The sequence below is a fragment of the Garra rufa genome, chromosome 17, assembly GCF_049309525.1.
Source record: "Garra rufa chromosome 17, GarRuf1.0, whole genome shotgun sequence".
Lineage (NCBI taxonomy): Eukaryota > Metazoa > Chordata > Actinopteri > Cypriniformes > Cyprinidae > Garra > Garra rufa.
Window position 1 is genome coordinate 41,448,533 of NC_133377.1, and position 68,440 is coordinate 41,516,972.

General features: G+C 30.8%; 2 protein-coding genes across 2 annotated transcripts in view; both read left to right on the plus strand.

Moving 5' to 3' along the window:
* Window positions 1-20,454: 20,454 nt before the first annotated feature.
* Window positions 20,455-59,741, plus strand: LOC141289415 (integrin beta-8-like). The gene is made up of 11 exons (XM_073821513.1): window positions 20,455-20,982; window positions 23,028-23,113; window positions 24,622-24,793; window positions 28,622-28,868; window positions 33,118-33,283; window positions 44,723-44,881; window positions 46,442-46,537; window positions 49,024-49,113; window positions 49,521-49,664; window positions 57,485-57,839; window positions 59,515-59,741. Exons 1-11 carry the CDS (start codon window positions 20,886-20,888, stop codon window positions 59,739-59,741), a joined length of 1,839 nt encoding a protein of 612 aa, XP_073677614.1. The 5' UTR covers window positions 20,455-20,885.
* Window positions 59,742-63,906: 4,165 nt separating this feature from the next.
* Window positions 63,907-68,440, plus strand: part of LOC141289416 (integrin beta-8-like) — a 21,382-nt gene continuing 16,848 nt past the window's right edge. Inside the window, exons 1-3 of the mRNA XM_073821514.1 lie at window positions 63,907-64,027; window positions 64,118-64,228; window positions 66,135-66,259. Coding sequence (XP_073677615.1) covers window positions 63,907-64,027; window positions 64,118-64,228; window positions 66,135-66,259 — 357 coding nt within the window. The remainder of the gene's footprint in view (window positions 64,028-64,117; window positions 64,229-66,134; window positions 66,260-68,440) is intronic.

Genomic DNA, 68,440 nt, shown 5'->3' on the forward strand with positions numbered 1-68,440 from the left:
TCTCTGCCACTAAACACAGATAGAGTGGGACTTTTCTGTATTAGATTGTAACATGACATAGAAACTGAAAAAATGAAAAACAACCTAAAGATGGGTTTTTATCCGTCTGGTTGTGTTCGGATTCCTGTCACACCTTTGATGTTCCCGGGTCAAAAATGACCAGACTCCAAACAACTGCTTATAAATCTGTCATTATGCTATATTATCACCTAATATTGGATTCAATCGTTTTGTGTTTCTATTTGCATCTGATTAATGAATTATTATTACAATATTAAACAAAAAGATTCTAAAATGTGCACTGTTTCTCACACTAGTGTGCTTTAATGTTTAATCAAGAAGTTTGCTTTAAAAATGCTTTTATTTTGTACAAATATTGCTATATTATCACCAAATATTCTGGTTTTCTTTCATTTAGGACTGGTCTTCTGTTTTATTTGCATCTGATTAATCGTAGGCCTCATATATCCGAAAGTAGGTACCTTGTTTTTTTTAAATATTTTTTTATGAATGATTTATGAATAATTTTCACAGTATGAGATGAAAACATTCTAGAAATTTCCACTGTTTCTCACACTATTGTGCTTTAATGTTTAATTAGGAAATTTGCTTTTAAATGCTTTTATTTTGTACAAAATTGCAAAAAATCACACTTGTCCTGTTCCCGGTCAAAAATGACCCGACTCCAAACAATTGCCTATAAATCTGTCATTATGCTATATTATCACCAAATATTGGATTCAATCTTTTTGTCAACTTGTTTTCTTTCATTTAGGACTGGTTTTGTCTTTCTATTTGCATCTGATTAATGAATTATTATTACAATATTAAACAAAAAGATTCTAAAATGTGCACTGTTTCTCACACTAGTGTGCTTTAATGTTTAATCAAGAAGTTTGCTTATAAATGCTTTTATTTTGTACAAATTTTGCTATATTATCACCAAATATTCTGGTTTTCTTTCATTTAGGGCTGGTCTTCTGTTTCTATTTGCATCTGATTAATCGTAGGCCTCATATATCCCTTTTTTTAAATATTTTTATGAATGATTTATGAATAATTTTCACAGTATGAGATGAAAACATTCTAGAAATTTCCACTGTTTCTCACACTTTTGTGCTTTAATGTTTAATTAGGAAATTTGCTTTTAAATGCTTTTATTTTGTACAAAATTGCAAAAAGTCACACTTGTGGTCTTCCTGGGTCAAAAATGACCCGACTCCAAACAATTGCTTATAAATCTCTCGTTTTGCTATATTATCACCAAATACTGGATTCAGTCTTTTTGTCAACTTGTTTTCTTTTATTTAGGACTGGTTTTGTGTTTCTATTTGCATCTGAATATAATCGAAGGCCTCATTTATCCGAAAGTAGGTACCTTATTTTTAGAGTCGGAAAAAATAAAATTATGAATAATTTTCACAATATGAAGTGAAAACATTCTAGAAATTTCCACTGTTTCTCACACTATTGTGCTTTAATGTTTAATTAGGAAATTTGCTTTTAAATGCTTTTATTTTGTACAAAATTGCAAAAAATCACACTTGTGGTGTTCCCGGGTCAAAATTGACCCGACTCCAAACAATTGCTCATTAATCTCTCGTTTTGCTATATTATCACCAAATACTGGATTCAATCTTTTTGTCAACTTGTTTTCTTTCATTTAGGACTGGTTTTGTGTTTCTATTTGCATCTGATTAATGAATTATTATTACAATATTAAACAAAAAGATTCTAAAATGTGCAATGTTTCTCACACTAGTGTGCTTTAATGTTTAATCAAGAAGTTTGCTTATAAATGCTTTTATTTTGTACAAATTTTGCTCTATTATCACCAAATATTGGATTCAATCTTTTTTGTCAAATTGTCTTTCATTTAGGACTGGTCTTCTGTTTCTATTTGCATCTGATTAATCGTAGGCCTCATATATCCGAAAGTAGGGACCTTGTTTTTTTTTTAATATTTTTTTAAGAATGATTCATGAATAATTTTCACAATATGAGATGAAAACATTCTAGAAATTTCCACTGTTTCTCACACTATTGTGCTTTAATGTTTAATTAGGAAATTTGCTTTTGAATGCTTTTATTTTGTACAAAATTGCAAAAAGTCACACTTGTGGTGTTCCCGGGTCAAAAATGACCCGACTCCAAACAATGGCTAATATATCTGTCATTATGCTATATTATCACGTAATATTGGATTCAATCGTTTTGTGTTTCGATTTGCATCTGATTAATGAATTATTATTACAATATTAAACAAAAAGATTCTAAAATTTGCACTGTTTCTCACACTAGTGTGCTTTAATGTTTAATCAAGAAGTTTGCTTATAAATGCTTTTATTTTGTACAAATTTTGCTATATTTTCACCAAATATTCTGGTTTTCTTTCATTTAGGGCTGGTCTTCTGTTTCTATTTGCATCTGATTAATCGTAGGCCTCATATATCCCTTTTTTTAAATATTTTTTTATGAATGATTTATGAATAATTTTCACAGTATGAGATGAAAACATTCTAGAAATTTCCACTGATTCTCACACTATTGTGCTTTAATGTTTAATTAGGAAATTTGCTTTTAAATGCTTTTATTTTGTACAAAATTGCAAAAAATCACACTTGTCCTGTTCCCGGTCAAAAATGACCCGACTCCAAACAATTGCTTATAAATCTCTCATTATGCTATATTATCCCCAAATATTGGATTCAATCTTTTTGTCAACTTGTTTTCTTTCATTTAGGACTGGTTTTGTGTTTCTATTTGCATCTGATTAATGAATTATTATTACAATATTAAACAAAAAGATTCTAAAATGTGCACTGTTTCTCACACTAGTGTGCTTTAATGTTTAATCAAGAAGTTTGCTTATAAATGCTTTTATTTTGTACAAATTTTGCTATATTATCACCAAATATTCTGGTTTTCTTTCATTTAGGACTGGTCTTCTGTTTCTATTTGCATCTGATTAATCGTAGGCCTCATATATCCGAAAGTAGGTACCTTGTTTTTTTTAAATATTTTTTTATGAATGATTTATGAATAATTTTCACAATATGAGATGAAAACATTCTAGAAATTTCCACTGATTCTCACACTATTGTGCTTTAATGTTTAATCAGGAAATTTGCTTTTAAATGCTTTTATTTTGTACAAAATTTCAAAAAATCACACTTGTCCTGTTCCCGGTCAAAAATGACCCGACTCCAAACAACTGCCTATAAATCTCTCATTATTCTATATTATCACCAAATATTGGATTCAATCTTTTTGTCAACTTGTTTTCTTTTATTTAGGACTGGTTTTGTGTTTCTATTTGCATCTGATTAATCAAAGGCCTCATTTATCCGAAAGTAGGAACCTCGTTTTTAGAGTGGGAAAAAAAAATTATGAATAATTTTCACAATATGAAGTGAAAACATTCTAGAAATTTGCTCTGTTTCTCACACTATTGTGCTTTAATGGTTAATTAGGAAATTTGCTTTTAAATGCTTTTATTTTGTACAAAATTGCAAAAAGTCACACTTGTGGTGTTCCCGGGTCAAAAATGACCAGACTCCAAACAATGGCTTATATATCTGTCATTATGCTATATTATCACCTAATATTGGATTAAATCGTTTTGTGTTTCTATTTGCATCTGATTAATGAATTATTATTACAATATTAAACAAAAAGATTCTAAAATGTGCAATGTTTCTCACACTAGTGTGCTTTAATGTTTAATTAAGAAGTTTGCTTATAAATTTGTACAAATTTTGCTATATTATCACCAAATATTGGATTCAATCTTTTTTGTCAACTTGTTTTATTTCATTTAGGACTGGTTTTGTGTTTCTATTTGCATCTGATTAATCGTAGGCCTCATATATCCGAAAGTAGGTACCTTGATTTTTAAAAATCATTTTTTATGAATGATTTATGAATAATTTTCACAATATGAGATGAAAACATTCTAGAAATTTTCACTGTTTCTCGCACTATTGTGCTTTAATGTTTAATTAGGAAATTTGCTTTTAAATGCTTTTATTTTGTACAAAATTGCAAAAAGTCACACTTGTGGTTTTCCCGGGTCAAAAATGACCCGACTCCAAACAACCGCTTATAAATCTCTCATTATTCTATATTATCACCAAATATTAGATTCAATCTTTTTGTCAGCTTATTTTCTTTTATTTAGGACTGGTTTTGTGTTTCTATTCGCATCTGATTAATTGTAGGCCTCGTTTATCCGTAAGTAGGAACCATGTTTTTTGAGTAAAAAAATATTTTTTATGAATAATTTTCACAATATGAGATAAAAATATTTGAATATTGCACTTTTTATCACACTAGTGTGCTTTAATGTTTAATGTTGTCAGGAAGTTTGCTTTTAAATACTTTTATTTTGTATAAAATTGCACAAAGTATGTTTAATATTGTGAAAATTATTAATAAAATAATTTTTTTCACCCAAAAAATGAGGTACCTACTCTCAGATAAATGAGGCCTACGATTAATCAGATGCAAATAGAAACACAAAATAGTCATGAATAAAAGAAAACAAGCTGACAAAAAGATTGAATTCAATATTTGGGATAATATAGCATAATGAGAGATTTATAAGCCATTGTTTGGAGTCGGGTCATTTTTGACCGGGAACACAATTGGACTTTTTGTAATTTTGTACAAAATAAAAGCATTTGTTTGGAGTCTGGTCATTTTTGACCTAGAACACCACAAGTGTGACTAGGTAAAATAAAACCCACAAAAAAATGCGAAAATAAAAAGAAATTATGAGAAGTGCTTATACCCTGTGTGAACAAATCAGTAAGTTTAAGTGATAATGTTAACTAGTATTTTCAGGCAAAAGAAAATCTTTTCTGGGTCAATTTGTCCTGAACACAACCAGAATGTTAAAGTATTTGATGGTTGTGGTTTTAAACAAAACAAAAAAGAAAAGAAAATATTCTAATATTTTATCACTTCCAGGTCCTACTTCAACCCAAAATCAAATCAATTTTTAATAGTTTAATTTATTTGTTTTTAAGAATGTTTCTTAATGTTTACATTTAAAGGCTTTTATTTATTTTATTATTTGACATTATTTTAGCACTAATTATTCTTGCCATAATTTAAAACATATTCGTATGGTTGAGATTTTAAAAGCAAAAATAAAAATATTCTTATATTTTCTATTCATCATGTCCAGGTTTTATTTAACCCCAAATTTGAAAAGAAAAATTTATATTATTGTTTTATTTATATTTAAGAAATCTTCCTACTTTTAAGCCCTATTTAAAAGCCTACTTTATATATATATATATATATATATATATATATATATATATATTGTGGCGGGAGGGGCAAACGACAGACACAGTGGGTGTGGCGTCAGGCCTCGGAGAGGCTTTTATTAAACAGAAAATAAGGGAAAGTGAGTCCATAAAGTAAAACAGTGTCCAAAATAAAAGGGGAATCTGGTGTCCTCGGGTGCTGGGGCAGCGTGACGGAACGGTAGTGTTCAGAGGGGAAGGGTCCAGGAGAGGGGCGGAGTCCGGCGGCCGCACGCGCTCCCTTCGCTGTACCGGGGTGCTAGGGGCGGCGGCATCTCTAGCGGCTTCGTCCCTCTTGAGCTGTCCGGAGCTTCCAGCGGGGAATACGGCCCGGCATCCTGGCCCGCGGCCGTCTCGGGTGCGAACCTCAACCGGACGGCGGGTCCGGCGACTCATCCTCCTGGCGGTGCGGGATTCCCTCTTCACCCCTTCCTGGACCCGCGAGGACACCAGCGTGCATGCACGGGGGAAAGAGACCGGTCTCCCGAGGAGAGGCGCGCTCGGGATTTAAACAGCGGCGGTGATGAGGCTTCATTTACATCAGGTGTCCCCATCACACGCCGCCAGCCCGAGCCGATTACACGCCCCTCCTCTCCCCTACACACCCACTCCCGTCGGGAGCCTGGAGAAGGGCGGCGAATACGGGACGGGGTGGTGATGAAAATTAGGGGGGCGGGCAGACGCCTCGCCACATTCCCCCCCCCAAGCGACATCCCCGTCCTAAGGTCGCCGCCCACGCAGGAGTGCTACCTTCCTCATCCAGGCTCCAGCGGTCGGAGTGGGCGGGGATTCCTCTCCAAGGCAACGCTCCCTCTCGCCGCGTACCGGAACAGGGACAGAAAAACCGGTATTAGTCGACAGCCTCAACCAACCGCAGGATAAGTGACTAACTGAAACATCACTTACCCTTCTTGCGGCTGGGAGGCCGTCTCCGTAGTTCTCCGTCCCCGTCCGGGTCTTCACGAGCTTTGGCGAGCGAGAGGGGATGACGTCATCAGGTGTTGCCCACTGCGCTGTCTAAGCCCCGCCTTGCCCGCATTCTCCACCACTGTGGCGGGAGGGGCAAACGACAGACACAGTGGGTGTGGCGTCAGGCCTCGGAGAGGCTTTTATTAAACAGAAAATAAGGGAAAGTGAGTCCATAAAGTAAAACAGTGTCCAAAATAAAAGGGGAATCTGGTGTCCTCGGGTGCTGGGGCAGCGTGACGGAACGGTAGTGTTCAGAGGGGAAGGGTCCAGGAGAGGGGCGGAGTCCGGCGGCCGCACGCGCTCCCTTCGCTGTACCGGGGTGCTAGGGGCGGCGGCATCTCTAGCGGCTTCGTCCCTCTTGAGCTGTCCGGAGCTTCCAGCGGGGAATACGGCCCGGCATCCTGGCCCGCGGCCGTCTCGGGTGCGAACCTCAACCGGACGGCGGGTCCGGCGACTCATCCTCCTGGCGGTGCGGGATTCCCTCTTCACCCCTTCCTGGACCCGCGAGGACACCAGCGTGCATGCACGGGGGAAAGAGACCGGTCTCCCGAGGAGAGGCGCGCTCGGGATTTAAACAGCGGCGGTGATGAGGCTTCATTTACATCAGGTGTCCCCATCACACGCCGCCAGCCCGAGCCGATTACACGCCCCTCCTCTCCCCTACACACCCACTCCCGTCGGGAGCCTGGAGAAGGGCGGCGAATACGGGACGGGGTGGTGATGAAAATTAGGGGGGCGGGCAGACGCCTCGCCACATTATATATATATTTTATATTTAATGTTGTTATTATTATTATTATTATTTTTTTATTGTTTTTTTTTTTTTACAAAAAGTAAAAAAAGAAAATATTAAAATATTGTATTCTATTTGTTATGTCCTGGTCTTATTTTACCACAAAATCATGTAAGAATTTATATTTATATGAATAATATATTTCATTTATATTTACTATAATTGTCCTTAAATTGTGACTTTTTTTGCATTGTGACATGATTTGCTAATTCTTCTTGACATCATTTGAAAAATATCATTCTCATTATTATATTCTCATTGCAAAAAAATAGTGATATATTATTTGTATAGTTTTTAAATAAACAAATCATTGTACTAAAGTATTTTACTGCAATACAGTATAATAAAGTCAACAATGACAACAAATAAAAACTAAACATCTGAGGCACACACAAAAAAATCCATAGACAAATTTGTAATTTTTGTCAGAACAATATCCATGGAGTTTATTACTTCTAACCCTAAAACACAATGCAATGCAAAAATTCAAAATACAGGTCAAATACCTGTGCAAAAACCAATATAGCACATTCTTGCATATTAATCATACATTATATGCAACATTACATGTTTATATATTTATATATATATGTATATATGTATATGTGTGTATGTGTGTGTGTGTGTGTGTGTGTGTATATATATATATATAAACATGTAATGTTGCATATAATGTATGATTAATATGAAAGAATTTTCTATATTGATTTTTGCATATATTTAAATATGTATGTGTGTGTTTCTCAATGCAAATGATAATTTCATTTGATTTTGGGGTAAAATGTGACATTTGTTGCTCTGACTCAATATGCATAGTTTAGACCATGTGATGACAAATTAATCAATCAAAAATGAAGAATCGTTGTGTGGGTGTTTCCTTTCTCAGATCTATAAATATGCTGGGGTTTAGCTGGTTTCACAGCGTGATAAACACAGAAGCATAAGGGGAATTCACTACATCTTCCCCTTTCTAAAGGTAAAGTGCAAAGGTTTGTGGATAACATAAATGTTAATGTCACACAAAACACAAAATGTCACAAAGATTCCTCTAGATTTACCCATAAACGGCTAATGTGACGTTCTAGTTAGCTTAAAAAACTCCTAAACGATGTGCAAGATTACGAGAAGTCTGTAGTGACGGCTGGTGCTTTTTAGCAAGTGTTTATGCCGTTAACCTGCAGCAGTTTCCCTTTGACCCGTGAACCATGATTGATGAGTCCAGGAGCCGGTTAGCAGATTAGAGCCGCCGCTGTTGTGACCTCTAATGCATCCGCCATGTGGGGTTTGAGTGACCTTTGACCTTTATGTAGAACATTCTTCGGTTTGTCCGTTCTAAAACTTTGAGAGTTGTTTCTGTCTGAGTTTAAAAGTGAGTTCCAAATTCAAAATTTAAATTTGAAAATTTGAAAACATTCTGAAATGCTTTGGAATTCTAAAGTCTCCATGGTTGCTATGCTACCCTAAAAATGCAGCACACTAGGTTTTGGAACGGAGCGTGTGCGAGTTGATTTAGTGAAATCATCTTGTCAAAGAATGTTTTACAGCATGCGAAGCAAGTGAAATATTGAAGTTGTCACTGGCCTTTTAAGGCCTTAACCAAAACATGTCACGGCAGAGAAAATAACCATGATGCTATCCAGAGAGGCCCGTTTGTTTGGGAGTTTGACGAAAAGCCCCGTTGGGTCAGCGGGCAGCCCGAGCGGAGAGACCCATAGTCCAAGCAGGGGAATGTGATATATTGTGGCAGGAAGATTAAACCAGACCAGAGTGGCCTCAAGCCCAACCGACCAGCAAGAAAAACATCAGCCGGAGGAGAACATACCATGGGGGAGGATGAGAAACACACAGAAATCCTACAAACACACTGAATGCGCGGCCTGCCAGTCTTCATTATTAGTACCGACCACATTTTAGAGTAATAAAAGTCATCCAAACTAAAAGAGAACAAGTTTTGGAAGTAGCTTTTATATCAAAAAAAGAGTCATTCGCCCAATAATGAATATTCAAACATTATTTATTTGCCCTCATGTTGATTTTAACTCATATGCTGTTTTTATTTAACAGAAAAACAATGTCAAACCCGGCATGTTGCAGCTTGTATAGCAGTATAGATTTACTGTCCTCTGAAAATAACTCAAGATACAGCCATTATTGTCAAAATAGCTGGCAACAAAAGTGAGTACACCCTAAGGGAACTTGTCCAAAGTGTCAGTGTATTGTGTTAGCACCATTGTTATCTGGCACTGCCTTAATCATCCTGGGCATGGAATTGACCAGAGCTGCACAGGTTGTTGCTGGGATCCTCTTCCACTCCTCACAGAGCTGCTGGATGTTAGAAACATGGTGCTTCTCCATCTTACACTTGAGGACGCCCCACTGGTGCTTAATAGTGTTCAGGTCTGGAGACATACTTGGCCACTCAATCACCTTCACCTTCAGCTTCCTCAGCAAGGCAGTTGTCATCTTGGTGGTGGTGTCATTATCATGTTTTGAAAACTGCCGTTCTGCCTAGTTTCTGGAGGGAAGGCATCATGTTCTGCTTCAGAATGTACAGGGCATAATGGAATATATGCTTCCCTCAATGACCTGCAGCTCCCCAGAACCAGCAGCACTCATGCAGCCCCAGACCATGATGCTACCACCACCATGCTTGACTGTAGGCAAGACAAAGTTTTCATGGTACTACTCACCAGGGCATCGCAAACAAGTTTATCTTTTAGTCTCATCAGACCACAGGACTTGGTTCCAGTAATTTATGCTTTTGGATTGGTTGTCTTCAGCAAACTGTTTGCAGGCTTTCTTGTGAGCCAGCTTCAGATGAGGCTTCCTTCTGGGATGACGCTTATGCGAACTGCACTGACAAGCTGACCTTCTACTTCTGCAACATTTAAAGCAATGCTGGCAGCACTCACGCATCTGTTTTTTGAAGACACGTTCTGCACCTGACACACAGGACAAGTACACAACTTTGTTGATCGACTGATGCAAGGACTGTTCTGAATGGACTGAATCTTGGAAAACCTCTGTAGTGTAACCACAGTAGTGTAACTCGGTTTCAGGGTGTTACTGCACCTCTAATAGCCTTGACCATCTTTGTGAAGAGCAACAATTCTAATTCTCAAATCCTCAGAAAGGTCTTTGCCATGAGATGCCATGTTGAACATCCAGTGGTCAGAATGAAAGAATTGTACTTAAAGCACCTAATTTTAACTGATCTAATACAAGATACACACGTTTGTTTGGTCCTTTTAAGCAAAAACATAAACATGACGAATAGGACATGTGGCTTTGCATGGTTAAACAACATACTGCTGTTATCACTTAAGGTTGTACTCACTTTTGTTGTCTGTCTATTTTGACAATAATGGCTGTAGGTTGAGTTATTTTCAGAGGACAGTAAATCTATACTGCTATACAAGCTGCACATTGACTACTCTAAAATATATCCAAGTTTCATTTCAATAGCATTGTCCCTTGAGAAGATATACTAAAATGGTTGCTGAAATGTGAGGGGTGTACGTACTTTTGTGAGATACTGTGTATGTGTGTGTATATATACAGTTGCTGGTCATATAATTAGAATATCTTCAAAAAGTTGATTTTAGGGATGCAACAACTAATCGATAAATCGATAATGAAATTCGTAGACAACGATTCTCATTATCGATTAATTCGGGTCCGCCCACAGTGCACGTACAACTTCAGAGGATCACGTCTAATTACAGCACTGAATGACGCATTTCTATAGAGAAAATGCATCTAAAAATAGTGGAGGAAACAGACTGAGATGCTGCAGGAGAGTTACCTGATCCAGGCTGCCCAAAACATGAGAATTCATTATTTTAAACTTGAAGCTTATAGCGTAATGGCTTGCCCTGTGAGACGCTTTGAGATCCGTTTGTAACCCTTAGCATAAAAACTTTCAGTTTACGGTCATAACCTTATCTGTAAATGTCACACATTCACACGAGCATTTCCATTTATGCATAAAAGTCCATTCTGGCAGTCTGTGTTAAGTTTAAATCTTTAGCTACTGAATGAGCGAGTCAGACTGGAACACAGAACACAGACAGGGAGACAATTAATACTCAGCGCAAAAACATTCATTGTGCTGAAACATCTGTCGTTGAATGTTAAATTTAGATTTAAATTCAACATGTAGTGCACATATTTATGGAGGGTATGAACGGCTGTGACGGTGGCAGATTTTTACCATCGCCGGTGGTGCGGTGTTTTATATATAGCTAAATATATAAATGAATGAGGCTCAAACATTATTTACAAACATGCGTGTTTATTTTAGCAATTCTGTCGGTGATCAAGCAGCCTACAAAACGCTAAAATAAATCAAAGAAATAATACATTTAAATAAGAAAGTAGCCTAAAGTGTTAAATAAGCACGTTAAATATAAACAAATATTTGTTGCAAAAATTCCTAACCTCGACAGCTCATCAGAATTACTGGCCGAGTTCTCTTTCTCTTCCCCATTGCACAGCTGCTGTTTTTAATAGCAAAGTAATTACATTTATTTTCGTTTCTTTAGTTTATAAACTTAATTTAGAAATATATTTGGAACAAGTTTTGTTTGTGAAATTCAAGTTGTTGTTATTTTAAATAACGACCCAGCGGCCAGCGGCAGACAGATCAATTTAGCCTTCTCAGGTCATCACGATTTAAATTAAAATCCTTAGATATAAAAAAACTTAAAGCATATCACAATATTAGTTTATTCGTTTAACCTAGATAAATGTATGCTAGGCACATATCCAATCATTTGTGCGGAGAGTGAAAGCTTTGCAGGACATGGTGCCGCCAGTGCTATGTGAAACTTCATTTTTGCTCATAAATGTAAGAGTAATAATTTTACTTTATTACTTGACTACTATAAAACGAAATAATTCAAATCGAAAACAAAACTCTTTCATTAGCTATAGGCCTAATCCATAAAGATCTTTGCGACACTGACTGAGAAATAGTTTATTAATAAATAATTTGAATATCTCCTTACTTTTTCCCCCAGCACATTCATGGTAATTACTTTAGCTGGGGCTTTGCGGCCAGTTTAAAGGAACACTCCACTTTTTTTGGAAATAGGCTCATTCTCCAACTCCCCCGAGTTAATAAGTTGAGTTTTACCGTTTTGAAATCCATTCAGCCATTCTCCTGTTCTGGCGATATCACTTTTAGCATAGCTTAGCATAGATCATTAAATCCTATTAGACCAATAGCATCGCGTTCAAAAATGACCAACGAGTTTCGATATTTGTCCTATTTAAAACTTGACTCTTCTGTAGTTATATCGTGTACTAAGACCGGTGGAAATGCAAAGCTTCAATTTTCTAGGCCGATAAGATTAGGAACTACACTCCCATTCCGGCGTAATAGTCAAGGAAGTTTGCTGCCGTAATATGACCGAAGCAGGAGCAGTAATATCACACAGCACATGTGCAAATGCTAAACTAGCTGGGAACTCATTTCTGATATTACTCCGCCTGCTTCGGCCATGTTACGGCAGCAAACTTCCTTGACTATTACGCCGGAATGGGAGTGTAGTTCCTAATCTTATCAGCCTAGAAACTCGCAGCTTTGCATTTCCACCGGTCTTAGTACACGATAGAACTACAGAAGAGTCAAGTTTTAAATACAACAAATATGGAAACTCGTTGGTCATTTTTGAACGCGATGCTATTGGTCTAATAAGATTCAATGATCTATGCTAAGCTATGCTAAAAGTGATATCGCCAGAACAGGAGAACGGCTGAATGGATTTCAAAACGGTAAAAATCAACTTATTAACTCGGGCGGAGTTGGAGAATGAGCCTATTTCCAAAAAAGTGGAGTGTTCCTTTAAGTTGACTGCGTGCATTTGAATGCGAAACTCTGCTGAAGGCACTTGCGCTCGCTGCTGCTGCTGTTGTTGGCGGGACACTAAACACCGCCACGGCAGAATAAATAGCACAAACACTGTATTTTATGCTTGTTAGTGTGTTTTTCTTCAGATATTTGTCTTTTCTCTTTATTACGACAGGTGAATTGTTGTAAATTGTTAAGCACTGTGTTTTCATAGCATTCAGAATGTGGAATAGTGTGATTTTGAAAAGAAAAAAAAAGGGAATTTTTTAAGCCGATTAATCGGAAAAATAATCGGCCAACTAATCATTATCAAAATAATCGTTAGTTGCAGCCCTAGTTGATTTATTTCACTAATTCCATTCAAGAAGTGAAACTTGTATAATGTATACATTCATTCCACACAGACTGATATATTTCAAGTGTTTATTTCTTTTAATTTTGATGATTATAACTGACAACTAATGAAAACTCTATTATTAAAATTAGAATATCTATTATGTTCAGTATTAAAGACATCTGGTGCCACACTCTAATCAGCTAATTAACCCAAAACACCTGCAAAGGCCTTTAAATGGTCTCTCAGTCTGGTTCTGTAGGATACACAATAGGGCTGGGCGATATGGGCAAAAATTCATATCTCAGTATTTTAGGAGGAATGACGGTATATGATATATATCCGGTATTTTTCCATAAATGGTTACTTGAGAGTCAAAGCCTTTATTACACCTTTATTAAACAGTTTTTGAGCAAAATATCATTCAAACACAGGGGTTTCCCTCCCTGTTTACAAATAAACAGCTGCACAAAATCTTTGATCAATAAAATACAGTAAAGGTGTTTCTCCTGCTTAACACTATAAGCTGCACAACATTTCAAATTATAAAAAAATATTTTATAAACAAATACAGTACAGGGTTTTTTCCTGCTTAACACTATACACAGCTCTACTGTGCTGCTGTGCAAATAGTAAAGTAAACAGAACCATAGAAAACAGCTACATTGTCAGAGCAAAAATAGAAGGAACAAACTTAAATAGTAACAACAAAAAGTATTGTAGGATTTACCTCCTACAGGTTTTGTGCAAGAAAAACTAGCATATGGGTAGCTTGTATCTTGGGTCAATGGTTTTTAGCAGCGTTTTAAAACCCTCTTTTTCCATCGTTGCTATAGGAACCATGTCTTTAGCAATGTGACACGTTACCGCATTAGTTTTATTGCGCCACTTGCAACTTTTCTTTTCGTAAGGCACACTTCGAGTAAAAGATGCTTCCAGAGAGCTTTGTTTCGGGGCAGATGTTTTGGGATGAGGCTGCGTAGTCTTTGTGGCCGAAGTTGTAAATACTCATCGTACTTCACTTTATGGTAAAGCTGTAAGTGGTGGAAGAGATTTGACGTGCTTCCACATTTTGATACAACTGATCTATAACATTCCCTGCAGATGAGATAAGTGAACCATTGTTTTTCTTTTTACTGACCAGTACGTTTTGTTGACCGGCGCTGCTTGTTCCACCTTGGAGTGGTCTGTTTTGCGCAGAACGTGCATGTGTGGCCTCAAACCATATCGATATGAAAGATATTGGATAATCCCGCATTGCGTTGGGGAATCATATCGATATATCCCCAGAATTCGATATTCCGCCCCGCCCTACTACACAATCATGGGGAAGACTGCTGATTTGACAGTTGTCCAAAAGACGACCATTGACGCCTTGCACAAGGAGGGCAAGACACAAGGGGTCATTGCAAAAGAGGCTGGCTGTTCACAGAGCTCTGTGTCCAAGCACATTAATAGAGAGGCGAAGGGAAAGAAAAGATGTGGTAGAAAATAAGTGTCCAAGCAATAGGGATAACAGCACCCTGGAGAGAGTTGTGAAACAAAACCCATTCAAAAATGTGGGGGAGATTCACAAAGAGTGGACTGCAGCTGGAGTCAGTGCTACAAGAACCACTACACACAGACGAATGCAAGACATGGGTTTCAGCTGTCGCATTCCTTGTGTCAAGCCACTCTTGAACAACAGACAGAGTCAGAAGCGTCTCGCCTGGGCTAAAGACAAAAAGGCCTGGACTGCTGCTGAGTGGTCCAAAGTTATGTTCTCTGATGAAAGTAAATTTTGCATTTCCTTTGGAAATCAGGGTCCCAGAGTCTGGAGGAAGAGAGGAGAGGCACAGAATCCACGTTGCTTGAAGTCCAGTGTAAAGTTTCCACAGTCAGTGATGGTTTGGGGTGCCATGTCATCTGCTGCTGTTGGTCCACTGTGTTTTCTGAGGTCTAAGGTCAACACAGCTGTATACCAGGACGCTTTAGACCACTTTATGCTTCCTGCTGTTGACCAACTTTATGGAGATGCAGATTTCATTTTCCAACAGGACTTGGCACCTGCACACAGTGTCAAAGCTGGTATCCCTGTTCTTAATTGGCCAGCAAACTCACCTGACCTTAACCCCATAGAAAATCTATGGGGTATTGTGAAGAGGAACATGTGATATGCCAGAGCCAACAATGCAGAAGAGCTGAAGGCCACTATCAGAGCAACCTGGGCTTTCATAACACCTGAGCAGTGCCACAGACTGATCGACTCCATGCCACGCCGCATTGCTGCAGTAATTCAGGCAAAAGGAGCCCCAACCAAGTATTGAGTGCTGTACATGATCATACTTTTCATGTTCGTACTTTTCAGTTGGCCAAGATTTCTAAAAATCCTTTCTTTGTATTGGTCTTAAGTAATATTCTAATTTTCTGAGATACTGAATTGGGGTTTTCATTAGTTGTCATTTATAATCATCAAAATTAAAAGAAATAAACACTTGAAATATATCAGTCTGTGTGGAATGAATGTATACATTATACAAGTTTCACTTCTTGAATGCAATTAGTGAAATAAATAAACTTTTTGAAGAATTCTAATTTGACCAGCACATAAATACACACACACACACACACACACACACACACACACACACACACACACACACACACACATATATATATATATACATATATATATATATATATATATATATGTGGGCAAGAAGATAATGGCTAAAATATTGTTTTTCAGTGATGTAACAATTATGAAAAATGTGCATGACTGTTACCGTATATCTCCCATGCATTTGGGAAAAGTTTAGCACAACACCTAATTAAACTTGAACAAGTGTCGCTTACTCAGGCAAGTCAGAGAAACAAGGACAACTCTTGTCTTATTTTTAGCCTCATGACCTACATTACAGCATGATGACGGTGGAGTCAGATCACAGTAATTTACCGTCCTTTCGCTTTCTCTGTACCTCACAGTCTGTCTCTGTGACAGTCACAACGTCTCTCTGCTGGGACACGTCCTACATGCTGGACCCGATCCCGTAATCTGCTTCCACTGAGCTGTTATCTGGAGAATAGGAGCCACCATTGTCCTCCTCCTCCACCCATAGTGAAACACTCATTTTGGCCTGGAGAGATGGGCTGTTATTTGTTGCCCCGGTTTTTCACAGTCTGTTGTTTATAAGTGAAATAAACAGCCATGGCTGGGCTCAATCAATGTCTCATACTGCAGTCTGATCTATTTGTTAAACGAATACGTGAATACCTTTCAACTGCAATCTTACTGACACATCTAATTTGAAACTTATTGCATCTAATGTACAGTAATGCTGTGTGCATTATTTGCAATTTGTCGTTTTTCTTAATGCACTAATGAAAAATTCTGCCATCATTTACCCTTATGTCATTCCCAAACCATTGTCTCTGTCTTTCTTCCATGGAAATGAAAGTGAAAGAGGACAAGTGACATGGGGACAAAATGCACAGAGAAAAAGTGATTCATGCAACTTGTGCCCTTGAACTTGGATGATTTCCACTAAAATACTGGGCAACACATCTGTTTTTAACATTGATAATAATAATAAATGTTTCTTGCACAGCAAATCAGCATATTAGTATAATTTCTGAAAGATCATGTGACATGGAAGACTGGAGTAATGATGCTGAAAATTTAGCTTTGAGCACAGGAATAAATTATATTTTAACAGATATTTACGTAGAAAACGGCTATTCAAAATTGTAACAATTTTACAGTTTTTACTGCATTTTTGAATAAAGAAATTCAGCCCTGATTAGCAAAGAGTCTCTTTTTTGTCATTGCTCAACAGCTCCAGTCCCTATTCACTTTCATTGCATGATAAGAGCAGCATGAAGCTTTGGCTAAACATCTCCTATTTGGAAGAAAAAATGTATCAAACAGTTTAGTAATATTGTAAGGGTGAGTAAATAACAATGTTAATTTTTTGAGTAAACAATTCCTCTTCTTATGGTGTGTGTCATACCAAAAGTGAATTTAATTATTCAAGTTTTAAGTCAATGTAAAGAAGCAAATAGAATTGGTGCCAGATGATCATTTGCTCATTGATGTGCAATATTGCGTCTTCCGCACTAGTTAAACATTTTCAGCTTAAGTGGAAAATTTGCATGACGTGTTAGACAATCAGCAAATGACTTATTGACACGTCCAGGTGTCAGTGGAGGAAAGTATTACATGCAAAAGTATTTGAGGCGCTTGGTGATCATTTATGTAAACCCTTGTCCGTTATGTCTTAAATGATCATAAAACGTTGAGAATGAAAATACATGTGTAACAGTATATTGGATCCATGTGGCGCTTAAAGTGGCAACAAATAATAATACTTCTGCCTCTTGAATGAAGGACTTTTGTAGTTTTAATAAGCAACAAAGCATTTTTAATTCTTACAGTGTAGACACAGTTTTATTTTACATTCAATTACATTCAATTTCTGTAGTATTGTTAGACTACTTTAGACTTTCATAAAGGTATTCAGGATTTTTTCCCCAAAAAAAGCACAGTTTTTACCCGGCATGTAAAAATCTTAAACTCCAGTGGAAAATTCATGATGTGTTGTCACGCAAGCCAATCAGCTAAGAGCTTATTGACACGTCTGGTTAAATCAGATTTTGTTTTTTTATAAAGTTTTTATTTGCGTGTGTAAACTAGAGCGAGTTATGGTGTGTCCACACTGTAAAAAGTTGTCACCAGTTTCAACTTAAGTTTTTAAGTTCAGCAGCTGCCTTAACATTTTAAGTTAAATCAACTTAAAAGTACAAGTCATTTTAACTAATTTATTGTCGTGAGTTGAAATGACTTGTAGTTTTAAGTTGATTTAACTTAAAATTTTAAAGCAGCTGCTGAACTTAAGTTTTTTAAGTTGAAACTGGTAAAATCATTTTACAGTGCACACCAAAAGCTCAATTAAATATTTGAGCAAGTAGATTACAAACAAAGTCAATGCGAAGACACCAATAGTTGCAAATTCATGCAGGGTGATGCGAATGACACAAATTGGGCACCGTGATTGCCACGAATGTGCGATATACACTTTAATAACGTTTTCCGCACAAGTAAAAAATTCCAACTCCAGCTGCACATTTGCATGATGTGTTGTCGCGCAAGGCAGTCAGCTAAGAGCTTGACACGTCTGGTTGAGTCAGAAATGTTTTATTTTTAGATTTTTTTTTTAATTATTATTATTTTTTATTTGCACATGTAAATTAGAGCGAGTACACCAAAAGCGTAATGTGCAATATACACTTTAATTGCATCTTCTGCTCAAGTTCAAAAATGTCAACTCCAATGGAAAATTCACATTGAGTTGTCACGCAAGCCAATCAGCAAAGAGCTTATTGACACATCCGATTAATCAGAAATGTTTTATTTTTAAAGTTTTTATTTACGTGTGTAAACTAGAGCGAGTAACGGTGTGTTCACACCAAAAGCTTATTTAATTACTTGAGCGAGTAGATTGCATTCAAAATCAATGCCAAGACACGAACAGATGCAGATTAGTACCGGATGATGCAAATCGGGTGACACGATATACACTTTACGCAAATTCAAAAATTTCAACTCCATTGGGAAATTCACGTCATGTGTTGTCACGCAAGCCATTCAAAAAAGAGTTATTGATTTTTAGAAATGTTTTTATTCGCAGAGTAAACTAGAGCAAGTTATGGTGTCTTGACACCAAAAAGATCATTTAATTATTCACGCGAGTAGATTACATAAAAAGTCAAAGCAAAGATGCAAATCGACACAAATGCGCAATATACGGTTCAATCGCATCTTCCACACAAGTTTAAAAAAATTTAACTCCAGCGGAAAATTAGCCAATCAGCGAAGAGATTGTGACACGTCCAGTTGTTCATAGCAATTTGCGTAATCTGTGTCTTTGCATTAACTTTTTATGTAACCTACTCACTTTTGGTGTGCACACACCATTAGACGCCATATTGAATTTAACACTAATAACAACGAGGCTGTTAGGGATAAACGGGCAGTCTTTATGTACGTCAGTCGCTAGTGCGTCTCTTGAGATTGGGGAGTGAGGTTTACCTGCACAGCACCTACCCCTAAACCTCACTCCAATCCGGGTCACGGCACCAATGCAACTGGTCTTTTATCTTCCTTGCATTGTGTTATGCATCAATAAAGCTTCTGATTCAAGAATTCTTCTCCCAGCCGTTTATTTACTGAGAAAACAGCGTAACAGAAAGTGAGTTGACAACTTCCAGCATATTCGACATTCCTCTTGCTGGCACACGCTGGCCTTACACACATGAACTGACTGATGTCAAATCGAACAAATTCAAAAACATAAAACATAGTTGACTTAATGCATTATTACCAAAATCACAATGAAACATGTACCTGAGAAAACAGCGTGACAGAAAGTGAGCTGACAACTTCAAGCTGGCACACTGAAATAAAACACACGTCTTTTACACTCTAATTTTCTTAATATTGCATATATGCTCGTGATACATCACACATTTTATAGACAATGAAAGACAGTATTACGGAGCTTCCAAGCACACAACTTACCGCTGGCCTTACACACATGAACAGACTGATGCAACATGGAATGCACACAGCCTAAACAACCAGCCAGCCAATATCTGTTAGACCTTTTTTTATCCAGTCATATTTCTGTGTGATTATTTTGCATTTTATTATTATTATTATTATTAGCAAGTGGAGAAACACTATTAATATAACTCTGTTACATTTACAACGGCAAAAGTCCTAGATTATCTAATTTTCACAGCTTTTGAAACAGTTTTATGGAGTTTTTGTCTACTTTCTAAAGATAAACAATCAGTATGCTGTTAAACAATAAGAAGCCTGCAATATCTTAAACGCGATGCGTCTCAGCCTCGTTTTCATTCATGTCAGGCGCTACCTCAATTAACAAATAAAAAAGTGACACTTTTGTCTCACAATTGTGACTTTTTTCTCGTAATTGCCTGTTTATATATCGTAATAGCGAGGAAAAAAAGTCAGAAAGTCGTGTATTTGTCATTGTTTAAATTCCTCGCCGACGCAGAGACGTTCTAACTTCTATACAAACCCTGCCAGGATTTTACTCAACAACCTCTAATTCTTACACAGAAGAAAAGCAGGGGGAACATTAAATTCCTGCTCCTCCTCTGGTACAGTAGTAGGCTGGTCTCAGATCAGCGCGGGTCGTTACCATAGCGCTGCCTGACTCAGTTCGGGCTCACATAGGTGGGCGTTCAATAGCTCCACTTTCGGAATCACGGCAATGAACAACAATGAATGCGGTTTCTTACGTCGCCGAGCACCTTTAAGGGATGACGCGCTTACGGTGACCTTTGCGCGACGGTACAAGAAGACCGCGGACGCCAAACACGGAGCTTCACCTGCGCGTCCGATGCGTAAAAGCGCGCAATGACAACAAACCTCGCACACTGCGGTCCCGCCGCGCTTAATCTGAATCTGGGAATTGGGATTAGGAGGTCGTTGGGTGAAGCGAATCGCCCTCCTTTGTTCGTGAGGATGAGGGTCTGACGTGTTCCCGGGGGATTTTCAGTCGCGTTTCAATCGCTGGAAACACACACACACACACACAGACTCTCAATGCTGCTATGACTTCCTGCATCCGTCCATACTGTGATCTGATTGCTCTTCGCATGCTGCTGCTGCTCATCTCGATGCTGCTCGTACTCGTGAGGTCCGATTCGGGTGAGTTCGGCTGTCGATCGTAACCCTTTCACAGTGCGCTTCATTGTTTTGACCATGTCATGCTGTAGCCCGATGCGTCCTAACATCGCGAACTCATGGGAATGAATGGAAATGACTGTTTACACACGGGGCAAGTTGTCACGTGATTTATACCTCAATAAAAAAAAATAAAAAAAACTCTCCACAGAGGTTTTGTATGTTGGTTTCAAAGAGTACATATCCCATTATAATTTTGGGCATTTTGGTGACAAGTGAACACTTGAAACCGCACTAGAAGGGTTTACATTAAAGTATGTACTGAAGTTAGGTTTTAACTGGAAGTTTGTCTCAAACAGTCATTTTTCAGAAATGTGAATTTTTAAAAAATGCATTTGATGATGAAAGTTTTTCCATTTATACTTGTTTTGAAAAGCATTTAATAGCCTGTATTATGCCATATTTAGTTTTTATTTAGATTTCAAACAAGGTATTTTACTTAAATCACTGTCAGAAACCGTCAGTTTCTAATTGTGACAACTTGCCCCATACTGTATGGAGGCACAACTGGCGCTCACTGCTAAAGAAAAAGCAAACGATTAAAACAAGCCTGTTAGTTTAAATGGGTCTCACAATCTGGCCAAGTTGGATTTAACTGGTTAATCAGCTGGTTTCCCAGCCTGACCAGCTAAAGAAGTGGTCAAAACCCCTCTGAAACCAGCTGGCATCAGACCAGGCTGAAAGACCAGCTTAAACCAGCCCAAAAACAGTCATTTTTCATAAATGTCTCTTATCGAAATAATGGCTTTGATATCGTTGTCTCAATTTGACTTATTCTGTTTCCCATACTGAAAAGCATTTAGTAGCTTATAATAGATTTTAAATACATATATGTGACCCTGGACCACAAAACCAGTCATAAGGGTCAGTATTTCAAAACTGAGGTTTATACATCATATGAAAGCTGAATAAATCCACTGATGTATGGTTTGTTAGGATATGCCAACACCTGGCCAAGACACAACTATTTGAAAATCTGGAATCTCAAGTATTGAGAAAATCGCCTTTAAAGTTGTCCAAATGAAGTTCTTAGAAATGCATGTTACTAATAAAAAATTAAGTTTTGCTATATTTCGAAATTTACAAAGTATCTTCACGGAACATGACCTTTACTTAATATCAAATTAACATCAAATTGGTCCAGGGTCACATTTATGCTGTATTATAGGTATTTAATAGCCTATAATACAATTTAAATACAGATATTTTGTGAATGATGCCATTTTTTATTTAGACAGTATTTAGTAGTTTTATTGTGACAACTTGCCCCACACTGTATAGTAGCATAACAGTCTCTCCCTGCTGGTTTAAATGGGTCTTCCAGTCTTGCCAAGCTGGATTTAGTTTGTCAATCAGGTTGTTCCCCACCCTGACCAGCTAAGCAAGTGGTCAAACCCCCTATAAAACCAGCCTGCTAAACCAACTGGAACCAGACCAGCTAAAACCAGCCATAAAATAATTTTTCTTAAACATCCAAGTTATTTACGAATTTCTCTTAAACAATGGCTTTGATATTGTTGTCAGTTTTCCCATTCAGGGTGTTGTGACAACTTGCCCCAAACTGTTTTCATGCTTAAAAAAAAAAAAAAAAAATCTTAAAAGAGCTTATAATGTTTTAAAATGGACAGCTGATTGATCAGCTGGTTTCCCAATCTGGCCAACTAAAACATTGGTCAAAACCCCTCTAAAACCAGCCTGCTAAACCAGCTGGAACTGAGCCAGACTGGAAAGCCAGCTAACCATCTTTTTCTGGTTTTAGCATTTTTTTCCGCAGGGCATAAAGTAAAGTCATGTCTTTCCATTTTATCCAGATATTTATTTTCACTTCTCACAGTTAATATTCTGATTGACGTGGACAATCAGTGTCATGATTTGTTCATCTTCCTAGGCAGTTTCTTTCCAAACAGTGCGCTGTTCTGTCCTGACGGGGTCTGTGTTGAACACAAAGGCCCGCTGAAGATTCGACCGCTCGCTCATTCATGTGTAAATGTCTCTGTCTCTGTGTTCAGGGGATAACCGATGCTTGTCGTCCCTCATCTCCACATGTGAAGACTGTCTCAGAAGTGGCCCTGAATGTGCGTGGTGCTCTCAGGAGGTAATGTGTGTGTGTGTGTGAGAGAGAGAGAGAGAGAGAGAGAGAGAGAGAGAGAGAGAGAGTTGCTATTGTTGTGTCTCGGCACACTGTTTGGGGTTTAAGTGTGTGAAGTGCTCGTGTTTAGTGATAAAGCACCAGTTCCTAATCCCCAAAATGCGCTGGAGATCGTGGGAACCCATAAAATAAAAATGCAGAAACATCTTTGTACCTCATTTACCACTTAAAGGTAAAATGTTCTTAATGATAAAGTGTTTACATACAATGTTATTGCATTTTGAAATGGACAGTTTTGTAAGTTTTTTTCAGAGTGTAGTAAAGACAAATTTCACATGAAATCTATGTAGTATCTAAGTTGTTTCTCATAGAAACCAATGAGGGTTAACTATTAATGACTAATTTTGGACTATTTTTATTTCTCAAACATCTGAGACCAAGGTAAAGTTTAAACTGCATTTAGTCTTTTGAAGTATGAATAAACAAATTAAAATTGTTAGCAATTGCAACTGTTAGTTTAACCCAGTGTTGTTAAAAAAATTAAATTAAATTAAATATAAATATCAGATAAAAAAACAAAAAAATAAAAAAATAGAAAACTAACTGAAATAAATTAGGTACTAAAGTTACTAAAAGTGATATTAAAGCTATATAAAAACATTTATTTAAAAAAGAAGCCCTTTAGAATATTACTGAAGCTTAAACTAAAATTAAAATAAAAACAGAAAATATAGAAATAAGCTAGTTCAAAATATTAATTAATACTGTGATAGTATATAAATGATACAACCAAAATTCAAATGAACTAAAGCAAAATAGAAATATTAAAAAGACAAAAATAACTAAAACTGAAAAGATCAAATTAAAAACTAATTGAAAATATTAATAAATACTACACTAGTATGTATAAAAATACTAAAATAAGACTGGTTTGACTGGGGCAAGTAAACTAAATTTAAGCTAAATAGAAATAAAAATTATAAGGTCGCATAAAATTAATAAAACTAAATTAAAATTAAAACTGAAAAGATCAATCAATTATATAATAATATATTAATAATAATAATAATAATATTTAATTTTTCACATAATAAATCAAAAGTCAGTCCTTTCAATAACGAGTAAATCAAAAACTTAAACACTTGTCCATTAAAGTACGGTTGTGGTTTGGTCAGGCCTTAGTCAGTCAGTTTATAGAGTTTTAACTTTTTCCATCAGTGACGTGTTTGTTTTTTTGGGACGAACAATTCATTTAAATGCTTTCTTTGTAAAGAAAGTCATGCGTATTGTTGGGATTGTGGTTAAGAAAATAAGTTCATTAACTGGCCGCGGTGCTCGGCACCAGTCAGACTAATCCCTGACCGACATCTCAGCAACAATCTTTCAGCTAAAGAGCTTTTGCATGCTCTGTGTACTTTAAATAATGCCACCCTACACAACAGCCGCCTTGTTTCTTGACAAAACAGGATTTGTGGTGACCCTTGACCCGTTTGATGGTTTGTTTACCCTGACAGAGGTTTCTGGATGGGGCTCATGTAAGTCAGCGATGCGGATCTGTGACTGACCTACGAGTGCGGGGCTGTGAAGAGGCTTTCATCGAGAACCCCAATGTGAAGGTGGAAGTAAATGCCACTGTCGGCAGCTCACAGGTGTCACCGAGAGAGATTAACATTCACCTACGACCAGGTAACATCTGACCACAAGAAATCATTAAACTCATGTGGAAATGCTCTAGCACCTCCCTAGAACATCATAGCAACACCTTAGCAACCCATTACACCTTAGAAACAACAGCACAAAACACTTTAGAAGCCAAAAAACAATGTTCCAAAACCTTAGCAACCTCATAGAAACACCATGGCAACCGCCAAGAACACCCTAGCAAAACCTTAGAATAATATGTCAACATAAATGCAAAAATACCTTGACTACCTCATAAAAATGCAATGGCAACCACCACGAACACCCTAGCAACTCCTTAGGAGCATAACAACCTTAGAATAATGTGTCAACATAAATCCAAAACACCTTGACAACCTCATAGCAATGTCATGGCAACCACCAAGAACATCCTAGCAACACCTTAGCAACCTATAACATCTTAGAAACAACAACAACCCAAAACACTGTAGAAGACAAATAACGATGCTATAACATAAATGCAGAACACCTTAGCAACACCATGGTAACCGCCAAGAACACCTTAAAAACACAACCTAAAACACCTTTGAGACCTCATTACAATGTTCCAACATAAATGACCTTGACCACCTCATAAAAATGCCATGGCAGCTGCCAGGAATATCCTAGCAACATTGTAGCAACCTCATAGAAATTCCAGGGCAACAAGTAACACCCTATCAATGCTTTAGCAACCCAATTCACCTTAGAAACCACATAACAACTGAGCAAAGTCATAGAAGTGCCATTGCACCACGAAGAACACCCTTAAAAAAAGCAGCCCAATACAACTTAGAAACCACATGACATGTCAACATAACCTCATAGCAATGCCATGGCAACAAGCAAGAACACCCTAGCAATGCCTTAGCAACCTAAAACGCCTTAAAACAGCCCAGCCTCAGAAACATCAACAATAACTCACATAAACACTTTAGAAATCACTTAATGAAGAACAACTTCATAGAACCACCAAGAACACCCTAGCATCACCTTAGCAACCCATTTCATCTTAGAAACCACATAACAACTTGGCAATGTCATAGAAACACCATGGCACCACCAAGAACACCCTTGAAAAGCAACCCAGTACACCTTAGAAACCACATGACATGTCAACAAAACCTGATAGTAATGCCATTGCAAGAACCAACCTAGCAATGATTTAGCAACCCATTTCACCTTAAAAACCACTTGCTGTAACAACGTAGCAATGCCATAGAAATGCCATGGCACCACCAAGAACACCCTTGAAAAGCAACCCAATACACTTAAGAAACCACATGATGTCAACATATCCTCATGGTAGTCACCTTTATTTATATAGTGCTTTTAACAATACAGATAGTAATGCCATGGCAATCACCAAGAATACCTTAGTGACACCTTGGCAACCCATAACACTGTAGAAACATCAATAACAGCAATAACGCACTTTAGAAACCACATAACAAAACATGTAAGCAACCTAAAACACCTTAAAAACAAACCAGCCTCAGAAACATCAACAATAACTCGAAACACTTTAGAAACTACATAACGTGTCAACATAAATGCAGAACACTTTAGCAACACCTTGGTAACCACCAAAAATACCTTAGAAACCACATAACAACTTAGAAATCTCATGAAAATGCCATGGCAACCACCAAGAAAACCCTTGAAAAGCAACCCAATACACCCTAGAATCCATGTAACTGCATGTCAACATAAATACAGAACACCTTAGCGAAACTTTGGAAACCACCAAGAACACCTTAGAAACCACATAACAACTTAGAAATCTCATGAAAATGCCAATGTAACCACCAAGAACACCCTTGAAAAGCAACCCAATACACCCTAGAATCCATGTAACTGCATGTCAACATAAATACAGAACACCTTAGCGAAACTTTGGAAACCACCAAGAACACCTTAGAAACCACATAACAACTTAGAAATCTCATGATAATGCCAAGGCAACCACCAAGAACACCCTTGAAAAGCAACCCAGTACACCTTAGAATCCATGTAACTGCATGTCAACATAAATACAGAACACCTTAGCGACACCTTGGTAACCACCAAGAACACCTTAGAAACCACATAACAACTTAGAAATCTCATGAAAATGCCAAGGGAACCACCAAAAACAACCTTGAAACGTAACCCAATACACCCTAGAATCCTTGTAACTGCATGTCAACATAAATGCAGAACACCTTAGCGAAACTTTGGAAACCACCAAGAACACCTTAGAAACCACATAACAACTTAGAAATCTCATGAAAATGCCAATTTAACCACCAAGAACACCCTTGAAAAGCAACCCAATACACCCTAGAATCCATGTAACTGCATGTCAACATAAATACAGAACACCTTAGCGAAACTTTGGAAACCACCAAGAACACCTTAGAAACCACATAACAACTTAGAAATCTCATGAAAATGCCAAGGCAACCACCAAGAACACCCTTGAAAAGCAACCCAGTACACCTTAGAATCCATGTAACTGCATGTCAACATAAAAACAGAACACCTTAGCGACACCTTGGTAACCACCAAAAATACCTTAGAAACAACATAACAACTTAGAAATCTCATGAAAATGCCAAGGCAACCACCAAGAACACCCTTGAAAAGCAACCCAGTACACCTTAGAATCCATGTAACTGCATGTCAACATAAATACAGAACACCTTAGCGACACCTTGGTAACCACCAAAAACACCTTAGAAACCACATAACAACTTAGAAATCTCATGAAAATGCCAAGGCAACCACCAAGAACACCCTTGAAAAGCAACCCAGTACACCTTAGAATCCATGTAACTGCATGTCAACATAAATACAGAACACCTTAGCGACACCTTGGTAACCACCAAAAACACCTTAGAAACCACATAACAACTTAGAAATCCCATGAAAATGCCAATTTAACCACCAAAAACACCCTTGAAAAGCAACCCAATACACCCTAGAATCCATGTAACTGCATGTCAACATAAATACAGAACACCTTAGTGAAACTTTGGAAACCACCAAGAACACCTTAGAAACCACATAACAACTTAGAAATCCAATGAAAATGCCAAGGCAACCACCAAGAACACCCTTGAAAAGCAACCCAGTACACCTTAGAATCCATGTAACTGCTTGTCAACATAAAAACAGAACACCTTAGCGACACCTTGGTAACCACCAAAAATACCTTAGAAACAACATAACAACTTAGAAATCTCATGAAAATGCCATGGCAACCACCAAGAAAACCCTTGAAAAGCAACCCAGTACACCTTAGAATCCATGTAACTGCTTGTCAACATAAAAACAGAACACCTTAGCGACACCTTGGTAACCACCAAAAATACCTTAGAAACAACATAACAACTTAGAAATCTCATGAAAATGCCATGGCAACCACCAAGAAAACCCTTGAAAAGCAACCCAATACACCCTAGAATCCATGTAACTGCATGTCAACATAAATACAGAACACCTTAGCGACACCTTGGTAACCACCAAGAACACCTTAGAAACCACATAACAACTTAGAAATCTCATGAAAATGCCAATGTAACCACCAAGAACACCCTTGAAAAGCAACCCAATACACCCTAGATTCCATGTAGCTGCATGTCAACATAAATGCAGAAAACCTTAACGACACCTTGGTAACCGCTAAGAACACCCTAGCAACACAACCTAAAACACCTTAGTAAGTACAAAACATGTCATGTTAACATAAATGCAGAACACCATAGTTCCGCCATAGCAACCAGCAAGAACTTTGTCAATAAATGTCAGATTCTAAATCTAGTGTTGTGATGATGTCACTTCCTGTGTTAGGCGGCGAGGCGACGTTCGTGGTTGAGGTGCAGCAGCTGGAGCGCTATCCTGTGGATCTGTACTATCTAGTGGACGTGTCGGCCTCCATGCAGGATAATCTGGACCGGCTAAAGACGGCGGGTCTGGCTCTGTCTCATCAGATGAAGGAACACTCCAGTGACTTCAGAGTGGGCTTCGGCTCGTTTGTGGATAAACCGCTGTCTCCCTACATCGATGTGCATCCCTCTAAACTCCAGAACCCCTGCAGGTGAATAATAATTCAGAGAAACCAGCATCAAAACATCAACAAAAACAAAACAAAAACAAAGAACACAAATAGGTCAGACTTTAAATAACACAGGATTACATCATATAAAACAGATAAGGGGAAAAGAAAAAAAAATGTCTAGAGAGTTATACAACTACAACATTCCTTGTAATACAATAGGACGAAGATGAGGTTCCAAATAGTCAAAAATTATAATAATTTAAACTTAATTATATTATTTAATTATTTAAATGCAATTAAATTAATCATTAATCAGTTTGTTATTATTTAATAATTGAATCCTTCAAATATTTAATTTTTAAATAATTATTACTAAATAGTGCAATTAAATTAATCATTTATCACTTTATTATTATTTAATCCTTTAAGTATTATAACAATATTTAAATACTTATTAATAAATGCGCAATTAAATTAATAGTTAGTTTATTATTATTAAATAATTTAATCTTTTAAGTATTTTAAAATATATTTGTAAGAATTATTAATAAATAGTGCAATTAAATTAATAATTTATCACTTTATTATTTAATAATTTAATCCTTTAAGTATTATAACAATATTTAAATAATTATTAATAAATGTGCAATTAAATTAATAGTTAGTTTATTATTATTAAATAATTTAATCTTTTAAGTATTTTAAAATATATTTGTAAGAATTATTACTAAATAGTGCAATTAAATTAATAATTTATCACTTTATTATTTAATAATTTAATCCTTTAAGTATTATAACAATATTTAAATAATTATTAATAAATGTGCAATTAAATTAATAATTTATCACTTTATTATTTTATAATCTAATCCTTTAAGTATTATAACAATATTTAAATACTTATTAATAAATGTGCAATTAAATTAATAGTTAGTTTATTATTATTAAATAATTTAATCTTTTAAGTATTTTAAAATATATTTGTAAGAATTATTAATAAATAGTGCAATTAAATTAATCATTAATCACTTTATTATTTAATAATTTAATCCTTTAAGTATTATAACAATATTTAAATAATTATTAATAAATGCACAATTACATTAATAATTAGTTTATTATTATTGTTATTTAATAATTAAATCTGTTAAGTATTTAAAAACAGTTGTTAATAATTATTAATAAATAGTGCAATTAAATTAATAATTAGTCAGTTTATTATTATTTAATCATTTAATATTTTAAGTATTTAACAATATTTTTTAATAATTATTATTAATAAATAGTGTAATTAAATTAATAATTTATCATTTTATTATTAAATAGCTTAATATTTAAAGTATTTAAACAATTATTTATTTTAATAATCATTATTAGATTTATAATTAAAAATAATAATTCAAGTCAAATATTTAACAAACTATTACAATAATTTCACAGCTCTATACTCTTAATGTGTGACTCGTATGCTTGTACTTTTTATTTGGAAAGGGATTTTAGGAGAAACATGTGAGCTGATACTCGAGTTCTTCTGTAAATGTTTTTATTACTGTGTATCGCTGTGCACTTAATGCCTCAGAACTGAGATTGGCAGAGAATCACACAGCTCACTTTTTCTTTTTTTGTTGATAAAAAAAGATTATTTTGTCTACATTGTCCAGATTCTATCTCTTGTGAAACCTTTTGTTGCCTTTTTATAAAGGACATCGTTTTTTTATTATCTTTTTCCACCCCCCTGGAAGCTCTTGACCCTAAAAACAATGCACCAAAGTGACTATGCAAATGGAAAAACCCCAAATGTTTAAATGATATATTTAATATTTATTTTTTATATAAACTGAGCAAAATGTGCATGCTTGTGACAGTTGAGTATTTGTTTGTCTCAAATGTCTTGCTTAAAATTCTTTAGAAAATACATGAACAGACAAATTTGTTAAGAAATTGATTAGATGTTTGCGCTCAGTTGATCACAGTGTTATTTCAGTGTTATTTATATACTATTATAGTATTAATTATTTATTAAAAAATTGGCTTTTTTTCTTATATTTTCATTTTTCATACAATTTTTCTTAGTTTTTATTTTTATTTTTTAATATTTCCATAATGTCTATATACTTCTATATTTTTGTAGTTAATAATAATTGCTAAAAAAACTAAAATAATTACTAAAACAAAATAAGTAAATAATATTAATAAATACTAAAAATAGAAATACTAATATTATTGTCTAATATTAGCTTTTTGCTTTTGTGATATTTTTTTCTTAGTTTTTATTATTTAATAATTACTATTATACTAATTAAATAATTTTATTATTACTGTAATTTATTTATTATTATTTAATAATTAACTATACGTTATATTATCATGTATTATAATTTTTATTATTTATTTAATAATATTTTATACAATAATAATAATACAATTACTTAAACAAAATAATAAATAAATTAAAAAATAAATACTGAAAGTAATTAAATAATGTAAATACAAATAAAAAATATTACTCATATTTACTACTACTAATTGCTAAAAGCATAAAACAAAATTACAGTAAAAAGTAAATAATACAAGTAATAAAAACTATTATTATTATTTTTAGCATTTATTGTTTATTAGTCATTTGTTTTAGTAACTTAGATATTATTTTGTTTTGTAATTTTATTTCTTAGATTTATTATTATTTAATCATTTAATAATTTATTTATACATTTAAAAAAAAAATATATATATATATATAATAAATGTTATATTATATATTATAATTATTATTAATATTTAATAATAATAAAACAAATAATGATTAAATAAAGATAAATACTAACAATAATATAATAATAAAATAATAATATAGATAAATACGAAAAATGGTTTTACTAATATTATTTACTACTAATAATAATTGCTAAAAATACAAAAAAACTAAATTACTAAAATAAAAATAAGTAAATAATACAAATACTAATATTATAATAATATAATATAATAATTTTTGGTATATATTTTTTCATTTCAGTAATTTGTTTTAGTAACTTTATTATTATTATTATTATTATTATTATTATTATTATTAAGTTTTTTTGTTTTGTTTTTGTAATTTTATTGTAATAATTTATTCCTTTATTATTTTACATTTTATTATAAATGTTTTATCATGTATTATAATTATTAGTTATTCATTCAATAATATTTTTAACTCTTTAAAATAAATATTACTAATATTATTTACTACTAATAATAATTGCTTAAAATACTAAAAATTACCAAAAATAAAAAAGTAAATAATCACAAAATACTAAAAATAAAAAATACTAATATTATTTACTAATTTTAAGCATTTATATTGTATTTTAGTAATATTTTTAGTAACTTTAGTACTTATTATTATTATTATTATTATTATTATTATTATTAAAGTTATTGTTTTCTGTTATTTTTTACTTATTTTTATTATTTAATAATTCTTATTATTTATTAATTTTGTAGTATTTTTTAATAATAATAATAATAATAATAATAATAATACAATTACTGAAAAAAATAAAGACAAATAAAAATAAATACTTAAAGTAATTCAAAGATAATTTATATAAATAAGTATAATAATAAATATTATTATTATTATTAAAGTTTTTGCTTTCTGTCATTTTGCATTTGTTTTTATTTAATTATTATTTTATTAATATTTAATAATAATAAAAACACAATTACTAAAACTAAATAATGACATAAAATAATTACAAAAATAATTCAATGATAATATATATAAATACAAAAATAAATATTACTGATATTATTATTTACCACTTTTTTTGTATTTTAATACTTTTTATTTTAGCTTTTTATTTTTCATTTCATTTTTAGTTTTTATATACTTCAGCTTCTTTGATTTCAGAGAGTTCTCAAGTTTTTTTAAGTTGAATTTTTTTTATCTAATATTTATGTTTTATTACATTTCAACTACCAAAAATTATTTTAGCAAACAATAACAAAACTGGCGACCTCTTCTGAAACTCTAGAGCAGATTCACGTGAGAACACATCACAGAGTAAAAGCAGTAGACAAAAAACATCTTTCTCTCCGTTCAGCAGAAACAGTCGAGATATTAAAGCGATCCGAAGTGTGATTTGTCTTCCCTCTGGGAAGCTCTGAGTTTTCTGTGAGTCCCAGGAGGGTAAAGAGCTCACGGGTATCCCGGCTGTGTTCGGCGCTGATCTCATTGTGACTGGTGTGGGAATCTGCAGAGGATGACGTGCTGTAAATCTCTCTCTGTTTCTCTGTCTGTCAGTGATTATGAGGTGCAGTGCAGACCCGCTCACGGCTTCATCCACGTCCTCCCCGTCACACAGAACATGACTGAGTTCACACGAGTCATTCAGGAGCAGAGGATCTCTGGGAACATGGACACGCCGGAGGGAGGCTTTGACGCCATGCTGCAGGTCGCCGTCTGCCAGGTAAACACCTGAGTTTATGAACATATGAGCAAAAAATCACCTTTGTAGTTCAGCTCTACAACCCCTGGCAAAAATGATGGAATCACCACACTTAGATTAGATTAGATTCAACTTTATTGTCATTACACATGTACAAGTACAAGGCAACGAAATGCAGTTTAGGTCTAACCAGTGCCATAGAGAAACAGAGTTGCGACACTCCTATAGGCTTCCATAGGAACTGAGGAATGCGGAAGTAAAGCGTGTGATGGAGCGGCCAATAGTTCCAAACAACCAATAGCTCCTCCATTGAAGTCCATTCATTTCAGCGTTTCTCAAGCACAGTCGCCGGTAAATTGAAGAAATTACTGCATTTTTTTACATTTTCACGCATCAGTTGACCTCTCGGAAAACTGACCAGTAGTGGTATCTTATGAAGCGTGTTATAGTTAATGTTTATAGTTAAAAATAAACAGTTATACTGTAAATGCAGTTAGATAACGTGAGAAACACCGTGATAACGACCATAACCAGATACTAGTTGTCATATTTTTACGTTTTTAGTCTTTCTGCAATCTTCCTCTCTCTGTAGGAGGTTGAATGAGTTTCAGTAAAGACTGCGTTCAAGAAATACGATAAAAATGTATGCTGAATGCAATTCGTTGCCTTGTGCTTTTTTAAACACTATTTTCATCTTTTCTATTATTTTAAATGCCATTTTTGCTTGCCTTTTATAATATTCAGTTATGTTGTATATTTGAAAATCATAAAATAGCACGAGTAAATTACTTTTTTTATTAAACATTAAATCGTTTAATCGAAACATATAAAAAAACGAGTGTTTGATCGTGTCCAAATACACATTCAAATGTATTTAACCTTAAATATTACACTAAAGGTAATATAAATACTATATGTGACCCTGGACCACAAAACCAGTCTTAAGTCGCTGGGGTATATTTGTAGCAATAGCCAAAAATACATTGCATGGGTCAAAATTTTAGATTTTTCTTTTATGTCAAAAATCATTAGGAAATCAAGTAAAGATCATGTTACATTAAGATTTTTTGTAAAATTCCTACTGTAAACCTATCAAAATGTAATTTTTTATTAGTAATATGCATTGTTAATAACTTAATTTGGACAACTTTAAAGGTGATTTTCTCAGTATTTTGATTTTTTTGCAGCCTTAGATTCCAGATTTTCAAATAGATGTATCTCGACCAAATATTGTCCTATCCTAACAAACCATATATCAATAGAAAGCTTATTTATTGTATATATCTCAGTTTTGTCAAATTTAACCTTATGACTGGTTTTGTGGTCCAGGGTCACATATTAGAAAATGTTCTAAATGTAAAAATCTTTTAAATGGTCAGGATCAATATTGCACATATTATTTAGTACAAAAAAAAAAAAAAAACTCCTCGAAATATTAACTAAATAGAACTGAACTATATATTACAATTATTTAATTGAATAAAAGTTACACTTGTTGGTGTTTGGTCACATTTGACTGTCAAAGTGTATGAGAACATATTAATTGTGTCTCTTTATCACTCGCCAGAATAAATGCGATTGTGTTGTGAACCGTGTTCAGAGAAGTTATCAATACACAATCAATGTGTCAATAATTACTCGAAATTGCTGCAAATATAGTAAAACTGCTGTCTGTCCTACTTAAACCCATTCAAACACTATTGAGAACTATTGAGAGCTCCATGAACCACGTGACCGCGCGGCGGCGAGATCAAAGCGTGTCACAACTCTCTTTCTCTATGGCTCTGGGTCTAACCAGGAGTGCAATAAGCAGCAAGTGCAGGATAAAGGTATAATTTATAAGTTATAAGTGCATTTATAGGAGATATGTACAGGGGGAAGCTATGGATATTTACAGATGAAGTACTGTCAGCATAATTTACAGATGATAATTAACTACAATTAGAATGTATAAATAGATGAACACAATATACAGGTTGCTGTTAAGTGTTAACTATAATATAAATTGCAGGTAGATTTGAACCAGGGTTGCGGTCAATTCTGGAATGAACTCAACAATTCCAATTCAAAGAAGGAAATGGAATTGGAATTGGAATTCAACAACAATTACAGGAAACAGAGTTGGAATTGAATTGGAATTACAGGAAGTGGAATTCAATTCAGGGAAATTCCACTGAATTCCGTTTATTGCTGTTTCTGAGCATTTATTTGGGATTACATTTAGAGACATAAATTTGAACTTTATTTATGATGCTTTACAAATACCAAGTATGAAATAGAGTTGATCAACTGCAAATATGAGAACTGTACATTACGAATTAATAATTGAATGACAGTGGTGATAAGTTTCTGGATGTACTATACATTCAATATATGATAAACACATAATATATGCCTCAACTCACAAAAAATGAGTCATGTTCATTCATGCATTTCATTCAATTTTTTTTTTTGCATCGAATTAGCATCATTTCCTGAAATTTGGCACGTGAAATGATCACGCTTAACATACTAAACATACAGTACTTTGTATTTCTTTATGTTTGTTGTTTATGTGATTTACAATATTTAATGTACTATTAAGCAAATCAAGTCAAATTATTTTATTTAGCAACTCAAGTGGAATTTAGTGGAATTTATTTGAATTCAATTCAATTCCAATTCCATTTCCTGTCAGCTGCATGCCATTCCAATTCCAATTCCATTCCAGGAAGTGAATTGGAATTTACCATTCATTCTCAATTCAATTCATGAATGACCCCAACCCTGATTTGAACATAATATACAGGCTGCTGTTTACTAAAGCAGAATTTACAAATAGACATGTGTAGATACAGATTTATCACAGATTTACAATATCTATATGTGCAAAGGAAATGTGCATTTACAAATGGGCATGTACAGTGTAGTGCAATAAATATTAAGTAGTGCAATGGTAATGGGGAGAGTGTAGGGTGTGTGAGGGGGCAGAGTTCAATAAGGAGACAGCTCTGGGAAAGAAGCTGTTCCTCAATCTGCTAGTTCTAGTCCTGTGACATCTGAAACGCCTACCAGAAGGCAGGAGAGAAAACAGTTTGTGGGCGGGATGAGAGGAATCCTTAAGAATACTGCGTGCTCGACGCAGACAGTGTTTCTTATGAATGTCCTCAATGGATGGAAGTGGACTCCCTATGATGCGTTGAGCAGTTTTCACCACCTGCTGCAGTGCCTTACGCTCCGCAACAGAGCAGCTTCCGTACCAGACTGTGACACAGTTCGTAAGGATGCTTTCTATCGTGCAGCGATAGACAGCTGTGTTCTCAAGAAGAAGAGGCGCTGGTGAGCCTTCTTGACCAGGCTGGAGGTGTTGGTGGTCCAGGATAGGTCCTCCGAAATGTGGGTCCCCAAGAACTTAAAAGATGAAACAGACTCAACAGCCATCCCATTGATGTGAATGGGTTCGTGTGAACCTCTTCTTCCCTTCCTGAAGTCCACAATGAGCTCCTTGGTCTTGGTGGCGTTAAGGAGCAGATTATTGTCTGTGCACCAAGTGGCCAGGTGCTGGATCTCCTCCCTGTAGGCAGTCTCATCGTTGTTGCTGATGAGACCGATCACTGTAGTGTCGTCTGCAAACTTGATGATGTTGCTAGATCCATACACAGGCCTGCAGTCGTGGGTGAAGAGGGAGTAGAGGAAGGGGCTCAGCACACAGCCCTGTGGTACACCAGTGTTCAGTATGATGGTAGTGGAGCAGATGTGGCCTGACCTACAGGCCTGTGCACAATTCAGAATTTCAGAATTGGCCACCATTCAATTCAGGATTTGGAATTTGATTTGAATTGACTCCGCCCCACAGGAAGTTGAATTTGAATTGGAGTTGGAATGACAGGAAGTGGAATTAAATTCATGGCAATTCAAAGACATTCCACACAGTCATACAACAGATAGAATGTGTTGAATCTCGCATACAGTGACATTAATTTTGTAATTTAATAGCATAATTTCATTACACATAACTAGTCACTCCTCAACCCTGCATACGTTTTGTTCCAACATATAGATAATGATCAAATTCTTGAAATAAATTACTCCCTCAATGTTTGATTAGTTTTGTTCAAAATGTTATTTTCCTTTCAAAGTAATCAAATAACACAAAGTCGTTGTAAATGCAGTTGTCATTTATTCCAATGCAAAACTCATTGAGCAACACTGTTGCATCTAATTCTCAATTGTGTAGAAAAGAAGCTTTCAAACAAATGTCCACCTCAAACTGTTTGCCAACCATTAACTTCTGGGATATGGAGTCACGTTCCATTGTGAATTACAAATTCAAATTCAAGAATTGAATTGGAATTTAGGAGTCATTCTCAATTCAATTCTGAATTTTGTGCACAAGCCTGCTGACCTAACATGTTGAGGTCTGTTGGTGTTGAGATGTTGTTTACCATTTTTTTTACGTCATAGCAGACAAATCACAGATATGACAAAACAATTTTTGTTTATTAATACAACATTCTGGTTATGTGAAACACACCTCAAACTAGTGAGATTAAAGGGATAGTTCACCCAAAAATGAAAATGTGATGTTTATCTGCTTACCCCCAGGGCATCCGAGATGTAGGTGACTTTGTTTCCTCAGTAGAAGACAAATTAAGATTTTTAACTCAAACCGTTGCAGTCTGCAGTCAATGGGCACCAAACCTTTGAAAATAAAAGTAAAAACATGCACAGACAAATCCAAATTACACCCTGCGACTCGTGACGATACATTGATGTCCTAAGACATTTGTGAGAAACTGAACAGTATTTATATCATTATTTACCTCTGATACACAGAAATGTCCATCTGTCCTAGGCGCGAGCTCAGCATCCGGCTCGTTACACGTGAACGCGCTCTGAAGTAGTATACGCAAATGCCAGAAGCGATCTGTCACATGTATACGACACTCAATGTTTACACAGAGCACAGAGATTGTGAGTATAGCGGCTGTTCAAAATGGTAATTACTTGCGCTTATCCTGATTGTTTAAAAAGAAACAAAGTCACCTACATCTTGGATGCCCTGGGGGTTAGCAGATAAACATCAAATTTTCATTTTTGGGTGAACTATCCCTTTAAGGTCTGTGTAAGCACTGTCTTTTAACTGCTGGCTAATTAGCATTTTAGATATGTTTAGATATTTGTTTCAGAAATACAAATTACAAGCTGATTCTTTGCTAAGAGTACTGATTCTGTAATTTTGGCCAGGGGGTTTTATATATTAGCTTTTTAGGCAGTCGTGGGTGGTTGTTGTCCAGGGTGTTGCTATGCAGATTCTGTTTTTTTTTTTTTTTAATATGTTGCAATTTGGTTTCTAGGGTGATTTCCATGAGTGGTTGATAGTGTTGCTAGGTAGTTTTTATGATGGTCTGGGTGGTTGCTAGGTGGTTTCCTACATGCTCAAAAGGAGATCACTATTACGGATGATTATTTAAATTTGTATTTATTTATGTATTTATTTATTGGTAGGGTGCTCCGATCAGGATTTTTGAGTCCGATCATCGATTGTCCAATTAGGATTTTTAGGCATTTTATCATTTTTTTTTATTTTTATTTGAGGGGTGGAGCGGAGTATTTTTTAGATGTTTTTCGAAAAACCTAAATTAACTTTTAAACTTTTATTTTTGTATAATTAGTTTTTGTTTTTATTTTTAATGTTTATTTTTGTTAGTGTTGATTATTAGGTTGTTCCCATTTATTTATGTATTATTTATTTATTATTATTATTATTATTTTATTTTTTATAAAAATCAGCAAAGTAATTTTTATTTTTGTATAATTATTTTTATTTTTATTTTAGTTTTTCTTTATTTTTTGTTAATGGTGGTTGCTGACTCAAATCTATTATTAATGATATTTATTTATTTTTACATTTTTTTTTGCGCTTTTTTTTATCCACCAAGCAAAATTATAAATCAGCAAAGTAGTTTTTGTGTAATTTGTGTTTTTGTTGTTGTTTTTATTTTTATTTTTGTTAGTGTTGTATTGTTAGGTTGTTCCTATTTATTTATTTGTATTATGATTTATTTATTTATTTATTTTCATTATTTTTGGTTAATGGTGGTTGCTAGGTGAGTTCTTACTCGCTATTATGAAATATATATATATTTATTTTTAAATTTTATTTTTATTTGTTTGTTTTTGTTAACAATAAATATAGTGTTGATTGTTATGTTGTTCCCATTTATTTATGTATTTATTTATTTGTATTGTTATTATTATTGTTGTTGTTGTTATATTTTATATTTTATATTTTTATTTATTTTTTTGCATTTTTTTTATCCTCAAAGCAAAATTATAAATCAGCAAAGTAACTTTTATTTTTGTATAATTTATTTGTTTTTGTTGTTGTTTTTATTTTTGTTTTTGTTAAAGTTGATTGTTAGGTTATTCCCATTTATTTATGTATTTATTTATTTGTATTTTTATTAGTATTCTTTTTTTTTTTTTTTTTTTTGCTTTTTTTTCCCCACCAAGCAAAATTATAAATCAGCAAAGTGACTTTTATTTTTGTGTAATTTATGTTTTTGTTGTTGTTTTTATTTTTATTTTTGTTAGTGTTGATTGTTCCTATTTATTTATTTGTATTATTATTTATTTATTTATTTTCATTATTTTTTTGTTAATGGTGGTTTCTAGGTGAGTTCTTACTGGCTATTATGAATATTTATTTATTTTAAAATTTTATTATTTATTATTATTTATTTTTTGTGTAATTTATTTGTTTTTGTTAAAAATAAATGTAGTGTTGATTGTTAGGTTGTTCCCATTTATTTATGTATTTATTATTATTATTATTATTATTTTTTTTTTTTTTTAATTGCATATTTTTTTATCCACCAAGCAAAATTGTAAATCACCAAAGTAAATTTTATTTTTGTATAATTTATTTGTTTTTGTTGTTGTTTTTATTTTTGATAGTGTTGATTGTTAGGTTGTTCCCATTTATTTATGTATTATTAATTTGTTTAATTAATTAATTAATTTATTATTTACAAATGGTGGATGCTAGGTGAGTTATTACTGGCTCAAATCTATTATGAATGCTATTTATTTATTTATGTATTCATTTATTATGTATTTATTTATTTTTTCGATTTATATATATATATATATATATATATAATATGAATTTTTTTTTTAATCCACCAAGCTAAATTATAAATCAGTAATAATATCAGTATAAATAAATAAATATTTATTTGCATCATTATTATTATTATTATTTTTTTCTAATGGTGGTTGCTAGGTAAGTTTTTTTTATATAAAAATATTTAGTTTTAAATTTTATTATTTATTTTTTGTTTTATTTTTTATTTTTTGCACTTTTTAATCCACCAAGCAAAATTATAAATCCGCAAAGTAACATCTCTCTGACTTGATGAATGATTAATGTCCGTATCACAAACAGCACAGACACTCAATGTTAGCAGATCCCATGCCTGCTTCGACAGCACTAATTTTTTTTTTTTTTTTTTTTTTTTTTTTAAATTGCATATTTTTTATCCACCAAGCAAAATTGTAAATCGCCAAAGTAAATTTTATTTTTGTATAATTTATTTGTTTTTGTTGTTTTTTTTATATATATATATATATATATATATATATATATGAATATCATTTTTTTTATCCACCAAGCTAAATTATAAATCAGTAATAATATCAGTATAAATAAATAAATATTTTTTTGTATCATTATTATTATTATTATTTTTTTTTTTTTCTAATGATGGTTGCTAGGTAAGTTTTTTTTTTAATATATATAAAAATATTTATCACAAACAGCACAGACACTCAATGTCAGCAGATCCCATGCCTGCTTCGACAGCACTAATGACTTGAGCAGCCCTCTGTGCGTTCTTCCCCTCTGTGTTTGTGCAAATTTGTTCTCGGGAAAGATTTTTGTAAAACCGTAGAAACCCCAGTCCTTTAGCATGACTCCTCCTGTGTCATCAGCACATATTTCTCCTGCGGTCTGGGAACGGGAGCGATTCCTAAAGAGTCACGAAGCGAAGCGCTGAATCAGCCTCATCTCTATCTCACGGGCCGTTTGCAGAGCATGATGTCATTTCTCAGTCATGAGAGGCCACTTTCTCAGCCTCCATGCGCTCATTCGTAGCCCAGCGTAAGAGCTGCCCAGTAGGACGAGCGCCTTTGCATCAACAAAGCCCCTTTATGGTATCCGGCCGCTGGGATTTTTCCCGTGAGTTACTGCCATCTGACAAACGGATGCTTTCCGAGCCGTGGGCTCCAAAGGTTTCGCTCCGGAAACTGACCTTGAGCGAGTTTCAGTCTTCGTAATGTCCCTGCATGCCCCCCATAGAGTCAGAAAGCGAAACGAAGCAGCGTGAGGAGGTGTTTGCTCTGGCTCTGACCTCAGGTGCCTCAGGTGAAATATTCGTTTCCCGGCCCCCTGTCATCACGCTTCAGTCACACGGACGTCTCGCTCACTAACTAGCGCTTGTAGCTTTAAAAGGTAGTTCCTGTTGGCATGTCACTGGGGTTTTTTTAGTCAAACATTAGTCATTGCTCATTACTCCTGGCAGCTTAAAACGCTCTACTCGTGCAGTTTGTGTTGAATTAGTAACACAGGCCACCCACAGGTCTATTATGAGAGAAATTATAATGCTATTTTTTATCTAGTTTTATGTTTTATTTGTTTTATCGTTATTAGATTTATCTATTCATTTATTTATCTGTCAAGCAAAAGTATAAATCAGCAAAACACTCTTTTCCTTACAACTTGATTTAAGGAATGATTGATTAAATTACTCATCCTGGCAGCTAAACCCTCAAATAGTGCATTTTGTCTTGTATTAGTAACACATGCTCTATTAGCCTGTTATGAGTGATATTGTGATACTGTAGTTTATTTATTTATTTTCGTCTTGTATTATATGTTTTTGTTTCTTTTATTTTTCATGTTTGTTTGTTTCTAATGTTGGTGTTTTTGTTTTTATGTTATTTTTATTTTTTATTTTTTACTACTAATTTATTGCCACTTTAATTTTTTTTGTATTTATTTTTTATTTTAATTTGTATTGATTTATTTGTTTATTTAGTTTGTTTTTACTTATGGTTATTTCATTTATTTTTAGTTAATTTCATTTTTCATTTTATTTTCAGTATTTATGGTTTAACTGTTTATTTTTAAAATGTTATTATTTATAGTTCTGTGTTTTTTTTGTATTCATTATTTCTATTATATTTGTATTTAATTTGTATTCATTATTTTTTAGTGTTTATTAGTTTGTTTTTACTTTTTTATTAATTTTTAGTATCTTTTATTTAATGTTTTTTTTATGTATTTCTTTATCATTTATATTGTTGGTTCTTGCCTTTAGTTATTTATTTAGTTTTTATTTGTACTGTTTTCTTATTTGTTTAATTTGTATTTTTACAATTGATGCCTTTTTAATTGTTTGTAACTTTTACATTTATTTTTGTTTTGTATTATATATTTTTGTTTCTTTTATTTTTTTTTATTTTTCTTCTTTTTTTTATTGTTCTTGCCTTTCGTTATTTATTTAGTTTTTATTTTTACTGTTTTCTTATTTGTTTAATTTGTATTTTTAGATTGTCTTTTTAATTGTTTGTTTTTAACTTTTACGTTTATTTATTTTCGTTTTGTATTATATATTTTTGTTTCATTTTTTTCATGTTTATTTGTTTCTAATGTTGGTATTTTGTTTTTATGTTATTTTTAGTTTTTAGTTTTTACTACTAATTTATTGTCATTTTAATTTTTTGGTATTTATTTTTTATTTTAATTTGTATTGATTTATTTGTTTGTTTATTTAGTTTGTTTTTACTTGTGGTTATTTCATTTATTTTTAGTATTTAATTTCATTTTTCTTTTTATTGTCAGTATTTATTGTTTAACTGTTTATTTTTAAAATGTTATTTATTGTTCTGTGTTTTTTGTATTCATTATTTATTTTATTTTTATATTTAATTTGTATTCATTATTTTTAGTATTTATTTATTAGTTTGTTTTTACTTTTTTAAATTAATTGTTTGTATCTTTTATTTAATTTTATTTTCAGTATTTATTGTTTAACTGTTTTTGTGTTTTATTTATTTGTTTGTGTGCTTATTTATTTCATGTTTTATCATCTGTCAAGCGTGAAGTCCAAGATTCTTTTTTTTTTTTAGTTTTAGTTTTTATTTGTACTTTAAATTTTTATTTATTTAATTTTACTTTGTATTTTTAGAATTGATGAAGATCAGAATTGAAGATGATGTAGATTAGAATTGAATAGAATCAATATTTATTTAGGTTTTTTTTGTCTGTTAATGTTTTTTTAACTTTTATTTTTTAATTTTATTTTTGGTATTTGGTATTTCATTTTATTTGTAGCAGTTCTTTTTTAACTGCTTATTTTTATTTCTTTATCATTTATATTATTAATTGGTTCTTGTCTTTAGTTATTTATTTAGTTTTTATTTGTACTATTTTCCTATTTGTTTAATTTGTATATTTAGAATTGATGCCTTTTTAGTTGTTTTAAATTTTTAAATTTATTTATTTTTTCTATTTGTTTTTATTTATTTTTGCATGTTTTGTAATTTTATTTTATTTTTTTTACTTTTTGGTTCTTTAATTGTATTTTTAGTATTTGATATTTTATTTTATTTTTAGTATTTATTTTTAATGTATTATTTATTTTATTGATTTTTTTTTTATTTGTATTTTTTTTTGTATTTATTTGTTTGTTTTTGTTTGGCCGTTTTTTACTTTTTGGTTATTTAATTTTATTTTTAATATTTAACTGTTTATTTATTCTTTTGTCTAAATTAATACATTTATTAATTTCATGTTTTATAATTTATGTGTGCATGTTTTTTGTGTATGTAATTATTTATTTATTTAATGTTTTATTTGTATTTTTTTTTCAAACTGATCCATTTTATTATTTATTTATGTATTTATTATTTATTTTTTGGTGCATTTTTTTTGTATTTATTTATTTATTTTATTTTATTTCATGTTTTATCTGTCAAGCATAGAGTCCACCCTCAAGTCTAGTATGGTATTACAGTTAATTTCTCTTCATTTTGTAGTTTTTTTCATCTTAAGTATTTATTTATTTATTCCAGTATTCTTTTTCTTTTTATCTTCCTTTTTGCTTAAATTTTTGTATTTATTGTTGTTTTTATTTTTTTATTTTTTTATTTTTGCATGCTTTATCATCCTTCAAGCTAAATCTGTAAATCAGTAAAGTAACAGCACTCTTCTTCTCAAGACCTAATTTCTCACGTAATGATTAATTCAGATGTTACTCATCCTGGCAGCTAAACGCTTCACTAGCACAGTTTGTGTTGTTTTAGTAACACAGGACAGATGTACACAATGAAGTGAAGAAATCCTCCGACTGCTGAGTAAACTTAATACCAAACACACTCTCAGACAAATTTGTAAAGCTTGATTCATCTCTGCAGAAAGACATCGGATGGCGAGCCGAAGCGAAGCATCTGCTGTTGGTTATGACAGACCAGCCGTCTCATCTGGCTTTGGACAGTAAACTGGCGGGTATCGTGACTCCTCATGACGGCCGCTGCCACCTAGAGGATAACATCTACTCACAAACCACTACTATGGTAAGATTAACACTTCACACACAGAAAACACCAGACGCACAACTGTGGAGTAGTGCAGTTTTGGTCTGCGACGTGTCTCAAATCTTTCTTTTGCTCAAAAGTGCCTGCCTTATTTATGCTCTCTATATTTAAAATGGCCAAACACTGTATAAAACATACATCTGGGTATACCATAGTGCTTAGTGTTATTTTAGTATTATTTATTTACTGTTATAATATTTATTAATATTTAGTCGTTTTGGTTTTAGTAATTGTATGTGCTTTTGACATTTCTATAATTATTATTATTTTTTTTTAAGTAGCTTTAATTTGTTTTTGTTTTAGTCAGTACTTAAAAACATTGACTTAGCAACTAACTGAAATAAGTTGAATTGTCTCATGTACTATTTATTATTAATGTAGTGTTATTTTTATACCGTTGTAGTACTGATATTTTTAAATTAGCTTTTATTTCTGTTTAAAATTTTCACTGTAGTTTAAGTTTTCAATTTAGTAATTTCTGACTAATATTTAATAATAATACAGTATTATATATTTTCACTGTAGTTGAAGTTTTAGTCAATTTGTTATGTGCTTTTATCCTTTTTTATTATTTGTTTGTATTTCTATTTTTTTTTTAAATACGTTTTAGTCCTTTTAGTATTTTAACTAAATTTTAGTAATTCAATTCAGCCAAATTCTAAGTCTAAGATTTAATAGTAATATTAATAATATAGTATTATATACTTTTATTTTTAGTTTTATTTCAGTTTTACTTATTTTAGTAATTCAATTTAGTAATTTCTGTCTTAATATTTAGAATTAACTTTATTTTTTTATTTTTTAGTTTTATTTAGTTTGTTTATACTTTTTTTAATTTTAATATTTGTATTTAGATTTAATTTATTTTTATTTCAGTTTTAGTGATTTTATTACATCACCTTAAAAATGTTGACTTCGCAGCTAAGTTTCAAACTTAATATAAATTAATTTTATTTTACCTTTATTTCAGATAACTAAAACAATGTTTTTGTTATGTGCTTTTGTCATTTTTATAATTTTTTTATATTATTTGACTTTGAATTTTTTTGTTTTAGTCATTTTAGTACTTCAACTAGATTTTTGTGCATTTTAGGAATTCAGTTCATTTTAGTAATTCATTTTAGTAATTTCTGTCTAATATTTAAGAATAATATTTATAATGTAGTATTATATTATATACGTGTGTGTGTGTGTGTGTGTGTGTATATATGTATATATATATATATATATATATATATATATATATATATATATATACATATATATACATATATATATATATATATATATATACACACACACACACTTTTATAGTGTTTATTCATGTTTTGAATTAGCTTTTATTTTTTTAATTTTTAGTTTAAGATTTAGTCATTTTGTTTTTCTAAGTACTTTTTTGTTTAATTATAATATTTCGATTTCGATTTAATTTAATTATATTTCAGTTTTAGTAATTTTATTACTGCACCTTAAATAAATAAAAGATGTTGACTTTGCAGCTAATTGAAATATTTTTCTTTTTTTTTTTTCTTTTTTTAGGAGCACCCAACAATCGCTCAGCTGGCTGAGAAGCTTCTAGAGAACAGCGTCTACTCCATCTTCGCGGTGGATCAGGTGCAATATCAGTGGTATGAGGTAATTTCTCTCCCACACCATGAGTTTGGGTGTTTCCATTCTACAGATATCAATCCGTTTTGCAAGAGCGATTTCAAGAACACAGGCAGTGATTTATGAGAACACACACCGCGGCTTGTTCAGTTAGTGATTATACTGCTGGTTTGACAAATATGTGCATGAAAGAAGCTTGAGTTAATGAAATATTCTGGATTACATGCGATTTCTGTGGTAAAAAAAAATGCCAATAAAAATGTGCACATACAAAAAAATGCAAAAATTGCTAAACTCCACCCAAACTTTGAAATGAGTGTGCGTGATGACTATAGCCTTATAGCTTAACTTGTTTTTTACTCATGCATTCATATATTTTTACAAAATTCTGTAGATTCACTTTTCACTTTCACTCTGAGTGTCTGTAGTGGCAAAAATGACATTAATTTTTCTCTATAGGAAAATAGATTTTTAACAATAACTCATTAACTTGTAAAGACAGACCTACTCAATTAATAAGTGAATGAATAAATAAATAAAAACATGTAAGTAGTTATTTTATTTTATTTTATTTCGTTTTGTTTAATACAATGAAACCAGTGGCTGTAAAAGGCGAAGAAAGTAACTTAAAAGTAGTAGATACAATTTTATTTTATTAATTTATTATATATATATATATATATATATATATATATATATACAGTACAGACCAAAAGTTTGGACACACCTTCTCATTCAGGTGTGTCCAAACGTTTGGTCTGTACTGTAGATATGAATTCAACTGAAAAAACTTGTAGGAAAAATATCTTTCAGGTGGTCAAATAGCAAATAGTGGAGCTCTGCAGCCGCATACTGGTAGAAGTTATTTGTAGTTGTTGTTTTTTTTACTTTTAAAACTGTATTTTCCAAAACTCTTACACTAAACCATGTGAAATTATTCATGTTATCCCCAGGAATTAAAGTTAGAAATATGGGTCTATTATAAAGTGAATTTTACATTTAAAAAAAAAAAAAGTTTTTGTATAAAAACCCATTTAAAAAATATTTATTTATTAATTTATATATATTTAAAAAATATAACTAACCCACTGAAAACTGCACAAATGTAGAGTAAAAACTTTAATAAACAGAAAAATATACAAAAAAATACATTAAAATAAAATACAATTACTTAATAAAAATTAATAAAACACTTATATACTTATATATAATCATAAGGTTTTGTTTATTTATTCATTCATTTGTTTTCTTATAAAAAACAATAAAATTAAATAAACGCTACTACTTACATTTTTGTTTATTTTTTTTTCATTCATTCATTTATTAATTGACAGTTCATTATGAGCTTTTATTAAAAAAAAAAATATATATATATATATATATATATATATATATATATATATTTATTATTATTATTATATATATATATATATATATATATATATATATAATTTTTTTTTTTTTTAAATAAATGAATGAATGAAAAAATAAATAAACAAAAATGTAAGTAGTGGCGTTTATTTAATTTTATTGTTTTTTTATAAGAAAACAAATGAATGAATAAATAAACAAAACCTTATGATTATATATAAGTATATAAGTGTTTTATTAATTTTTATTAAGTAATTGTATTTTATTTTAATGTATTTTGTTTTATTTTATTTTTTATATACAAAAAAAGTTAATAGTTAACTGTCAATAAATAAATAACATATTAGTAGAAGTGTTTGTTTTATTTTTTAATTTTTTTACACTGAAACCAGTGTCTGTCAAAGCCAAAGAAAGCAACTCCAAAGTAGTACATAGTATTATAATTATTATTATTTATTATTATTATTATTATTATTATTATTATTATTATTTTATTTTATTTTGTTTTTTTATTTATTTTATACAATAAAAGTTTGTGGTGTCCAGTTGCTGTCAATAAATAAATAAATACATACATAGATATAAGTACTAGGTTTTTTTGTTTTGTTTTATTTTATTTAATTGTTCCAAAGAAAGTAACATAAAAATAAACACTTTTTTTTTTATTTTTTATTTTTTTTATTCCTATGATGCTGTACAAGAAATTCCACCAATTGGAGCTCAGCAAGTAACACTGCAGATGACATAACTGAGTCTGTCTCAAAATGCTTAAATATTAAAAAAACAACTTGAAATGAATAGTTTAATATCTCACCATCAGGTTTAATTCAGTCATGTGCAATGCTTTACAGGATTGTAGTTCTTTCCCTCATTAAAGCCGTCATGTCTTTTTATCCAATATCCAAATGCTTCTCTGCTTCAAATCAAAGTTTATTATTGTTGTGATTCTCCTCAGAGCCGGTTGGTTTGGTTCATGACTCATAACACTTTAACAAAGACATTTTTTAAATCCCTTTCTTTTTATAATAGGAAAATACTTCCAGAACCAGTGTGTCTAATGCACTCGATTACTGTAAACACATTTTTGCTGCATTGTTTCACAGTTTTATTTTTACAAATGCTTCGTCTTTTCCTCTGAACAGGATCTTCTGGACTTGATTCCTGGAAGTTACGTGGGCCGCCTGTTTCCCAAAGCATCTAATCTGAAAGATTTAGTGGTGCATGCCTACAAGGTAAACAGCTTTACTTTCTCTTTCAAAAAGGCTTTCTTCATCCACTCAAGGACAATTAGATTAGAAGTGCAGAAGGTCCCAAACATTTCAAAACGCTCGCTTTTAGTATTTAATGGGAAAAACAGCGGCTCTAGAGCCAGAATCTGTTCCGGCATGCGTTTGAGGACAGGAATAATCTCGTCTCAAGTACAACAATGCATTGTCCTCCATAAAATCCAGTGATCCCAGTGAACAGAAGCCTGCATTATAAACGGTCTCTTGATTGCTGGGCCAAAAATGCTGCGAGGTCCAATCAGCGAGCCGCTATTTTTATCCCCGGCCTTTTCGCCGTGAACCTGCTTATACAAGAGCGATCATAGGTCGAGACAATGGGCTCTTTCTGAGCTGCTCTCCTTTTCTTCTCGCAGAAGCTGCTGTCGGATGTGGAGGTGCAGATCGGGGTGGAGGACGGCCAGGCTCAGCGCTTCCGGGTGAACGTTACGGCTTTCTGTCCCGACGGAGCCGCTGTTTCTGGAAACACTAAATGTTCCGGCGTTCGGCCCAAACAAACAGTACGAAAGCTTCTCGTTAAGATACGGCTGTTTTGCAGTACGGTGAACAGAGATGCTGCGTTTGATATGAAAAGTGCTCAGATTGAAAGACTAGCTCAGCCAAAAATAATATTTAGTCACCTGCGTGTTGCTCAGAACCGTATGATTTAATTTTCTCTCATTTAAAAGGAGGTATTTTCATGTAATGGGAGTTCATGGTGAACAATGGCTGTCAAGAACAAAAAAGTAACATTAAAGTAGTACAGATCTTAATTTATGTTTATTTTTTCAACAATGTAAGTTTGTGGTGACCAGTGGTTGTAACATACAAAAAGGAGTTTTTTTTTTATTTGATACATTGTAAGTAGTACATTTATTTATTTATTTATTTATTTTTCCAGAGGCTGTTATATAAAAGTAGTACAGATACTAATTGAATTTTCATTTTTTTATTTTTTTATTTTATTTTATACAATGTAAGTTCATGTTGACCAGTGGCTGTAACATAGAAGTAGTCCATATACTTATTTGTTTTATTTTATTTATTTAGATTTTTTTTTAACAATTTAAGTTCAAGGTTGACCAGTGGCTGTCACACACAAGGAGTATTTTATTTTTATTTTTTATTTGATACAATGTAAGTAGTACATATACTTATTTCATTTATTTATTTATTTATTTATTTATTCATTTATTTATTTATTTATTTATTTATTTATATTGTTTAGAGGCTGTAACATAAAAGGAGTACAGATATTAATTGTATTTTTTTTATTTTTCATTATATTAACTTTTTTATTTTTTTGTTTTATTTTGAAATATTTTTCAACAATGTAAGTTTATGGTGACCAGTGGTTTTAACATACAAATAGGATTTTTTTTTTTTTTTTTTTTGATACATTGGAAGTAGTACATATACTTATTTCATTTATTTATTTATTTATTTATTTATTTATTTATTTATTTATTTATTTATTTATATTGTTTAGAGGCTGTAACATAAAAGGAGTACAGATACTAATTGTATTTTTTTTATTTTCCATTTTATTAACTTTTTTATTTATTTTTTTTTTTTTGAAATATTTTTCAACAATGTAAGTTTGTGGTGACCAGTGGTTGTAACATACAAATAGGATTTTTTTATTTTATTTGATACATTGTAAGTAGTACATATACTTATTTTATGTATTTTATTTATTTATTTATTTTTTTCAGAGGCTGTAATATAAAAGTAGTACAGATACTAATTGAATTTTTTTCATTTTTCATTTTTTTATTTTTTTTATTTAATTTTATACAATGTAAGTTCATGTTGACCAGTGGCTGTAACATAGAAGTAGTCCATATACTTATGTTATTTTATTTATTAATTTATTATTAATTAATTTATTTATTTAAACAATGTAAGTTCAGTGGCTGTAACATGCAAGTAGTATTTTTTATTTTTTTGATACAATGTAAGTAGTACAAATATTCTTTTATATATTTATTTATTCAATATTTATTCATTTATTTAGATTTTTGACCAGTGGCTGTAACACACAAGTAGTATTTTATTTTTATTTTTTATTTGATACAATGTAATTAGTACATATACTTATTTCATTTATTTATTTATTTATTTTGTTCAGAGGCTGTAACATAAAAGGAGTACAGATACTAATTGTATTTTATTTTTATTTTTCATTTTATTAACTTTTTTATTTTTTTGTTTTATTTTATACAATATAAGTTCATGTTGACCAGTGGCTGTAACATAGTAGTAGTCCATATACTTATTTTATTTTATTTATTTATTTATTTATTTGTTTGTTTGTTTGTTTAAACGACGCAAATATAATTTAATTAATTTATTTATTTATTTAAACAATGTAAGTTCAGTGGCTGTAACATACAAGTAGTATTTTATTTTTTTATTTGATACAATGTAAGTAGTACAAATATTATCTTATTTATTTATTTAATATTTATTTATTTATTTAGATTTTTTTTTTTTTAACAATGTAAGTTCATGACCAGTGGCTGTAACACACAAGTAGTATATTATTTTAATTTTTTTATTTGATACAATGTAAGTAGTACATATACTTATTTTATTTATTTATTTATTTATTTATTTATTTATTTATTTATTTATTTATTTTGTTCAGAGGCTGTAGCATAAAAGTAGTACAGATACTAATTGAAGTTTTTTTTCATTTATTTATTTATGTATTTATTTATTTATTTTAATACAATGTAAGTTCATGTTGACCAGTGGCTGTAACATAGAAGTAGTCCATATACTTATTTGATTTTATTTATTTATTTGTTTATTTGTTTGTTTGTTTGTTTAAACAACGCAAATTTAATTAATTAATTTATTTATTTATTTAAACAATCTAAGTTCAGTGGCTGTAACATGCAAGTAGTGTTGCTTTCGTCAACGAAAATTATGACTAAATATGGTCGTCAACGAACCTTTATCACATGACGAAAACGAGACGAAACGAAACGAAAATGCTGGTCATGTGACGATGACTATAACAAAATGTATAATGCAATATCGTTTACGAATAAAAACGAGACTAAATGTGTTTTACAAAATAAAAACTATGCTAAAATGTCTCCTCATTTTCGGCGACGAAAACGAGACGAAACGAAATGTTATAACGTTAGATTGATGTGCGCATGCCCAGTAGCCAGAGCCTTATCCCTTCTAGCCTAAACCACAGGCGACGTCACTTTCTCAAGCCACACTCGAGGCTACAAACAAAGTTAGGTTTGACACAGAGAAAGGTTCGTCTTTGGGAGAAAAAGAAGAAACGACTCATACATTTTTTCATACTTTCTAGTAGTGATGGGAAAATTAAGCTTTCCAGCACCAAAGCGTTCCCCTCAACTGGATCTAAAAAGCTTCATTACTCGAAGCTTTTCAACACGTTGCACACTAATGACATCTTGTGGTCAAAGGTGGAAAAAGTTTCTTTTGCGTCCCAGATGTCAAAGCGATTTTTGGACTGTTTCATAAAATGAATCAATGTGTGCTACAAAAACCATAAGAAATATTTTACTTACACAAATTAATTAATTGGTAAATAAACTTATAAAAGTACAAGCATGATTTGTGCAGCCATAGAGGATCAAATAAATTAAGGATATTGTTAAATTGACTAAGATTATTAGAAGTGCTTTTGAAGCGGGAATTACTAGAAAATGAACATGCACAAAACTACACGTACACATTTATTCGTATTATGATTTATTCTTAATAAAGAAGTGAATGACACTTGAATCCTGTGCAAGGGGTTCGTGTTATTTGAATCAGAATACGAAGCAGTCAGTATTTATTTTATTTCAATTTATGTGTGTGTGTACTTCTAACATGTTTGGTAGGTAAAATAAATGTTGTAATTTCAAATTAGAGCATCTTCCATGTCTGGAATGGATGTATTCTTGAGCTTATAAGGTAAGGTTGAAATGGGTTTGGCTAAAAGAAAACATTGTCTATACTTCTACTTATACTATTTTGACTGGGTTAAATAAAATTGCATTACTAAAAATAGACTAAAATACAATTTTCATTGACAAAAAATTGACTAAATGTCATCAGTTTTCGTCGACTAAAACTAGACTAAAATGTCATCAGTTTTCGTTGACTAAAACTAGACGAAAATAGTCATGGGTAATTCTGACTAAAATAAGACTAAAATGCTCAGACTTTTAGTCGACTAAAACTTGACTAGACTAAAAAGAATATGAACGTGACTAAAACTAATAAAAACTAAAATGACAGCTTCACACAAAGACTAGACTAAAACTAAAATTAAAATCGGCCGCCAAAAACAACACTACATGCAAGTAGTATTTTTTATTTTTTTGATACAATGTAAGTAGTACAAATATTCTTTTATATATTTATTTATTCAATATTTATTCATTTATTTAGATTTTTGACCAGTGGCTGTAACACACAAGTAGTATTTTATTTTTATTTTTTATTTGATACAATGTAATTAGTACATATACTTATTTCATTTATTTATTTATTTATTTATTTATTTATTTATTTTGTTCAGAGGCTGTAACATAAGAGTAGTACAGATACTAATTGTATTTTTTTTATTTTTCATTTTATTCATTTTTATTTTATTTTATACAATGTAAGTTCATGTTGACCAGTGGCTGTAACATAGAAGTAGTCCATATACTTATTTTATTTTATTTATTTATTTATTTATTTGTTTGTTTGTTTGTTTGTTTGTTTGTTTGTTTGTTTGTTTAAACGACGCTAATTTAATTTATTTATTTATTTAAATAATGTAAGTTCAGTGGCTGTAACATACAAGTAGTATTTTATTTTTTTATTTGATACAATGTAAGTAGTACAAATATTATTTTATTTATTTATTTATTTAACATTTATTTATTTATTTTGATTAATTTTTTTTTTTACAATGTAAGTTCATGGTGACCAGTGGCTGTAACACACAAGTAGTATTTTATTTTATTTTATTTTTTTATTTGATACAATGTAAGTAGCACATATACTTTTTTTATTTTTTTATTTTGTTCAGAGGCCCTAACATAAAAGTAGTACAAATACTAATTTATTGATTTATTTTAATTTTTTTTATACAATGTAAGTTCATGGTGACCAATGGCTATAACATAAGTAGTCTATATACTTATTTTATTTATTTATTTATTTTTATAAATTTTTTTTTTTTTAACAATGTAAGTTCATGGTGATCAGTGGCTGTAACATAAAAGTAGTATTTTATTTTATTTATTTTTTTATTTTATACAATTTAAGTTCATGGTGACAATTGGTGGAATTTTTATTTTATTTTATATAAATGTAAATACAATACAATGTAAATTTGTGGTGACTAGTGGCTGTAACATAAAAGTAGTGTTTTATTTTTTGATTTACTTATTTTATTTTATACAAAGTTTAAGTTCACCAGTATCTGTAACAGAAGTAGTGCATGTACTTTTTATTTTTTTTTATTTCAAGAAATGTTTCTTGAGCAGCAAATCAGCATATTAGAATGATTTCTGAAGTGAAGACTGGAGTAATGATAATAATTCAGTTTTGATCACAGGAATAAATGACATTTTAAGGTATATTCACATAGAAACAGTTATTTTAGGTTGCAATAATATTTTCATATTTTCTTTGTACTTTTTTTTTTTTTTTTACATTTGTTGCATGGAAAAAAGGCTGTCTTGTAAGAATCTCCTCATATCATAATATCATATGTTGTTTGAGCAGATGATGATATAATTGATGATATAAGGGTGAGCAAATGATGATATAATAGTCTTTATTGAACCATCCATTTGAGATAAAACATGCCTTGGAGATTTTTAAAGTAAAGGTTTAATGTATCTCGGGTTTCTTTTATTCCACTGCCGCGTCCCCGTGAGAAAATAGAGTACAAGCTAATGGAAGTAATTACTCTGCAATGCACTGTTTATAATGCCACAAATTTATAAGCTGTTTTATATGATCATGTGACCCGTGTTGAAATATCCAGCACATTAGGAACATAGCAGAGAGACCACAAACCAAAATATAATTCTGTTGCACCACAGCTAGAAATAGATTTCGGCATTTTCTGAAGAAAATGCGAGAACGGCCTTGCTTCATGGTGGTGGGGTTTGCACAAATACATTTTTTAATGCAATTTAAAAAATACATCTAATTTTATATACAGTACAATTCAAAAGTTGGGTCTTTTTTTTTAAAGAAATTAATAATTGTATTCATCAAAGATGCATTAAATTGATTAAAAGTGACAGTAAAGACATTTATAATGTTACAAACATACTTTCAAAACATAAAAATAAAAATAAAAACTTTCATGTTCCACAAAAGAAAAACATGCAGATTAGTGTTGTTTTTGTTAACTAATTAAAAATAATTTTGATAACTGAAATAAAGGTGAAATAAAAAATATTAAATGGAAAATTTGAAAATTAGATTTATTTTAGACTTGAAAATTAAAATATGTTGTAAAAAAAAAGAGTCTAATATTAATAAAACTAAAACTGATATATAAATAAATTAAAGCTAAATAAATAGAAGAGAAAAAAAATAACAAAAACAAAATTTAATTTGAAATTATAAATGTTTAGCTGGCTATACTAAAGTACTAAAATGAATCAAACTAAAAGTCAAATAGAAATAAATTAAAGTTTAATATATATAATCGAAAAATGTAAATATTACAAAAACAAATAGACTTACAAGTTGTAATTGAAAATCAGAAAGTACTAAATTAAATGAATTAAATAAAAATGAAATACAATTAAATAAAAATTAAGCTAAATATAGTAAAACTGAAAAATAAATGACCTAAATTGAAAATTAACAAATTAAAGAAACCTAAATTGAAAATTAAAAATAACAAAATAAAATAAAATAAAGGCTAAATATAATACAACTGAAAAATAAAGTAATATTAGATTAAACAACTTAAATTGTAAATGAGAAATAACATAAGTAGTGTTTTATTATTTTACTTATTTAATTTTATTTTATACAAAGTTCAAGTTCACCAGTATCTGTAACATAGAAGTAGTACATATACTTTTACTTTATTTTAAGAAATGTTATGTTATGCTATGAATATTAAAATAACTAAAACTTAAATTGTAAATGAGAAATTTAAATGAAATTACATTAAAGTGTAGATAAATATAAATATAATAGAACCAAAAAATAAATTGATGTTAGATTTTAAAAAACTTAATTGAAAAATTAAAAAAATACCAAAATTAAAATAAATTAATTTAATTTAATTTAAAATAAAGCTAAATATAATAAACCGAAAAAAAAGAAATAAATATTAAATGAAAAAAAAACTTAATTAAAAATTCGATATAACGCAATTAAATTAAAATAAAATAAAGCTAAATATAATAGAACTGAAAAATGCATGAATATTAGATTTTACAAAACTTTATTGAAAATTAGAAATACAAAATTAAATTAAATTGAAATTAAATCAAATTAAATTAAAAAAGCTAAATATAATAGAACCGAAAAATAAACTAAATAAAAATAAAGCTAAATAAATTCGAACCAAAAAATAAATTAATAACAAAATTAAATTAAATTAAATAAAAATAAAAATAAATATAATAGATCTGAAAAATAAATGCATATTGGATTAAATAAAAACTTAATTGAAAATTAGAAATAAGAAAATTAAATTAAATTACATTAAAATAAAATAAAATAAAATAAAAATCAAGCTAAATATAATAGAACCAAAAAATAAATAAATATTAGATAAAAAAAAAAATTGAAAATTAAAAATAACTAAATTAAATTAAATTAAATTAAAAATAAATATAATAGGACCAAAAAAAATAAATGAATATTAGATTTAAAAAAGTAATTGAAAATTAGAAAAAAATAAATTAAATAAAAATAAAGCTAAATATAATACAACCAAAAAATAAATTTGAAATAAAAGGAATAAAATAAAATAATAACATAAAATAAAATAAAGTACTAACATTAAATAAATCTGAAATAACAATAAAAAGCTAAATAAAAAATATTAAATAAAACTAATCAAATGGAAAAAAAACAGTTATTTTAAATATTAATAAATGTTAATAAATACTTCAATAATTTAAAATAATAAACACCACATATTCACATAGAAAGCAGCTATTTTAAACAGTAATATTTTACAATTTGACAGTTTTTACTGTATTTTTAATCAGATAAATGCAGTCTTGGTTTCAAGTTTCAGAATGAGATATTTTACAAGCAAAACTCCTGTTTTCAGTCTTTATCTGCTGCGTGCATCAGTGGTTTTGTTGTGTGGTTTTTGTTGAAGGTGTTCTTCAAGGTGACTGTAGGAATGAGCTGGTGTTCGGCGGACGGCGGCGATCGGGACGTTCTGATGACGGTCAGGCCGGTGGGGTTTAACGAGTCGGTCAGCGTACGGATCCGTCAGATCTGTGGGTGTAGCTGCACAGAGACGGGCCGCTGTCATGATGACGATCCCTCGGCCTGTCCCGCCGAGACGGACGCCTGTAGAGCGGACAGAAGCGGAGCCGTCTGCAGCGGGAGAGGAGTCTGTAAATGCGGGACGTGTGTGTGCGACTCCAGCAGATTGGGAAACATCTACGGGAAGTTCTGCGAGATGGACGACTTTTCCTGTCCGTATGTGAAGGGCCTGGTGTGTGGAGGTAAGTTTACTGTCTGAACTGGGAGTGACCAACTAAAAAAATAATAATAATAAATGTGTGTAAATGTGGGTAGGTTTTTGTTTTTGTTTTTAAATATATTATAAAAATATCTGGAAAAATATATGAAACAAATTAATAATAAATTTGTAATGTATTAAAGTATTTTTTAAAATTAGGTATTTTAATATATTACTGCATCAAATATTAATATTTAGAATTTTGAAAGAGTGAAATACTCATAAATAATAAGTTTTATAATAAAACTTGTTAAATATATATATTTTTCTATGTGTTAAATACTCATTTGACGAGTAAAATAATAAATTGTAAATTTAAGATTTATAGTAATCTTTTTAAATGTATTTTTTTATTTTTCTATAATGTGTATATGTGGATATATAGTTGTTATTAATAATTAAATATTAAATTATAATAAACTAATTAAGTTATTGATAATTTTTACATTATGTATTTTAATAATAAATATTAAATATCAGTATGTGGAATTAAAAAAATTTTAAATTAATTTGATATTAAGTTAAAATATAAAATTGTAAATATAATATGTTTTAGAATTACTTTTTTTTTTTTCAAAAATATGTATAATGTATATATAATTAATAAAATAATATAATTTAATGTTTTTTTATGTAGTTCAATATATAATTACATTAAATATTAAAATGTGGAATTTTAAAAAATAATGGTAAATATTTATTTGATATTATTAGGTTACAATATAAAATTGTAATCATAATAAGATTTAAATTTAATTTTTTTAAATTTCTAAAATATGTATAATGTATAGACATTAATAAAATTATATCATTTAGAATTCTGTAGTTTTTTATGTATTTTAATATATAATTATATTAAATAAATTATAATTATTTAAAATTATATGTTTTTTCTAAAATAAGTATAATGTAGATATATATATATAATTAATAAAATAATTTAGAATTCAATAGTTTTTTATGTATTTTATTATATAATTACATTAAATATTAATAAGTGAAATAAAAAAAGTGAAATATTCAGTTGATATTATTAGGTTAAAATCTAAATATAAATTTATTTTCTAAAATATGTACAATGTTTATATAATTGATTTTTTAAAAATAATTTAAATATCTTTTTTTCTAAAATATGTATCATTTTTACATATTTAAGTATTTTAATATATTAAATATTAATATTTGGAATTTAAAAAAATGTGAAATTCATTAGATGTTTTGATAAAATTGTAAATATAATAAAACATTTTTGATCAAATATAAAGTTGTAAATATAATTAAAGTTATAATATAAACTTTTGAAATGTATTGTCATTTGTGTGTGCATGGATAAATATTCTTTTTTTAATTTTATATATTAAATTTGACAACTACATTTGGAATTTAAAAAGATTTTCTATATTGAATAATTTGATCATTTCCATTTTGGCTGAAATATAACATTGTTAATATAATAGTTGTAAATGTAAATTTGTTTTAATTGTATTTTTTATGGTAAATATATATTAAATGATCATTCCGTAATATCTATCAGCTTACAAATAAAAAGTACTCATTTTATTATAAATAATGTGTATTGCTTTAAATAACAGAGAAATGTCTCGCATGGACACATTTCTATAAATGCATGTGTTTTTGTTTTCTTTTTCCCGTTTCAGGACACGGCCGGTGTGTTTCAGGTGAATGTGTGTGTCTTCCTGGCTGGACGGGCGAGGCCTGCGACTGTCCCGTCTCCACCGAGAGCTGCGTGTCAGACGACGGCTTGATCTGCAGTGGCTGGGGGAAGTGTGTGTGCGGCAAGTGCGTGTGTGACGACAGCCGGCGATCTGGAGCCTTCTGTGAGAAATGCCCCATCTGCTACAACTCCTGTCAATCACACTGGTAACCGCGCTCACTGATTGGCTAGAACAGCTGTCAATCACACATTTAAAAACTCACTGAAGAGCAAGGGAGTTTTTATACCTTTCTAAAGGGGCGTCACACTAGACTTTGCCTTCTATTCACTTTCATTCATGCGCATGTAAACGCGGCAATGCAAGCGAAAATGTTTTGTCCTCCGGCGCATACCAAACTTAAACTCGGACCTGTGAATTTATAAAGCAAAAACACATTTGACTGATAGAGGAGTAGATCAAATTTATTTATTTATTATTTTAAATGCTTTTTTTTAAATTGATAATTAATGCATAAATAATTATATAAATATAAATTATTATAATTACATTTGCTAAATAGTTTTAATCTACTTAAATTAATTTAATAATAATTTTAATATCACATTTTATTTAAAACAGACCCTGGAGAATGATATCATATCCTGTTGCCCATATTTTTTGTATAAAATAATTGTTCATACTACATTTTGTGTGACTGACACTTTAGGTTATGTTCTGAATGGAAAACAAGTATACTGCATACTGCACAGTATATACTGTATGATATTTTTAGCATAATTCCTAAATTATTTTTCATACTTCAATTTTGCATACTTCAAGTATACACTTAAGTATGCAACACTTTTGCATTAAAAAATACAAGCACACTGCTTACTGCATACTGCATAGTATATACTATATAGTAGTTTTAAAAGTTGGAGGCACATATTTAAAGCATACAATATTTTTTTAAATAATCAATTTTGCATACTTAAAGAAAGCCCAGTGCTTACTGCATACTCAATGGTATATACTGTATGATATTTGTATCATAATTCCAGTGTAGAAATTATTTTGCATACTTGCTACTTAAAGTATACACCTAAAGTATGCAATACTTTTGCATTAAAAAATACAAGCACACTGCTTACTGCATACTGCATAGTATATGCTATATAGTAGTTTTAAAAGTTGGAGGCACATATTTAAAGCATACAATATTTTTTTAAATAATCAATTTTGCATACTTAAAGAAAGCCCAGTGCTTACTGCATACTCAATGGTATATACTGTATGATATTTGTATCATAATTCCAGTGTAGAAATTATTTTGCATACTTGCTACTTAAAGTATACACCTAAAGTATGCAATACTTTTGCATTAAAAAATACAAGCACACTGCTTACTGCATACTGCATAGTATATGCTATATAGTAGTTTTAAAAGTTGGAGGCACATATTTAAAGCATACAATATTTTTTTAAATAATCAATTTTGCATACTTAAAGAAAGCCCAGTGCTTACTGCATACTCAATGGTATATACTGTATGATATTTGTATCATAATTCCAGTGTAGAAATTATTTTGCATACTTGCTACTTAAAGTATACACCTAAAGCATGCAATACTTTTGCATTATTAAAATACAAGCACACTGCTTACTGCATAGTATATACTATATATTAGTTTGGAGGTGTGGAGTTGCAGGTGAAATCCTTAAAGCATAGAATATTTTTTTTAAATATACAATTTTGTATAAAGAAAGCCTAGTGCTTACTGACTTTTAGTATGTAAATAGTATGCAGTATTCAACAATGTAGTATGCTACACAGCCTCAGTACATTGCATGTGTAATTTCAATTCTGAAATATTTTGCATACTTAAAGTATACACTTATAGTATGCAATATTTTTGCATAATTAAAAAGTACAAGCATGCTGCATACTATATAGTAGTTTTAGGAGTTGGAGGTAAAACATACTTAAAGCATTTTTTTATATGCAATCAGTTTGCATACTTAAAGAAAGCCTAGTGCTTACTGCGTACTCCACAACAGTGTGTGCTATTTGTAAAAGTCATAAGAAAAAAAGTATGAAGTAGTATGCTGCACAGCTTCATTACATTGCTTACTTGCAATTTTGTATACTTAAAGTATACACTAAAAGTATGCAATACGTTTGCATAATTAAAAATACAAGCACACTGCTTTCTGAATAGTATATACTATGTAGTAGTTTAGGAGTTAGAGGTGAAACATACTTAAAGCATTTTTAAAAAATGCAATAATTTTGTATGCTTAAAGAAAGCCTTGTGCTTACTGCATACTGCATATACTGTGTGCAGGTTTTCAACAATGAAGTAGTATGCTACACAGCCTCATTACATTGCATGTGTCATTTCAGTTCTGAAATAATTTTGCATACTTGCAATTTGGCATACTTAAAGTATATACAGTGTAGTAGTTTTAAGAGTTGGAGGTGAAACATACTTTAAGCATACAATATTTTTTTAACTATACAATAATTTTACATGCTTAAAGAAGGCATACTGCTTACTGTATACTCCACAGCATATACTGTGTGCTATTTTTAAGAGTTGTAAGTAAAATAGTATACAGTATTCAACAATGAAGTAGTATGCTACACAGCCTCAATTACATTGCATGTGTCTTTTCAAATCTGAAATAGTTTTGCATACTTAAAGTATACACTTACAATATTTTTGAATAATTAAAAAATACAAGCACACTGCTTACTGCATACTGCATAGTATATTCTATATAGTAGTTTTAAGAGTTGGAGGTGACATTTAAAACATACAATATTTTATTTAAATATGCAATTTTGCATACTTGGAGCCTAGTGCTTACTGTGTACTCCATGGTATATACTGTTTGCCTTTTTTAAGAGTCGGAAGTATAAGAGTATAAAGTATTCAACAATTAATTAGTATGCTACACAGCCTCATTACATTGCATACTTGCAATTTTGCATGCTTAAAAGTTCTGAAGTAGTTTTGCATACTTTAAAAACAAGCATACTGCTTACTGCATACTCCACAACATATACCATGTGCTGTTTGTAAAAGTTGTAAGAAAAATGGTATGCAGTATTCAACAAAGAAGTAGTATGCTACACAGCCACATTACATTTCATACTTCATACTTTCGCATAATTAAAAATGCAAGCACACTGCTTACTGAATATTATATACTATATAGTAGTTTTAGGAGTTGGAGATGAAACACTTAAAGCATTTTTTTTTAATATGCAATAATTTTGCATACTGCTTACTGCATACTCCACAGCATATACTGTGCTTTTTTTAGTAGTTGTAAGTAAAATAGTATGCAGTATTTAACAGTATGCTACACATCCTCATTACATTGCATGTGCCATTTCAGTTCTTAAATAATTTTGCGTGCTTGCAATTTTGCATACTAAAAGTATACTCTTAAAGTATAGAATACTTTTGCATAATTAAAAAATAAACGCACACTGCAAACTGCATAGTGCATAGTATATACTATAAAGTAGTTTTAAGAGTTGGAGTTGAAACATACTTAAAGCAAACTATTTTTTAAAAATATACAATAATTTTGCTAACTTAAAGACATACTGCTTACTGCTTTCAACAATGAAGTAGTATACTACACAACCTCATTACACTGCATGTGTCCTTTCAGTTTTCAAATAATTTTGTATACTTGCAATACTTTCGTGAAATTAAACAATACAAGCTCTCTGCGTACTGCATACTGAATAGTATATACTATATAGTAGTTTTAAGAGTTGAAGGTGAAAGATACTTAAAGCATACAATATTTTTTTAAATATACAATTTTGCATGAAGAAAGCCTAATGCTTACTGACTTTTTTAAGAGTTGTAAATAGTATGCAGTGTTCAATAATGTAGTGTGCTACACAGCCTCATTACATTGCATGTGTCATTTCAATTCTAAAATACTTTTTGCATACTTAAAGTATGCATCATTTTTGCGTAATAAAAAAAAGCACACTGCTTACTGCATAATATATACTATATAGTAGTTTTAAGAGTTGGAGGTGGCACATATTTAAGCATACAATATTTTTTTTTAAATACAATTTTGCATACTTAAAGAAAGCCTAGTGCTTACTGCGTACTCAACAGTATATACCGTTTGCCTTTTTTAAGAGCAATTCCTATATCGGTATTACGAGCTTAAGGGGTTAATAATTTTAAGTTGAATCAACTCAAATATTTAAGTTGTCACTTAGTACAACTTAACATTTTAAGTTGACTAAACTTTTTTGAGTTGACTGAACTTAACATTTTAAGGCAGCCAGGTAACAAAATATGTTAAGTTGACTCAACAAATAGTTTTTTACAGTGTATATATAATATAAATAAAATGTGCTCTGTGATCAGGAGCTGTGTGAAATGTCACTTGTCTAACGGACTGGGATCAGACGTGTTCCAGCTCTGTAATCACAGCTGCTCTCCGTTGGTGGAGTATGTGGATGATATCACAGGTACCTACAGTGCTAAACTGCACCCAGCATCACATTAGAGACGTCCTGTGAGTGTTTGTTTGAGTCTGAATGAACTGTGGTGTTTTCCAGAGCTGGTCCGGGGGAAATACTGCCTGTATCCCAGCAGTGAGAAGTGTCAGTACCGCTTTCTCATGGACTTGGCTTCAGATCGGCCTCAGCTGCACATTAGTCGACATCCTGGTGAGGAAATGAATTCTTCTCTTCATCTTCTCTTCCTCCTCCTTCACCTCCCTTTTTTCGACCTCTGTTCGACAGCGCTGAAAAATGAGAAATTATGTTTTGCTTACAGAGAATAAAGCCTATTTTAGGACTGTTGTGACATTATTTTCAGCACATTTCAAAAAGATGTTTAGTTTTACGGGACTTTTTTCCTCATTAGATTCTTATTACTGTAACACAGTATGTTTTTATTTAACTTTTGATTATTACAATTTTATTTAATTTTAATTCAATTAAATGCAGTTCAACTACTCCTGCTGCTCTATGATAAATGAATACTTTACAGTTTTATGCTACTATAAAAATATATTACGGTCAGTATTTTCCACATTGCAGTAATGCAGTTTTATTTTTTTCTTCATATTTATTATTTGCTTTAAAAATATTTTTTCATTCATTTTATTTACTTTTTTTTATTCATTTATGTTTTATTTATGATTTGATTTTGTGGTGAATTGTAATCAATTGTAAGCTTTACAATGAATGTATTATTTAATTTATGTATTATTTATTTGATTTTTGTAGTGAATTGTATTTTTTTAAGTATTTTAAATCATTTTTATTTACATTTTATATTTTTATTTATTTGATTTGTAGTAAATTGTATTATATTATTTAATTTATATGTAATTTATTTATTTGTTTATGTATTTATTTGATTTTTGTGTTGAATTATAAGCTTTTTAACTTTTTTTTAGGTTTGTATTTGTTTATATTATACTTATTTGATTTTGTGGTGAATTGTAGTAAATTGTAAGCTTTATTACAATAAATGTTATATATATATATATATATATATATAATTTATTTATTTTTTTTTTTAATTATTATTTATTTTAGTTATTGTTTATTTTTAAATATTTTAAAATCCTTTTTATTTACATTTTATATTTTTATTTATTTTTTATTATTTATTTGATTTTGTGGTGAATTGTAGTGAATTGTAAGCTTTATTATATCAAATATATTAATTTATAATTAATTTATTTATTTGATTTTTGTGGTGAATTGTAAGCCTTTTCATTTTTTATTGTTTGTTTATTTTTAGATTTTTATTCATTTTTATTTACATTTAATTTTTTTGTTTAGTTATTCATTTTGAGGTGAATTGTAGGTTTTTTACTATTTATTATATAATATTTATTATATTTTTTATTTGTTTACATTTAATTTTATTATTTATATATTTATTTACTGATGTATTTGATTCTGTGGTGAATTATAGTAAATTATAAGCTTTATTACAATAAATAATTTTATTGATTTATTTATTTGATTTTTGCAGTGAATGGTAGGAATGTTTTTTTCTTCATTTTTAATATTTATCATTCATTTATGATTTATTTATTTTTTATATTTTGTTTGTTTATTCTTTTTGAGGTGAATTGTAAGAGTTTATTTATTTATTATTTGTTTGTTTATTTTTTTAAAATATTTTAAAATCATTTTTATTGTTTATTTTTATTTATCTATTCATTTAGATTTTGTGGCAAAATTTAGTAGTGCTAATTTCTTGAGCAGATCAGATTTGATGAGAAATGTTCATCTTGAAATCCATTTTGGTGGCAGACTTTGGCAAATCGAAGAAGTGTTTGAGACTTTGGAATATCTTCAGAAATACTTTCCTGGCGCCCTTTTTCAGGAGACCTCATTGCTATTTAAGAAGAACAGCAGAGATATTAAGCAGATGCATTTTTAGTGTATTTAAAAACTCTGCTTTCTCTGAAAATCTTGCATATGCTGGTTGAATTGTGTCAGGCAGATAAAGAGGTTCGGGAAAGGGTTTGTTTAGGACAAAAGAATCCAATAATTCATCCGTAAGCTAAACAGCAGCCAGATGTTTGTGCTGTGTGCGTTACGACATCAGCAGCAGCTGGAGGAGAGCAGCTCCCTCAGGCCTCGAGCCGATCGCTGAAGCGGTCAGCACACAAACCCAGCCTTCCTGTCCTCGATGGCTCGGATCCAGTTCGGTCCCAACACAAAGCATATGAAGTAGCATACTGACATTTAAGCAGGTTTCCATGGCGATCTGAAAGCAGCACACACACACACACACATAGACACACACATGGACACACACACACACACACACACACAAAGGCTCACGCTGTTTCTGTGCAGCGGTGAGGGGGCGTGGGGTGTGTCCCAAACGCCATTCGGATGAGTGGCTTTATACGAGAGAATGTGCAGGAGACCAAAACAACACCATTGAGATCTCCGTAATATCTCTGTTGCTTCGCCTTGACAGTAATGCGATTAAACCGAGAGACTGCTGCTTTATTAAGCCTCGTTCACACCACAGATAATTATAAACCTCTGGTGCTGCTCAAGTGGCGAGATAGATATATATATATATATATATATATATATATATATATATTGAGGTGAATTGTAAGGTTTTTCATTTATTTATTTTTTTATTCTTTTTTGTTTATTTTATTTATTTATTTGATTTATTACAATTCATTTATTATTTAACTTATACATTATTTGATTTTTTTTTTCATGATTTATTCATTTGTATTCATTTATTATTTTTTATTTTTTTCGGGATGATAAATCATTTTTATTTACATTTTATATTTTTATTTATTTATTTGATTTTTTATTATTATTTGTTATTTTATTCATTTTATTTACTTTTTATATTTGTGTTTATTTGCTTTATTAAAATAAATTTACAATACATTCATTATTTAACTTATACATAATTAGATTTTTGTGGTGAATTGTGCTGTTTTTTTTTGTTCATTTTTCCTGATGATTTGTTCATTTGTATTTATTTATTATTTATTTTTTTCAGTATGATTTTTTTATATATATATATTTTATATTTTGATTTATTTATTTGATTTTGTAATTGTAAGCTTTTTTATTATTATTTGTTATTTTTTCATCTTGAGGTGGAGTATTTATTTGTTAATTTGATTTTTGAGGTGAATTGTAAGGTTTTTCATTTATTTATTTTTTTATTCTTTTTTTGTTTATATTTGATTTATTACAATTCATTTATTATTTAACTTATACATTATTTGATTTTTTTCATGATTTATTCATTTGTATTCATTTATTATTTGTTTTTTGTTTTTTGTTTTCAGGATGATAAATCATTTTTATTTACATTTTATATTTTTATTTATTTATTTGATTTTGTATTATTATTTGTTATTTTATTCATTTTATTTACTTTTATATTTGTTTATTTGCTTTATTAAAATAAATTTACAATACATTCATTATTTAACTTATACATAATTTGATTTTTGTGGTGAATTGTGCTGTTTTTTTTTGTTCATTTTTCCTGATGATTTGTTCATTTGTATTTATTTATTTTTTTTTTCAGTATGATTTTTTTATATATATATTTTATATTTTGATTTATTTATTTGATTTTGTAATTGTAAGCTTTTTTATTATTATTTGTTATTTTTTCATCTTGAGGTGGAGTATTTATTTGTTAATTTGATTTTTGAGGTGAATTGTAAGGTTTTTCATTTATTTATTTTTTTATTCTTTTTTTGTTTATATTTGATTTATTACAATTCATTTATTATTTAACTTATACATTATTTGATTTTTTTCATGATTTATTCATTTGTATTCATTTATTATTTGTTTTTTGTTTTTTGTTTTCAGGATGATAAATCATTTTTATTTACATTTTATATTTTTATTTATTTATTTGATTTTTTATTATTATTTGTTATTTTATTTTATTTACTTTTTATATTTGTGTTTATTTGCTTTATTAAAAATAAATTTACAATACATTTATTATTTAACTTATACATAATTTGATTTTTGTGGTGAATTGTGCTGGGGGTTTTTTTGTTCATTTTTCATGATGATTTATTCATTTGTATTTATTTATTATTTGTTTATTTTTTTCAGTATGTATTTTTTTACATTTTATATTTTGATTTGTTTATTTGATTTTGTAATTGTAAGCTTTTTATTTTATTATTATTATTTGTTATTTTTTCATCTTGAGGTGGAGTATTTATTTGTTAATTTGATTTTTGAGGCGAATTGTAAGGTTTTTCATTTTTTTAATATTTTTTTAATTCATTTTACATTTTAGTCATTTTGTTGTGGTTTAGGTTTTTATTATACTGTTCAATAACTTTTGACTGGTATTGTATAATTAGTTTTTAATGGTTTTAGTAAATGCTA

Coding starts and splice junctions, on each gene's coding strand:
- LOC141289415 (XM_073821513.1), top strand. CDS start 20,886: ATGACTTCCTGCATCCGTCCATACTGTGATCTGATTGCTCTTCGCATG. Junction 46,538..49,023: donor TGCAATATCAGTGGTATGAG/GTAATTTCTCTC, acceptor TCCTCTGAACAG/GATCTTCTGGACTTGATTCC. Junction 57,840..59,514: donor GAAGGGCCTGGTGTGTGGAG/GTAAGTTTACTG, acceptor TTCCCGTTTCAG/GACACGGCCGGTGTGTTTCA.